This window comes from Nannospalax galili, unplaced genomic scaffold (genome assembly GCF_000622305.1).
Source record: "Nannospalax galili isolate Female #2095 unplaced genomic scaffold, S.galili_v1.0 scaffold698, whole genome shotgun sequence".
NCBI classification, from domain to species: domain Eukaryota; kingdom Metazoa; phylum Chordata; class Mammalia; order Rodentia; family Spalacidae; genus Nannospalax; species Nannospalax galili.
This window is the reverse complement of record NW_008341886.1, coordinates 4,990,897-5,062,985: the sequence shown is the minus strand read 5'-3', so window position 1 is coordinate 5,062,985 and position 72,089 is coordinate 4,990,897. Positions and strand designations below refer to the sequence as shown.

The 72,089-nt window shown below is 42.0% G+C and overlaps 1 protein-coding gene across 1 annotated transcript; it reads left to right on the top strand.

Annotated features, from left to right (window-relative positions):
- The first annotated feature begins 17,666 nt into the window (after window positions 1-17,666).
- Window positions 17,667-50,747, top strand: LOC115066748 (zinc finger protein 420-like). The gene is made up of 4 exons (XM_029565666.1): window positions 17,667-17,767; window positions 41,094-41,220; window positions 45,254-45,346; window positions 48,099-50,747. Exons 1-4 carry the CDS (start codon window positions 17,762-17,764, stop codon window positions 49,979-49,981), a joined length of 2,109 nt encoding a protein of 702 aa, XP_029421526.1. The 5' UTR covers window positions 17,667-17,761; the 3' UTR covers window positions 49,982-50,747.
- The last annotated feature ends 21,342 nt before the right edge of the window (window positions 50,748-72,089 follow it).

Here is a 72,089-nt window from a genome sequence, read left to right as displayed (position 1 = left end):
CTAGTGAGAATAAACTTCCCCGATTTCTCCTGTTGGTGTCCTCTCTGTGTGGCTGCTTCCATGCTGCAGTGTCCCCATAACAAGTTCATTAGGGATCCTGATAGGTGTACAGGTGAAAATGTTACTCACAGGAGCATGATGATGCAGAGGTGCTCTGTCACTTTAAAGACCACCCCTGCAAGAGTGGCATTTCATGATGGCTACATCCCCAGAGCTCCCTGTAGAATATGCAGGCAGCTTGGCCTGTTGGAGAGTCTCCTCCCTAGAACTTATTACTGCTTACATAACCATTTGAGAGGGCCTTGTGAATTTCTAACTTTTCAGGAGTTGCCCGAAAGTTTTGAGTTCTTTATTTATTGTTCCTTGTAAGTTTCATTTGTTTCCTGGGTCTTAAGGAACTTTCCTCCAGGATGGATTGATTCGATTTAGAGGAAACTGCTACACACTTTCAGATGAGCTTTCGGTAAGGAAACTTTTGCACTCCTAGGTTCCACAGATTCAATGACCACCAGATTTACGTTGGTAGAATTTCCTGAGGCCACAAAGACTGAGCTCCTCACCATCGTCTTTCCCAAGGGAGGAATGATAAGGGAAATAGCAGAGGGGGCTCTGGAGGGCAGGACGAGGAAAATATGGGAGGTGTTCCAACATGTGCTCCTTTTGTCTTACAGAGAGGTAACGAGACACCCCTATCCTTTACTTGTTTGATCTAGTCCTCACAGAAGAAAATGTGCGATGATTTTCTCAATCAACCCCAGGATAAAATTAAACTGGAGAATAAAAACGTGGTCACTAAAAGCAGGAGTGGTGGCACATCTTTGTGAGTTCAAGGCCGGCCTGGTCTACAAAGTGAGTTCCAGGACAGCTGGGGCTACAGGGAGACCCTGTCTCAAAAAGACCGAAAAAAAAAAAAAAAAATGTGGTCCCTAATGGGAAGTATCAGTATTTCTTCATAAGAAAGAGAGTGCTTGTTAGGTTTTTCAGATTTTCTGCCTCCATTTACAGGCACATGCTAACTTGTTGTGGGCATAAACTTTCAAGCATCTGTTCACCCCTAATATAACTAGGCCAGATCTAGGTTAGGACTGATAAAGGCAAATACTTAAGTCAGGTTGATCCTCCTTCATCATGAGTGCTAACTGCCATGCACTTGTGACCTTATAAGGTTTAGAGATCTCATAGGGTGGCCCATCCTGTCAATCCCCATTCCCAGTGCAAGATCAAGCAGATGTTAAAACTCATCTGGACAAAGCTCTGCAGGTGATAAGAGGACAGGTGCTTTGGGTCCAGCCACTTGTCAGTGTACTCAACAAGTCTCCTGCCCAATATAAACCAGTGCGTTCAACATTACAGAAAAACAAATGCCTTTTGTGTCAACATTACATATGTTCATTGTTGTGTGCTGTTTGAGCTCACTGAGAACATGGGTCTGGAGATGGGATTTGGCCCTCCCACTTTAGATCTAACACGGTTGTCTCAAAGTGTCCTCCAAAATTCCTTTCCCGAGTTGGGATTGTCCCTTTATCCTACAAGAGGGAGGTAGACAACAAACAGCAGAGTAAAGACATCATGCTCTTAAGAACAGCAAAGGGGTAAATCACTTCCGGTGGAGGTTGCTGTTATTTATCTCATGATATAAAGATTATGTAGTGAAGACAGCTAACTGAATGCTCTGTTTTGTCACAGCAATATAAAATAACTAATAAAGACTAATCAAATGCATGATGAGTACCAAACTTTAGCTACTTCACAAGCAAGACAACAGGATAAATCCAAGAAAAATAATAAAAGACAGTTGACGTTACATGGAGAAGAGGGTCCTCTGTCAAAAAACTTAAGTCAGTAACTTGAGCATCGCAATTTTAACAGTTTCCTTAGCTGATTTCTGCTAGACGTTACAAAAAACAATTTGATGATGTTTTGCTACATATCTGCTTCTCTCCGTCTGCTACTTTTACTCATTCAAAACCAAAAGCACAGTTATGGTAACTGAGCATAAGACAAAGAGAGTTTGGAGTGTCTTTTGCTTTCCATAGGTTTACCTGGGAACTTACAAAGCCTTAGTTAACAGTATGTACATAGGTGATATTAATTTATTATATTATTCTATTTATGTAGTTTGGATCCGACTTCTTTATTAAGATGGCATTTGCACAGCACTATCTTCAAAGCCAAATAACTTCCATCTTCACGACTTCAGCTGTGACCGCTTGTAAAACATCATCATAGCTGGACTTAATTGTTGATGCTTTTTCATAGAAGGTGGGGAGGACAGGGTCATTGAGCCCTCACCTGAGTATCCAAACACTCTTCTCAGTCAGATCCATAAGCTCATGTAACCTCTTGGTCTTGGGGAGGATCTAGTGTGTATAGGCTGGGGAAGGCCAGGGAGAGGGGGCTCTACCCAATGTGACTATAGGAATTCGTCCATACTGTGTGAAGACTGTCCAGAAGAACTGCTTGTGAGTCACCCACATAACCATCAGTAACCCCTGACCCATGTTTGTAAGTAAGCCTAATAAACGCATTGGCTCCTCAGGGTGAATTTTGGTGGAATACAACATTGGTTTGTCAATGGGAACTATGAAGGGTAAACATTGCTTATTACCCCCAGCAAGGGAATTCTCAAATAGATGGTAAATTTGTTAATGCTATTATGTCTCATGGTATTAATAAAGAAAACCAGTAAGTAAAAGAAAATATTAGAAGTACAGAAATATTTTCAGTAAAGAAAGATTTGTATATGATCATGAAGATAGCTAGATGTTTCCAGAACACTGGGAAGAGTATGCAAGTTATGAAGGTTAAGGTATATAAAAGATGAGACTTAGAGATGCTATACAGGTGATGCTAAAAAGTTAAGGTCTGAATTCCATTAAACATACTCTTGATAAAAACTACAAGGACTGGCTTAAAGAGCAAAATATTTCTTTTTAAAAGGATTTTATTATTTTTATTTTATGTGTATGCATGTATTGCCTGCACGTAGGTAAATGCACCCATGTCGTGCAATGCCTGCGGAGGACTGAAGAGGCTGTCGGATCCCCTGGAACTGGAGTTATGACAGTTAGCTGCCATGTGGGTGCCTGGATTCAAACCCAGGTCTTCTGCAACAACAGTCAATGTTCTTAACCGCTGAGTTGTCTCTCCAGCCCCAAGAACAAAATATTTCTAATCAAGGTTTTAAAACTGCATTTGGTTTTTGCTTAAGCTTTAAGTATTAAACCATAGTTAAAAGTAACAATCTAGTGTAGGTAACCTGGGTGTTCAATAACCATACCTAGAGGCCTATACTAATTATTAAGAGGGATTAAAAAGGACAATTTTTGCCCCCTACCCTCAAAGATTAACTAGGTCCCAGGGACTGTGGTGCATCTCCTGAAATGTCCTATAGCTGAGGTGAGTCACCTGTCCTTTCATTCAGGGAGGCTATGGAAATCCCACCAGGTGGATTCTAATCAGTCTCCAGGCTATAGGGAAGGTCAATATAGGGGAAATTTCCTCAGGGCTTCCCAGTGGAGCCATAGTCAAATAAAACCTTTGATCTGCCTTCATATAGATGGAACAAGTGGTAAAAGGAAGGCTAGACAGCCAGAGGCATCTTCCAAGCTCAAATGATCCCAGTGGGCCAGATTCTCAGCGGACCTTTACAGCAGAAAAGAAAATGGTTATATCTGGTCACCTGCATGGTCTTAAACACCCAACAGGAAAGTATAATCAAAGACTAAAATGATTGATAAGTTTCTTTATCAGTCCAGTAGATCATATTTCCCAGACATTAGGCTTTAGTCTGTCTGAGATGTTATTTAGACAGTTATTTCTAAATAATGAATTTTTTCTTAATCAGGAAAATGCTGTTTACATAAAAGACTTCAGTCCTTCATTTAATTAAAAACTGCACTGACTACCTGCAGCCAAGAAAAACAAAACTACTATTGTTCGAGCCTAAATATTGAGTGATGGCTAAACTTCTTTCTCCCTCTCTGGAAACCATCTGGGAGGTACTTCAGATTTTGAGTCTAGTCACTCCAATGGCTATCAAAGTGACTAAAGGCACCCTAAGTTTATCTTTCTAAAACTAGTAACTCTTGCCTTACTTTTCCATTACTTCTCTATCCAGTCAAGGATTTTCCTTCCTCTCTGCACATGGCTGTTATTCAAATGAAATCACCAATACACTGTTTGGATCCCCTAAAGGATCCAGCACAACGTTTCTGGCTGCCACACACCCCATTTAACTAGAATAAGATAGATCAGTCATTGTCCTAATTCCATATTGGCCATTAGAGTTATCCCATTAAATTGTGGATTGATGCGAACAAGAGATAGAAACTGGATAGGCAGTTCAGTGCCTGGTTCCCCAAAACAGCAATTGCAGAAATATTCCTTGGTCTCTAATCAGAAATGCCAAAAGGGAGCTCTGGTTTCTCATCCTTCTAAATCAACATCTCTTGTTCACATCAATCCACAATCTGACAAGATAACCCTAATGGCCAGTGTGGAATTAGGACAATGAGAGTGAAAAGTAAATCTCTAGTCCAAATATTAATCCCTTGTGGTAAAATAAAAAAGTAAAAATCCCTTAGAACTATGTTCTAGTTTGTTTCTCCATTGCTGTGACAAAATACTCTGACCAATACCAACTTGCAGAGGAAAGGGTTTATTTGGCTTACATTTCTCGGGTCACAGTTCATTACTGAGGGAGCCAAGGTAGGAACTCAGGACAGGAACCTGGAGGCAGTAGCCAAAGCACAAGCCATGAAGAAATGCTGCTTACTGGCATGCTCTTCTGTCCCCTGCTCAATCTCTTTCTTATAAAACAGGCCCACCTGCCCAGGGGTGGCACCACCCACCGTGGGCTGGGCCCTCCCACTTCACTCAATAACCAAGAAGTTACCCCACAGACATGGCCACAGGCCAGTCCAATGGAGGGAATTCACCAATTGAGGCTCCCTCTATCCAGGTGTGTCAAGTTGACAAGTAAAGCTATCTGGTACAAACTGTATCTCTAGATTTTCATGGTAAAAAATTATAGTAATGACTTTTAAAAAAATATTTTATTATTTTTATGTTATGTGTTTGTGTGTATTGCCTGCATGTAGGTAAGCGCACCTGTGTCGTGCAATGCACGAGGAGGACAGAAAAGGCTTTCGGATCCCCTGGAACTGGAGTTACAGTTGTTAGCTGCCATGTGGATCCTGGGATTTGAACCAGAGTCTTCTGCAAGAACAGTCAGCATTCTTAACCACTGAGCCATCTCTCCAGCCCCAGGAATGACTTTTATAAAATGGGCAGAATCTGAACTAAGCTTCCTCATGCAACAGAGGGCGATTAACACAGAAGGCTGCAACTGGCTAAAATATAGAGAACAAGACACTACAGAGTGTTCCTGGATAGGACTCCTACATTGAACCTCTGCCACCCAGGGTTCAGGGACCATTGTAGAAGAGGGGGTGGAAAAATTGTAAGAGTCAGGGTTGGTGGATAACCACAAGGATACAGAGTATTCCAGGCTTCTGAGAAATTGTTCATATAAACTTACAGCAATGGTGACAGCATGCACCAGACCCATGCAAACTTAAATCAGGTAGAAACCCAGCATAGAACTGGGGAAATGGGAAGCAGGCCCCAACCTTCACTGAGGAACTATTAGCAGTTGGATGAGGGAGGGTTGCTGTTCTTTAAGGGAGTGATGCTAGATAAGCTAACCAGGCTCTAGTGGATGAACTCACACTGAGGGACATCTGGGGACACAAACTTAATAGGCCTTAACATATATGACAGAATGTATGAAATCCAGTAGGGGATAGCTATGGGGGTGCAGATAAGGGAGGGTTTCTAAATATGATTAAGATGTATTATATGTTATATACAAAAATTCAATAAAATTATATACTGAAAAGAAAAAAAAATTCATGACCAAAAATTTCAACTCTAACATCAGAATAAATATAGTACTTCCTGCACAGCTAATAGAAATTAATTAAAACTAAATTAAAAAGTTTGGAGCAAACTGGTCTCTCAGCAGATGTTATTTGCGGGTAGCATAGGAATAAGACTTCTGAAATATCTACCTGTGGTTAATAAAGAAGTAGACAGTGGCTGTCTCTCCTCCCTCCTGGTCCTATGGCCTGTCATGTCCTATACTACAAAGTGGAGATGAGATTGCTGTGATATCCTCACAGCAATCTAGTAAGCTAGCTATGTAAAATCTTTAGAAAACCATCATCCCTTAAGTAATGCTAACTACTATGTTTTTATTATTGTAACTCTACATATTAAACTTTATTCTTCTACCACAAAAATAAAAAGCAAAAAGTAGAAAAAAAAACCTTGGATCTCCTAGATCTGTTGATTTTCTTCCTTCCTTCCTTCCTTCCTTCCTTCCTTCCTTCCTTCCTTCCTTCCTTCCTTCCTTCCTCTCTCTCTCTCTCTCTCTCTCTCTCTCTCTCTCTCTCTCTCTCTCTTTGGTCTTTTTGAGACACGGTCTCCTTGTAGCCCCAGATGGCCTGGGCCTCTTTATATAGACCAGGCTGCCTTGAACTCACAGGAGATCTCTAGATTTTCATGGTAAAAACTGTAGCAATGACTTATTAAATGGACAGAATCTGGACTAATGACCAGTAATTAACCTTGGAAAACACTGAACCATTTACACTTTTAACCTGGGCACCTGATCTTGTTTCCTAGGAACTTCAATATAAAACAGTACACCTTTTAAAGTCCCAGAATCTTAAAAAATTTCAAACACTTTAAAAGTTCAAAGTCTATTTTTTTTTTGTCTTTTTGGGACAGGGTCTCCCTGTAGCCCCAGTTGGCCTGGAACTTGCTATGTAGACCAGGCTGGACTTGAACTCACAAAGATCTGCCTGCCTCTACTTCACAAGTGCTGGAACTAAAGGTGTATGCCACCATGCCCAGTCAAATTTGCTTTAAAATTTTCTCAGTTGTGGGCTCTTGTAAAATCCAAAACAAGTTACGTACTATTTTATTTCAAAAGGGAAGAAACCAAAGTTCAGTAGTGTAGCTTGATGTTGAACATCTGGGATTCATTCATAATCTTCTGGACTCCAAGGGGCTTGGGAAGTTCCACTTCTTTATCATTGTCATCCAGAGTACACACACCTTGTCTGGTAGGCTCAGGCTGACTCCACTCCACATCTGACACTTTGTTTGGTGGTCATCAAATTATCCTGGCATCTCCAATATGCTGGAATCTCTATTGAAACTGAGGCAGCACCTTCACCAATGGGTCCTCCTGGCCTCTCAGGGTGCAAAGTCTCAGATTTTCTCCATGACCCCTTCGATCTTGGGGGTCTTCACTGCAACTGAAGCAACATCCTAACCAATAACCTTCTTGGCCTCTCACAGTGCCAAGCCTCAGCTGCTGCCCAGGACCTCTTCATGCCTGCACAACCAGTAACACATTACCAAGATGTTTCCAGCTTGAGATGGGGCCTTAGGACCCCCGTGGACCACAGCTTTTGTGTGCCTACTCTGAGGAACTACTTCTAAGAAGATTTCATCTCATTGATGCTTGTGTTTTCTTAATCCCAGCTGATTTTCCAGCCCCAGCTAACCAACATCAATTGGCCCATTATGGAAAGGTTTCATTTCAGTGGGTCTGGTCTCTTTTTAAGAAAATATTTGATTTATTATTTTTATTTTATGTGTATGAGTGTATTGACTGCATGTACATAAGTGCACCCATGTCATGAAATGCACATTGAGTCAGAAGAGGGCACTAGATTCCCTGAAACTGGAATTATGGACAATTGTTAGCCACTATGTAGGTGCTGGGAATCAAACACAAGTCCTCTTCAAAAGCAGCCAGTGCTCTTAAATGATGAACTATCTCTCCAGCTCCCTCTGTTCTCTTCTTAATCACAGCTGATTCTTCAGCCCCAGCTGACCAGAAACCATGGACTCTTCAAAATGATCACAAAACAGCTCTTTTTTTCCTTTAAAACTTTACAAGCCAGGCCTCCATCATACACATTTCTCTTCAGCATAACTGTTCCAAGCTCCACAGCAAGAACTTATTAAGCTCTGAGCACTCAATGACTTTTCTAACCCAGAGTTCCAAATACTTCCAAAATCCTCATAAAAACAGTGTGGTGAGGTATGTCACAGCAATACCCCACTCCTGGTACCAACTTCTGTTTTAGTTACTTTTTATTGCTGTGGAAAAAAAAACCTAAAAAACAACAAAAAGCACTGACCAAAACAACTTGGATAGGAAAGGGTTTATTTTACATCTCCTGGGTCATAGTTCATCACTGAGAAGTCAGGGCAACAACTGGAGGCTGGAGCAAGCCAGTACAGAGCATGACACCATGATCTACGCTTCAGCTCTTACCCCCTGGTTCTTGCACTGACCTTCCTCAGTGATGAACTGTGACCCAGGAAATATAAGAGAAAATAAACTGTTTACTTCTGAAGTACTTTTGGTCAGTGCTTTTATCACAGCAATGGAAAGTAACCAGAACAACTTTTAAGATGGTTTTATTACAAATTTCTGTCACTCAAATTTTATATTATTTTGAATAATGGAAAATTGAATCAATATATTATTTAATGTCAGAACCCAATATACAATATGTGGTGGTTTGAATGAAAATGTCTGCCATAGGTTCCAAGTATTTGGACATTTTGTCCCCAGATGATGGCGCTGTTTTGGGAGGTTTTAGAAGGTGTGGCTATCCTGGAGGAAGCATGTCACTGTTCTTAAGGCTTTCAGGATCTCCAGTCACTCTCTTGCTTCCTATGACTGTGTGATGATGTGAGAGCTTAGCTTCTGCTGCTTCTGCTCCAGCCACCTCCAGCCACCAGGCCTCCCTGCCATGACGGACTGTAATCACCCTAGAATCATAAGCTCAAATAAACTCTTCTATAAATTGCTTTGGTCAGTGTTTCTATCACAGCAACAGAAAAGTGACCAATACACAATAATTTAAGAGAGTAGATCTTCTAAAAAGCAAGCAAAAACTTAATACAAGTTATTTATTTGTATATTTCCACTGAAATTTATATTTCAAATTTGACAGAAGAAATGAAAATTATTTCATAATTCTTCCACAGTTAAATTTAAAAGAATAAACTTTTTTAAATAAATATTTTTTTCACTTAAAATTGGATGGGGGGGCTGGAGAGATGACTCAGCGTTAAGAACACTGGCTGCTCTTGTAGAGGACCTAGGTTTGGTTCCCAGCACCCAACATGGTTGCTAACAACCATCCATAACTTCAGTTCCAGGGGATACAATGCCTTCTTATGGCCTCTGTTGGCACTGCATGCACAGGTCCACTTATATATACACAGGCAAAACTCTCATACACTTAAAACCAAATAAATCAAAATGAAATTTAAAAAAATTGTACTTGCTGTTTAATGTTTTTTAAAGTTCTGCATTGAAAATAAATATAAAATACACAGTAAGACCTTTTCCTTTAGTAAAAATAATGTTAATATTAGTAAGAAAATTAATTTCAGACTTAAATAATGGAAAGGAAATTTTCAACTTTAAAAACAAACATGTAAGGGAATGTGTGAAATAATTATAAGTAACCAGCATTCATGAATGGACAGGACTCACTTTCATACATGACAATGTTTTTATGCAAATAAGAACTGAGATTGGCACATAAGAACTCTGATTACTGGCATACACACATATGTTGTTGAGCATGTGGACAATATACTCAGTTTATTATATTTATCAGCTGCTAAGCTTTGTTAGAATATCTCATCAAAAGGAACACTTATTTTTCTACTATACAAATATCATTTCTATGTGAATCCCCATACAATATGCATTAAAAAACATCTTACAATGAAAGAGAGCGTACTGCCCATGAATACGTTTAGGGGAGACTGTGAAAACCAGCACATGGATAAACCATTAAGAAGGACTGACCTTCCCGAGAAAATTTCATTTATTTATTTTATAATTTTAATTGAATTTTTGAAAATTTCATGCAAAATATTTTGATCATATTTAGATTCCCTTGCTATCCCCTTCCCAATCTACTCCCTCTCACTACCCCCATCCAATTTAATGTACTTTTAAATATACATATAAATATATATATATATGTATATATATATATATGACCTACCAAGTCTCACACTTAAATGATACTGACTCTCTTTCTTCCAGCAGCCACTGGTTGCCAATACTTCCTCAGGTAGGGTTGGGATTTCTCCATGTCTACAGTGGGATTTTTTGACGACCTTATGTGGGATTTGTACATGCTGTCACCATTGCTGTGAGTTCACATGGGTAGTTAAACTGTTGTTTGGAAAACTCTGTTTCTTTGTAGTCACCCGCTGCCTCTGGATCTTACAATCTTTCCAACCCCTCTCTAATCATGAAGCCTTGGAGGCAGAAGTTTGATCCCTATTCAGGGATAAGCACTCTGCAGCCTCATTCTCTACACACTGGCCATTTGTGGTTCTCTGTGTTAATCACCATCTGATGCATAAGGAAGCTTCTCTGGTGAGAGTTCAAAGATGCATTAATCTGTGGCTATAACAAGTCATTATGAGTCAGCATAATAGTATGTTGGCTCCAAGAGTTCCGTGGTTCTTGGCAAGAGTGCTGTTTGACAAAGTTCCAGCTGAAAGCCAATGACTGCTGCTCTTTTGGTGGATATCCTTTCCCCAGTTACTCCTGGGTTTTGTAATTTGTATAACCTTTTCTTCTTTAAGTATTCTGATAACCAACTCTGATGATGGAATGGGAAACTGAACCAGGGAAATCTCTGCCTTAGCAGAATTATTATGTTAAGGAAACAAAATGAAAGTAATAAGACAGATGACTTCCTCCTATGACTATGATCTCATTTGGACCTGCATTTGTGATTAATAATGAGGCTTGGTTTCCCCCAAAAGGAAAGAATAGCATGAATTCTGTATAAGGAAAAACTACTTGGCTTAGGGAAACTCCCTCTTGGAGAGAAAGATTTGCTAGGTCTGTAAAAAGCTGGTGGTGCGTGACCTCTGAAGAAAAATTGCCTATTCTTTTACAAAGACTAAAAGTGATTCAAAAAGCCCTTAAAGATAAATGGCAACAAAATAATAAAGAATATTGAAATGAAGAAAATAATCATACAACTCAAAGAATACAAACCGTTCAGGAAGAAATAGCAAAAGGGAGAGGAGAAGATAAATTGGAAGATTGGTTAGACAATGAATAAAAAGAGCTGTTTATTTCCATTCCCATGAGAAAAATAATTCTCTCAAATATACATGCCTACCTGTAAATATTAAATTCAAGGAATTAAAGGGCAAATGGGGACAGGCTGTCTTACACTTCTATGGTAAAATAGAAACTGCAAGGCTATAAAGAAAACAATGAAGACATTGCTTGGCTATGTTAAGAAAAGGTTAATCATTGAACTTTGTACTTGCCTTTTACTGTGATTATTGAAAAATATTGTACACTGTGAAATACTGTGCAAAGTCATGGTTTGATTTATGGTCTCATGCTTTACTGCTATTGTAATCTTTCTAATTATAAATAAAGGTTGTAGAAGGCTTCTTTCAGTGAGAAGTAGAGACAAGTAGAAAAAGAAAGAAGATATTCAGGCTGACCTCCCCCGAGCGGGTCAGTCAACAGCTTCTACTAGAACTGCAATTGTGGTTTCCGGTATAGTCATTTCTACCACTGCAGTTACCTTCACCCCTTCAGGCCCTGGACTCACCTGGAGCTGGACTCTGGCGATAGTAGGCTGTCTCCTGTGGCCTCTCTAGCTTCTGGTTCATAGGCTTAATATCAATGTCAGGTATGGTGCCCATTCCATGAAGCAGAATCTAATTAGAAAGTACGGTTAGTTACTCCCATATATTCATGCCACTATTATACTAGTGAGCATATCTTGCCAGGCCAGTTGTTGTAGCTCATAGGATTTAGAAGGTGCATGGATTTGGCTAGGTTGATGATAACGTGTGTCTTCTGGTAGTATGAATAGCACCTTCCAGCACTATGAACACTAGGCCAGATGAGGCTTTGAAGTCAACACCACCTGATTTCACCTTTGTTTTTGTTTCTACAGCTCAAAAATTTAGTGTCTTCAGCAATGTATACTTACTGTGGGGTTTTCATGGGTAACAAAGATCAGGCACAATGGCCAATATAGTTTGAGGGTCTATAGGACCTCTGGTCAACAGCTTCCAAAAAGGGAGTCCATTCCTGGCATTGGGCTTTTTTTTTGCTAGACTATGATGTCTAGTAGGGCCAATGTCCCCCTGTTATAAGGTAAGTCATCTTAATCATTTTTTATAATGTATATGTGTATTCTTTAGCTTCTGTTGTGGTAAGTTTCCATATGGCTTTTTTTTAGAAGATTTATTGTTATTTATACCTCCCCATACTCCCTCCTCTTCCCTGCTCTCTCATTCACCAATTAGCCATTACTACTCTATGATTTCCTTTACCCCTTTATATCACTGCATTCTACCTCCCCTCCAAGGAAGATCCACCCATGGCCATTTATTGGTTTTCTGACCTCTCTGGATCATGAAATCAAATCATGCATATCTAAGATTTCTAAGGTAACATCCGCTATAGAGAGAACATGCAACATTGTCTTTTTGGGTCTGGGTTGCCTCACCCAGGATGACTGTTTCCAGTTCCATCCAGTTCCTTGCAAGTTTTCATAATTTCATTTTTAAAAGAGCTTAATAATACTCCATTGCGTATATGTGCCACAACTTCATTATCCATTTTCAGTTGAAGGATATCTAGGTGTTTTTCAGTTCCCGGCTATTGTGAAAATGGTAGCAATGAGCATGGGTGAACAGGTGTTTCTATAGTAGGGTATCTAGTCTTTTGGGTATGTGTTCAAGAGAGGTATGGCTGGATCATATAGTTAGTTTTTAGCTTTTTGAGAATTCTCCATACTGATTTCCATAGGGGCTGCACCGGTTTTCACTCCCACCAGCAGTGGGTAAGAGTTTCCCATTTTCTACATCCTTGCCATAATTTATTGTTTTTTTTTTTTTAATCTTCGCTAACTGGGATAACATGAAACCTCAAAGTGGTTACCTGTTGTCTAAAGATATTGGACACTTTTTAAAGTATTTGTCATCCATTTGTGTTCATCTTAATATTCAGTTCCTTGCCTTTTTAATTGGGTTGTTTTTTGATGTTCGTTCTCCTGTATATTGTAGATACTACCCTCTATCAGATGTATAGCTGGTGAAGATACTTTTCTTATTCTGTGGGCTGCATCTTCACTCATATGATACCCATTGCTGTATAGAAGCTTTTTAGTTTCATGAGGTCTCACTTGTCAGCCATGCTTGATGCTTGCAGTATAGCAGCAGTATTCAGAATGTCCTTTCCTGGGCCTATAAGTTCCAATGTATTGCCCTTTTGCTCGTCTATGAGATTCAGGGGATCCAGTCTTATATTGAGGTCCTTGATCCATTTAGAGTTGAGTTTTGTGAATGGTGAGAGATAGGGGTCTAGCTTCACTATTCCATGCCACTATCTAGTTTCTCCCGCACCATTTTTCGAACATGCTGTCTTTTCTCCTGTGTGTATTTGTGGCTCCTATGTCAAAAATAAGATGAAGGCTGGATGTGGTGGTGCAGGTCTTTAATCCCAGCCCTTGGGAGGTAGAGGCAGGCATATCTCTATGAGAGCAATGTCAGACTGGTCTGCTGAGATTAAAGGCATGGGCCACCATGCCTAGCCTACTTCATATTCTTAAAAGCCAATAACCATGATAAATCTGTTATTGCATTAGAGACTCCTGTCAGTGTTTCTCTCAGCTACTTGGTGGTGGGTTTTTCTTGTATGTTGCCAACTTCAGCAAATGAACACACACGTCCCTCTTCCTCTGCCCTCATCTCAGCCACTCTCTACTCTCCCATGTTTCAGACTGTGGATGGATTCAGCCTCTTTGTTCTGTCTTTCCTTGTCCTTTATTCATTTGGCCAAGGCCCTAAGTCTTCATTTCAGAGGACCAAGAATGTGAATGAAACCTGGTATGGTGGCTTATGTCTTTAATCCTGGGCCTCAGGAGGCAGAGGCAGGTGGATCTCTATGAGATTAAGGCCAGCCTGGTCTACATAGTAATTATAGGCCAGGTGGGGCTACACGGAGAACTTGTCTCAGAAAAAAAAAAAACAATAATAAAAACAAAACAAGCCAAAAAAGAATGTGAGTGAAGAGACTGCTCTCACCAGGCCTGGGTGACATATAATGGACAGAAAGATTGGGGTTAGGAGACAGTGGGGTAAATATTTAAGGAGGTATTTCCCTGCAGCAAGTTAAAATATTTCTTTTGATGTTCCAGAGGTAAAGCACTCTGGCTAACCTTATATTCTTTACTTTGTTGTGTATGTCTATCCAGCCTGAGTCTAGCCTCCTACAAGACCATGCCAAGCAGGTCTCCTCTAAGCCCACCTCAACCCACTCCAGTCTGTTTCTGTTCCAGCCATGCCATAGAAAAATATCCTCCCAAGATCACTGAGACTTCCAAATTTAGTGGATCCACTTCTATCTTCATCCTGTGCAAGTTTCAATTCATGAAAGATGCCATTGATTTTGATAGGTATTGATTTCATTGTGGTTTTAGATGGCTTCCTAGCATGTGGGCATTTCAACACTCTTAATTCTTTCAATCCATGAACATGTAATGCATTAGAACCCATGTCTGTTTGATTTTTTTATATTTATAGTTTTCATTGTGCTATTTTCTTGTTTTGTTCAATCCTTAGTGTTTTCCTCTTATTGATATGGTCATAAATAGAAATATTCCCTTGATTTCTTTTTCAGACAGATTGGTATTGGTGGAAAGAAATGAAATTCATTTTAAAATTTTAAAAATGTTTTTAATGTTGATTTTATCTCCTGAATCTTCACTGAGTTCATTAATAGTTCTAACATATTTTGAGTCATTGGAGTTTTCTACCTATAAGATCATGCCATATGAAATGCAAATAATTTTACTTCTCTCCTCTTGATTTACATGCCTTTTATTTCCTTTTCTTAAGAAGCACTTCATACTATGTGGAACAGAAGTCATAAGAATAGTCAATTTCACTTCATGTTGGATCTGTGAGGAAAAATGAGAGCTTTTTACTGTTGACTGTGACATCAGTGACAGGCTTTTATCAATGGCCATTATTATGCTGAAGAAATTTCCTTCCACACATATTTTGCTGGTAGCTCTGGTCTTGAAATGATGGTGAAATTTGCCTACTAGCTTTCCTGCATCTATTTGGGTGATCATCTGGTTTTCATCTTTCAGTCATTGCAATGATGCATCTCAATCGTGGATTCTTCCAAGTTAAACTAACTTTGCACCCTCTTGTCATGCTACATCATCTGTGTGATATGTTCTTGAATTTGATTTGCTTATGTAGTAGCGTTTATTAAGGACGCTCAAGTCTATGCTCATGAGAGGGTAAATATATTACAAATTGTATCAGTTATCTGCATTTAAAAGCACAAGAGGGTAGCTATAAGTTAAGATTCATAAAATTAAAAGGGACAGTATATTCAAATTCACTTATGTTGGAAACTTGCCAAATTGTAATAAAGCAATCAAAATCATGGTGGCAAAGATGTTATGTGGCAAAGTATAGTCTTATAATAAAGAAAAAAGATCACTATGATCACCGTGAAAAGTAAAGGTTGTTAATGGTTGATACATTGAATTGTTTCATTTTTTGTATGTAATACTTTATACTATAGTATTCCAAATTCAAATATACATAAAACTTAACTTTCCTCATGGATGGTATGTTTTCTATTTGTATGTAAATATAGCATTACTGCAACCAAAAAGTCTGCCACAGCCATGCTGGACTTCTCATGATGATTACATCAGGGAGTGAGTCCTCGGAGTGATGGAGAGAGGTGGTGTTCAAGCTGCATGTCTGTTTAAAAAGTCATAATAATTAAATTAACAGAAAACAGACATGATCCTATAATATAGGTATCTAACTACATATTTCTGTTAGAACTGGGTTGGAGCACACTAATCCTTAGCTGTCTTCATGGTTACCATAGCGACTGTATTATTTATTATCCTGTGTCAATTTCAGAATTGACCCTGATATCCCTGTTACTGAAGGGTTACTCAGAATGATGATCAAGGATTGCAATGAAGTATAAATAAGATCTACAAAGAGGAAAGTGAGTGGCTGTGGTGACCCAAAATAATTGGGTGTAAGTTGTCCACACTCCAGTGGATAGCCCCACACCCAGGTGTATATAGATCACACAAATTGGACTCTGTGGGTTATGAAAAGAAAAAAAAAGAGGACACAAAATTGGGAGGAGGTGGGGTGGGGGATATATCAGGGAAGTTAGAAGGTGAGCGGGGGTGAATATGAGAAAATATCCACATTATGAAATTTTTAATAAAAACATCATATCAAAAATTGGGTATGATCTTCAGCCAATGTCACTCTTCAGAAATCTTATGAATCAGTATTTCTATACCAGTATGAACACTTCCTTCTGACAGAGGTATGTGTACTCTGACCTCAGGTCTGAGTAGTACAGGGACAGCTCCTAAGGAATGACAGGAGGGTTCGTTATTTCATGGAGCCAGTGGAGTTCCTTTGTTACGCTTGTTCCATTCATATTCTCTGGAACTTTTATTTGGTCATCTTTTTTTTTAGACAAGGTCTTCCTATAGCCCCAGCTCGCTTGGAACTCACTACCTAAGCCAGAAGGCCTTGAACTCACCTACTTCTGCCTCCTTAGTGCTGGGATTAAAGGCGTGCACCTAGCACATCCTGCTTGGAAGATGATTTTAAAACCTGTGTTCAGGGTATAATTGTTCCTCTGTCCTGGCTTGGGAACAGTGAGTTCAAGAGGTTACCTTTGATTTCTGGAATTCTGTTACTTAGCAATTTCAGGATCAGAACTGCAGGGGCGCATCCTCCTCCACACTTAAAATGGGAGTCTCTCAGGCCCAGAAGCAGGGACTAAAAGTAACTGTTTTACATAATATGGAGTAACTTATTGCAGGGCATTGCCTGATCTCAACACGCTATGTCAGATCATCTGTGATCTGCTCCACAATTGCCCCTGTTCTGTGCGTTGCTGCTGATCTCCACCACGTTCCACCTGCCTCACTGCCAGTGACCAGTATCGAGACCCGGTCCCCTGAAATCTGCTTCAGCACATCTCTACAAAACCTGGAAAGAACTTTTTTAATATTTAAAACATTCTATAATAGGTAGACCTGAGTTTTAAATCACAACATATTGACCAAAATGAACAAGTTAACCTAATAAACACTGTCAGAGGCTCTACTCACATCCTATTTCGTGAATGTGGGACTGTTTTTTTTTTGGTCTTTTGTTGAGACAGGGTCTCCCTGGAACTCACTATATATATATATATATATATATACCAGGCTGGCCTTGAACTCACAAGATGCGCCTGTCTCTGCCTCCTGACTGCTGGGACCACGACGCCCGGCTGAATCTGGAATTTTAGAAGCAGCCTAGTGCCCTCGGCCGACCGGAGGGCGGCTTCTTCCTATTCACCCCCTTAGAGCGTTGCGGGACAGAAACTCAAGAACAGTACAAAGCACGCTACCGTATCCAGGCTCTCCCTCGCACTGCTTTGTGGGAAATGCAGTCTCTCCCAATGTGACGTCACAACCAAGGGCTCCGGGAACCGAGCTTCCGGGTTCCTTCTGCGCATGTGCATATCTGCTGGTCCGGCATCTTTCATAAAGTTCCGGAGTGTCGGGCCGGACTCGGTGCTGGGTTTGCACTTCTGAGCATGGAGGTTGGTCCCGGGTGAAGCGCAGCCCTGGGGGACCGTGCAGGGCGGGCGGGTGTCTGCGCCGAGCGAGCGGACTCGGGGTGATGGGGGCGGGAGGAAGCTGATTTAGGTGCTGCGCTGGCCTAGGCTGGGCCACTGTCAGGATGAGGTCAGGGCTGCGGGGAGGGAGACTGGGATGTGCTGAGTGACTCCGTTAGGACGAGGTCCACGGTGCTAGTCTAGGGCAGGAGGGCGGGCTCCTGCAGCCCGGGAAGGGAAAGTGCTGGAAGGTCCAGGACTGCCCCAGGCGAGGTGGGTCTGCTGAGATCCTGTGCCTGGAGATGGTGGGGGCAGCTCGCGGTCCAGCTTGGCTGTGGAAGGGTGCTGTTGCTAGCTTACCGAGTTTTGGCTGACTGTTGCCCCTTGGAGGTTTCTTGGCTTATCTAGAGCAAGTGGCGTTTCTGGTCCGTCCTGCACTTTATTGCATGCTAAGCATTGTTGGTTTGAGCTAACGTTTATAAACTCCCTTGTTTCCAAAGACAGAGAGACAATATTGGTGTACGGAATGTGTGGTGGGTAGTTTGAATTGTCGCTTGACACCACCTAGTATCATCTGGGAAGTACCATGATCTCAATGAAGGATTGTCACTGGGCGATTGCCTGAATGGATGATGGGAAGATGCAGCCGCCAGTGAGCATCACCATGAGTCTGGGTCCGGGTGGTGTCAGGGTGGAGAGATCGCGCTGTAAACATGCTTGTGCACATCCATCCTCACTGGTTTTTACTGTTGATGTGACTAGTTGCCTCGGGATCCTGCTGCCTTCCCTGCACTGAGAGGCTGGAACCGAGAACTGTGCAGTCGGAAAAACCCCCTTTCCCAATTGCTTTTGTCTGGGTAATTTATGACAGCAACTGGAAATGAGACTAAAATAGGAAGCCTAGCGTATATTCTTTGGAATAAATTGTTACAGAGGTTGAGAGCCGGCTCCCTCGCCCATGGTACCCACCCGACCTGGGCCCTCACACTAGCTTCCACCGAGTGTCAGAAGAATCGCAGAAAGCGAACTTCCTAGCTTTGCGTAGTGCAAACAATTTTGGGCCCATGCTGAAGAGTGAAAACCAGTAGAAAGTAATACCTCCTCCAGTTCCTGTCAGAGATCGTGATGTTGGAAGTTTTGAAACAGTTTTCAGAAAGGGCATATGTGTTGGGTTGAGAAGGGTGGGCCTGGATTAGGGGTTACTACTTACTGAGGGAGGAGCCAGCAGTGGTGCCTCATGCTTTTTTCTTTTAACACCAGCATCGGAGAGGCAGATGTTTCTATGAATTCAAAGCCAGCCTGGTCTACATAGTGAGATGAAACCTTGTCTCAAAAATAATAAAACCTTTATTGTAGGGAGGAGGCTTCAGAGTGTGGTTTGAGGAAGGAAGAGGGAATGACCAAGCCTCTGCATCCTTTCAACACTCTTTCAGTCTCCATCTTCCCAAATTATTTATACTAAATTCTCAGAACAGGAGCCTGACTGACTGACATCTGGGTACAGTTACCTGAGAGTTCTTTCTGGAATAGTTAGCCAGAGTGTTTACACTTGGTCAGAAAAATGGAAAAAAAGCCAATTAGATGAGCCCTGACTTCACTCAGGGCCGAGGATTGGTAGACACTGCCTCCTTGCCCTGTGTTTTCTGCTTGTGGTACACATTTACCAGCAAGTGTTTCTTTGTTTGAGACTGGTTTATGGTATTAAAGTCTACTTAGAAAAAACATGGACTTTAAGCCCATTTAGCGTAAATATCACTGTCATGTGAGAGTAAACATTAAGTTTTTAGTGTGTGTTCTCTACCTGGGAATTGGTCTGTGTGGGTTCTTTTTTCCTGTGCGCTTTCTGGAAGAAGCAGAGTCATGTACCCTTCAACGGTGAGGATGTATTCACAGTCATGTATATCTCAGTGGTGAGGATGTGTTCATTTATCCCTCAGTGGTGAGGATGTATTCACAGTCATGTATCCCTCAGTGGTGAGGATGTGTTCGCAGTCATGTATCCTTCAGTTATGAGGGTATGTTCACAGTCCATGTATCCCTCAATGGTGAGGATATGTTCTAAGCAGTATGTGGTGTGGTTTTGGATTTATTTATTTGTTTTTATTTCCTTTGTTATTTTTATTTTATATGTATGAGTGTATTGCCTGCATGTATATAAGTGCACCCATGTCATACAATGCCCATGGAGGTCAGAAGAGGGCATTGGATCCCCTAGAACTGGAGTTACAGTTGTTAGCCACCATGTGTGATTTTTAGAATTCCCCATGCTGATTTCAGTGTCCTTGCTACTTAGGGTTCTAATGATGGTTTTCCACTTTGCAGCATAGAGTTTTGGTTGGCTGTTTCCTTTTAGGGTGCTTGCTCACCTGCTCTTTGCAGTCCTGGTTCTGATTCTGGACTCTGCCTCTTTTCCTCCAGTTACTTAGGTTTGCTTTGCACCGTTCTGTTCCCTGTGGTGACATCAGGCACAGGTGAAGCTCTGTTACTTACCAAAGTTTTTCAGTTCAACTGATCTGTCTTTCTGGAAATGTGGAATTCTGAATCCTGTTAGTAGTTACATATCCCATATGATGGATCTCACATAACCCAATAGGTCACTTTCAGTCTTTGAAAAATAATATTTTAAATTTGTTATTTGCTAATTTTGCATGTGTATACAATTTATTTTTTATAATATCCACTCCACACTATGCTCCTTCAACTCCCTCCAGACACCCCAGCTTGTCTTCCTTCTAATTTTATCTCTTTTTTAAAACAATCCACTGAATCCAGTTAGCGCTGCCCCGGTGGTCGTGGGTGTGCGGCCATCCACTGGAGACTGGGCAACCTGCCAGTGGCCACACTCCCAAAGGAAAATGGCGCTCCCTCCCTCTGGCCATCAGTTGCTGACAGCTCCTCAGCTAGGGAGGGAGCCTTGTGGCCCCCTCCCTATCCCTATTGAAATTTTGACAGACTTGGTCTTACCCAAGTGTTCTGCAGGAGCCTTGGCTGCTGTTAGTTCAAGAGTGTGGTGGCCGTGTCCTGTCCAGAGACAGCAGTTCACAGTGCTCCTCCCCATCATCTGGCTCTTGCAATCTTTCTGCCAGCTCTTCCCCCATGTTCCCTGATCCTTGGGTGAGTGGTTGATATACATGTCCTGTTCAGGGCTGAGCACTCACAGTCACTTGTTCTAAGCATTTTGACCCTGCCACTTTCCCACCACTAGGCACATCTTGCCTGGCCAGGTCAGCATTGTAGCATTCAGGGTCTGGCCCTGGGTAAGACCGTTGATGTCTTTTCTCCCCCGATGCTCTGTGTATCGCCTTTTGGCTTCGTGAAAGCTGGCCAGCAGACAGTCACCTGGTGGATTTGAGATCGATTTCTCCATGTCCTGCGACCAGTGTGTGGTATCTTCAGCAGTAAGCTCTCACCATCCAGTTATGGTGGGCAACCAAGAGCAATGGCAATAGCTTGTATTGTTTTTGCGCATTTCTTTCGTGTCTTCTTTTACTGTTTTTTCATATTTCCACTATTCCATGTTTTGTTTTATTTTTTGAGACAGGCTATCATGGAGCCCAGACTGGCCTCAAACCGATTCTGAGGCTGACAGTGACTTTTAGCTCCCATTCCTCCCGACTGTACTTGCCATGTGTTGACATTACAGATGTGTGACCTTCCTGTCTGTTCCTTCCCCTTTGATGTGCCCTTAAGACCTTCTTTATTCTTAAGGGAGATGACTGTTAAACCACAACTTACTGGTTAAGACAAGGCCTGATTAGTTCCCTAATTAGTTTAGGAAGTGGCAGTGTTAAGGCTATTTGGAGATAATCTGTATATAGCTTCATTTAATTTATAAGTAATTTTCTCTGGTAAGTTATAACGTCTTCATATATTAGATCTAGAATGTTCTATCCTTCATAGCCAGGCCCACTAGTATTATATTTCTCTCCCATCCATCAGCTCAGATTTGATGTAGACATAGTTCTGGGTTGCATTTATAACCTGCTGTGTACTGTCAGTGGCCTGGTGGTTGGGTTTCTAAAGTTGCCTAGTAATCCAAGAATTTGCAATGAGCGGAAACTCATGCAATTGGGATATAAATTTTTAGGTGGAAATTTAAGGGCAGAATAAAAAATATAGTCTGAGCCAGGCATGGTGGTGCACTCCCAGCACTCGAGGCAGAGGCAAGAGGATCTCTGTGAGTTCAAGGCCACCCTGGTCTACATAGTGAGTTCCAGGACAGCTGGGGCTACAGGGAGACCCTGATGTTTGAATATATGTGTGAAGGTGAAAGGGTGGAGAGAAGAGAGAGAGAGAGAGAGAGAGAGAGAGAGAGAGAGACTGAAAATCTTCCTCAAGTCTTTGACTTTATGCCAGTGGTTGAGCATAAGTGCTGAGAATCTTCTGCTGCAACGCTGGTCCTTTCCAGAGGCTTTTGTAATTGAATGAGATGAGATGAGAGACAGAGCTTGTGTAAGCAGTGGTACAGCAGATAACACTCAGACCTGCCAGCCCCACAGGGCCTTATTCTAGAGATCTCCAGTTGGGTGAAGCTGACTCCTTCCTTGGCTTCACAGCAGAAGGGAGTTTCAGGATGAGCTAGTGTGAAGCACAGTTGTGTTTATTAAAAATAGGAAAAAGACACGGAGAGGAGAGAATGGGCGCTTCTCTACGGAGTGAGCGTCTTAGCAGTAGCCCCATGGGGCATTGCGGTGGGTCTCAAGTTGGAACTCAGGGGGTGGCTAAGGAACTTTTTTCTTCTTTTTTAACTTTTTGATAAGGTAAGATTATAGGGTGGCTGCAAGGAGGCCTTGGAGAGAGAATCACAATCTGAGTAGGTAAAACCATGGGCCACAGAGAGGGTTAAGGCATGTCTGTTACTGTAAATGGGGTTTCTGGTGAGATTTATAGGAAATTCTAGGTTTATTTCTGGGTAAAGGGAAAGATTATACATACCATACTTAGGCCTTCAACACAATTCTTTGCTATTTTAACTTTGTAATTTAAGGCATTTTACGTAAAAGAAAAATAAGCTGTATGTTCTTGACCTCCAGAAATGCTGATAATTGTGTTGGCATTTTTTAAATATATATTTTATTATTTCATGTGCATAAGTGTACTGCCTGCATGTGTGTAAGTGCACCCATGTCATACAATGCCCACAGAGGTCAGAAGAAGGCGTCAGATCCCCTGGAACTGGAGTTAAAGATGATAAAAAGTAGTATGGTGCATGTCAGTATTACTTTATATGTCTTCAACAAGGATAGAGACCTCTACGCTTTTTTCCCAGCTCAAAATTGAGCAGAATTTCCCGATTTCCCGCTGAAAGGCTTGTAAATTTGCCTTACTTTGTGGTAAATACTACTGAAACATTCTTTTTAGCTGGCATTCTACCCCAGTGGTCACATCCTCATCTTTTTTAGGTCCCACTTACTGGTTCCCATATTCATCTCAAGAGATACAGAATAGCCAGGCATGGTGGTACACACCTTTAATCCCAAGTTAATTCCAGGCCAGCTGAGGCTACAGGGAGACCCTATCCCAAAAATAGCCCAAAAAGAGAGAGAGAGACAGAGACAGAGACAGAGACAGAGACAGTTTTTTGGTTTTTTTAAGGACAATGATTGAGAGGATGGAGAAATGGCTCAGCGGCTAAGAATGCTTGTTGTTCTTCCAAAGGACCTGGGTTTTGTTTCCAGAACCCACATGGTAACTAACAACAGTCCGTAAGTCCAGTTCCAGAGGATCCAACACACTCTGATGGCCTCTGTGTAGCATTGCATGCACATGATGCATTTACATACACGCAGGCAAAACATTCATATATATATATATAATATATATATAATAATATATATAATAAATAATTATTTTTTAAAGGTATTGCTGCCAAGCGTGGTGGCGCATGCCTTTAATCCCAGCACTCGAGGCAGAGGCAAGAGGATCTCTGTGAGTTCAAGGCCAGCCTGGTCTACATAGTGAGTTCCAGGACAGCTGGGGCTACAGGGAGACCCTGTCTCAAAAAGACCAAAAAAAAAAAGGCATTGCTTGAGGACAGGAATTTAAGACTTCTATCTCAAAAAGAGGGAGAGAAGGAGGAAGGGAAGAACGGAGGGAGGGAGGGAAGTAAGAACAGAGGGAGGGAAGGAAATGAAGGGCACTTCACACAGGGACAGAACAGCTTCTGAAGATTCACCCTTCCTTCCTTCCTTTTTTTGGGGGGGTTGTGGTGAAACAGGGTCTTCCAGCTGACCTGGAACTCACTATGTAGAGAAGGATGGCTTCAGTTTCACAGAGATCGGTCTGTCTCTGCCTCCTAAGTACTGAGACTGAAAGTATGTACAACCACACCCAGCACTGACTCTTTAACATGCCTCCCAGGCACAGATTCCCTCTGCTTCTTTGTGCTCAGGATAAATATGGGTCCCTTTTTGTTGAGTGTCAGCTGCTGCCCCCCACCCCCATCCCCAGCCAACACCTATGCCCTAGCTTGAACACCTACCTTCTCTTTTGTCTTATACTTCAACCCCCACTTCCTGCTTTTTCTAACTACCCCCAAGGGGACTGCTCCACTACTTAGGATGACAGGAATCAAAATTCCCAAGGTTCCCACAAGGTCCACAGAAGGAGACATAAGACCAAGGCAGGAAACTCATGGTTGGACCACAGTGACTACTGCCTTTAGTTCCACTGGGCTGGGAAACTGTAGCCTGCCAGAGCCTCCCATGCCACATTTGAAAAATGTGAACGTTTGAAACACTTTCTACCCCAAGGGAATGTTGCACAGTTAATGTGGGTGGAAGGGCTTGGGATGGAGCACAGGCCACTAGCAGGTGGCAGGCAGTTCTGTGCCCACTACCTGTTGCTTCCAGGTCCCAGTCAGCCTCACCCTGGACTCCATGAGTCGGCTCTTCTCTGTATGAGCTTCCTTCAGCATCTTCTCCATCTCTTCAGTGTAAGTGCACCCATGTCATACAATGCCCACAGAGGTCAGAAGAAGGCGTCAGATCCCCTGGAACTGGAGTTAAAGATGATTGTTAGTCACCATGTGGGTGTTGGATCCCCTGGAACTGGAGTTAAAGATGATTGTTAGCCACCATGTGGGTGCTGGGAATTGAACATGGGTTGTCTGCAAGAGCAGTCAGGGCTCTTAACCACTGAGCCATCTCTCTAGCCCTGTGTTGGCATTCTTATTTATTACTTTTATTGTATATACTTTGTGTCGTGTGTGTGCATGTGAGTATGTGGTGATGTGTGCACCCCTGTGTGTGCGTGGAGGCCACAGAAGGATGTTGGGTAGAAAAGCTCTACTGTATGCCACCTCACTGAGCTTGGAGCCAGGTGGAAGCCAGCAGGCCCCAGCCACCCGCCTATCTCCACCCACCCTACAGCCTATGTTGCAGGCATACTCACGCAGTGGTTTTTTTTTTTTTTTTTTTGTGGACACTTGGGATTTAATTTTGCTGTTACTGCTTGTGCAGCGAGTGCACTTACCCATGGAGCCGTCTTCCCAGCCCCTTATGTTGGTATTTTTGAGGCCTCACTCGCGAGAGGCTTCCACCAGACTCCAGAGTGAGGGACTCCTTTCCTTTCTCCTGTCCCCTTTAACTTTCTGTTTTGCATCAGTTGCATGTGGTGAATAGTGCTGAGCAGGGTGCAGTGAACAGAACAAGCTCCTTCAAGAATAAATGATTTATACAATATTTCCTTTATAGTAGAAATTGATTTTAATGATAGGTACATATCGCACAAAAATCATGTAACTTTTTTGGACTTTTCCACATTAAAAGTCTTTAGTTTCACCTCCTGTTTTGTTAAGTACATTTTCTAACTATTATCACATACAAGTTTTCTGTTTTATACTCTGAATAAAATTATACATGGGGCTGGAGAGGTGGCTCAGTGGTTAAGAGCATTTGGTGTTCTTGCTGACTGAGAATCTGGGTTCAGTTCCCAGCACCTACATGGTGGCTCACACTCTCTTGTAACTCTAGTTCCAGGGCTCCTGATGGTTTCTTCTGGCCTCCCTGGGCAACTGCATTCACATGGTGCATATATAGACAAACAGGCACACACACATAAAATAAAAAAATCTTTAAAAGCCATGCATAGTGTGTGTTGTATGTTTTGTGTGGGGGTATCTTTTTAATGTTCATAGTATGGTGTTGTACTAGTCAACTTTGTCACTTGTGAAATGCCTGCTATGTTCTTATGAAATGAACAAAGCTTTTTAAAAGATCATGGCTCTGGAGGTTCATGTCCAGGATCTGGTACTTCCATTGTTTGGACTTCTGGTGAAGATTATACATCACGACACAAGCTCAAATCAGTGAGTGTTCATAGAGAGAGAAAGGAGAGAATAGAATTCCACAGTCCCTTTGGAAGATAAAGGACCTTCCACTGAGTTTCTCCACCTAAACAGCCCTAGCACCTCCCTCGATTATCAATCTGTGGACCAGGTTTTAGGTACAGGATTTGAGTACATTTACCCAAGCTTTAACTACCAATACTACCAAGCTCTTAAGTAAGGAAGACAACCACTTTTAAAATGGGAAGCTAACAGCCAGCCAGCCAGCTAGGGTTTCAAATTTAAATGTTCTTTACATAGACATGTACAAGTCTGTCACACAGTTGTTAAACTTAAGTTGTAATTAATGTAAACACTTGTGAACAGAAGTTCTCATTTTGTTGTAGTTGATACAAAACAGTCTCCAGAAAATTTTCTTGTTTGTGCTTTGATGTGGGGCAGCAGTGCAGGTGTGATGTGCACCAGTGGTCCTGTAACAGAGCACTGTGGATGGTTGTGGTTTACTGGTTGAGTGCTGTGTTCTTACCAACCATGGCAGTGGAGAAGATCCCAGATCTCATCTCTTTGGACTTCTGTGTCTTAAAATGGTCTAAAAATAGAGCCTGCCTGAAGGGTCATTGTGAGGAGGAAGCTGGATAAGTGTGCTTGATATTGTCTGATGTGTAGTAAACAGCTGTCCTCTGTAGCTTTGATGGTGATGGAGAGTATGATAATTTATGAACTTCGTTAGTAATAGAGGTGATAACAGACTCTTGTTTGCTGAATAGTGAGCATGTCTCACTTTCTCTGTGTCTTGATATGGTTATTTACCTACTTCTACACAAGCGTTATGCTGAGCGTTGGTGAGAGGGTCACTGATGACTGTTTCCTTCAGCAGTTGTCTCTGACTAATCGTGTGGTTGATTTCTGTCTAGTGGCATAGGAGGAGGTTTCTAAGGCATGTCTGGGAATGTTCCCTCAGAGCACAAGGAAGACATGGATCTTCTGTAGCAGGGATTTGATATTTGAACATGACCCTTGGATTCATGTTGTAGCACTCAGGACCTAGTCCTAAGAATGTTAGAACAGAGTACTATAGAACCAGTGTGAATCATGATTAGAGGCCCAGTTATGTAGGAAACCCAAAAGGTGCTCTGGTCTGGGACATTAATGTAGAACATTTAGGTCTAATGTATTAGAAATGGCCACCAACTTAAAGCTCAAACAATATATGTCTACTGTCTCACATTTTCTGCAGTATAGGAATCCAGGAACAGATAGTCTGGGTCCTGTGTTCCAAGTTTGCACATGGTACAGTTACACAGACTCCTGGGCTGCGTTCTCCTCCAGAGACCCAGTGGTGGACACTGGTTCTGAGTTTATTCAGGTTTGGGTAGAAGGTGTTTCTGGGGAATAGATGACCAAATGGCTGGTTTCTTACAGGCTCTCTAATGGAGGCTGACCACAGTGTCCTGTCCTTGGACCCACCTGCCTTGTGCCCAGAATTCTTAGCACTAATGAATGCTTTGAACCAAAACTAGCCCATCAACTTGCTTTTATTAATATTCTTTATAAAGCAAAAAAGAGGTAAAAAATAATGTAAAGAAAGATTTAACCTTTGGCCTTTGTGTAATGAATTAAGTAGAATGCATTTGACCCAAGTAACTAAATATATTCCAAACCAGAGGAACTGCCTGTGAATGATTTTTGGAATGAACTCATATATATAACAGAATAATGAAAATATTTACAGGTTGAGATGAAAGCCTGTTGAACGTGGTGATATCTAGTTATCAGGACCAGAATTTTAGTTCAGAAATCATAATGAATTTAAAGGCTAACCCAAAGAAGGACTTTTCTTTAGAACATAATACAACCTATCATAGAGAATAAACAGATATTCTTACCTGGCCTCAAGCCAATAAAGTGTTCAAACTCAGCAACAAACCCATTTTTAACTCTAGTATTTAAAATAACCTCCTCAGTATTATAAAATGGATTAATTTATTATATTTAAAATAAGATACTGTTAGCCGGGCGTGGTGATGCACGCCTTTAACCCCAGCACTCGGGAGGCAGAGGCAGGTGGATCTCAGTGAGCAAGGCCAGCATTATATAACAAGGGCCAGGTCAGTTAGGGCTACAGAGAGACCCTGAAAAAAAAAAAAAAAAAAAAAAAAAAAAAAAGATACTATTAGTATTATTAATAGGGGTGATCCTTCATGAATATGCATCAGACCAAACATTTACTAATAGCAACTTTATGTAATAATTTTTCAATTTATTCATTAAAAGTAATGTTAACACAACACAGGAATGCTATTTGGAAAAGATTTATAAAAGCAAAAGGAGCTGAGCCAACAACAGCCCTATGTATTTATGAAAACCTCACTTCTCCAGTTACCTGTGTTAGAGACTGTTTTGTTTGTTTTTTCTGTTACTGTGATAAAACACTGACCAAAACCAACTTGAGGAGGAAAGGGTTTGTTACAGATCAAGGAAAGTCAGGGCAGGAGCTTAACCAGGAACCTGGACAGAGGAAGGGAAGCAGAGACTGTGGAGGAAGGCTGCTGACTGGCTTGTTCTCCCCTGGCTTGCTCAGCTTCCTTCCTTACACAGCCCAGGCCACCTGCCCAGAAATGGGCCTGGGCCCTCCTACATCAATTAGCAATTCAGAAAATGCTTTGCAGACATGGCCACAAGCTGAGCTGATGGAGGAAATTCCCCAGTTGTAGTTCCCTCTTCCCAGCTGACTGGTTTGTGTCAAGTTGAAAAGCCAGCATAGAAACACTGTGCACTAGGGACTTGTGTGAATGGAGACAGAGCCCAAATTTTATTCCTCTTGGTCCCCTGCAAACTTACTGAAATTTTAATGCCAGTGTCCTCTTGCAAGACTCAGAATGCACTTGTATAGGAAGCTCTAGCTGAAAAGGGCTACAATCAAGAAGCTATCATTCTGGCCTCATTTTATCCAAGGATTGAGTTAACATGGCTGACTGAGGTTCCATAGGGTCTGGGCCTGCAGCTTTGCCCAGTCACAGGCATTAGTGTCAACTCTGGAATGACTTGGCCAGGTGGAGAAGAGGTGTATATTTCTACACCTTCAGAGTCTTTGAGTCTGGTGTGTTCTGATCTCTGCCACTGGCTCTGGGTTCTCTGAAGCTGGTGGTGCTAGTAGTGGTCTTGTTGCTGTGAAAATCATGAAGAGGAGATGAGTCATATAGGAGCTAGGAAATAGTAAGTTTACTAACTTTGTAGATGAGTATTTGCTATATGTTTTTCTGATTTATTTATTTCTTATTTTATTCATATGCATGGGGTTTTTCTTTACTTGGGACATGGGTGCCTTTTTTGAATCAGGGTCTCCCTGTAGCCCAAGCTGGCCTGTAACTCGGTATGTAGACCAGGCTGGTTGTGTTCTTATAGAGATCCACCTGCCTCTGCCTCTTGAGTGCTGGGACTAAAGGTGTGCATTGCCATGCCTGGCTGTATATGAGTGTTTTGCCTGCATGTATGTAAACCCATGTATGCAATGCCTACAGAGGCCAGAAGAGGGCATTAGATCCCCTGGAACTGGAATTACAGGTGGTAGTTAGCTGCCATGTGGGTGCTGGGAATCCAACCTGGGTCCTCAGTCAGTACTCTTAACCACTGAATTGTTTCTCCATTCCCAGACTGAGCATTCTCAAATAGGATAGGGGATGAGTGGAACTGAGTAGCACTATCTGTAGACATAACTGAGGTCAGTAGTAGATGCCACAGACCCCATTATACTGCTCCAGAGCTCAATTCCTCTCTGTCCCACCTGGTGTGGATCCAGCAGGGAGCTGGGAACATGGGTGTTTTGATCTGTTGCTGTCACCTAGGACTGGCCAGTCTTTGCCACAGTCCATCATTTCTGTTGCAGGGTTAAGCTAGGGGGAGGTTATGGCATTCCTAGGTGGGATCGAGGCGTGGAAGGAGCTCTGCTTCATGGTGTCTTCAGACTTTATGTAGATGGTCACCCATTTTCCATTAAGCTTTCCAAATGCATAGGATGGAAACTCATATCTAGGACTTCTTCCTTATAGTATGTATCCTCAGTATTGGGGTTATAGCTCTCTAGTTTTAGGCCTCTATTTCTGAGCTCAAAAATGCCTAGTCATCATGTCCAGTTCTCTGTTATCTACCATTCCCTATGCTACATTTTCCAAGCCATGAAAATCTGGAAGAAACAGATAAGTTCCTAACACATGTGACTTGCCAAAAATAGGACAGAGAGTAGGACTAGTGATGTATCTCAGCAGAGTGCTGCCCAGCATTCATGAAGCTCTGGGTTTGAGTCTTAGTACTACATAAAATGCCATCCTTCACAGAACTGGAAAAACAATTCTAAAATTCATATGGAAACGTAACAGACCCTGATAGAAACCCCTGAGACAAATGCCTTGCCCTAGCCCCACTGTTAATAGTTTGCCACCTCTCTACCTCGGGCCTGATGGAGTACCACAGCTGCAGTAGACCGGGCAGTCCACTCCTCTTACCAGGATGTCACTTGTGCCCTGGTTATCAGCTGGCCATTTGTCCTAGGTTGTTTCTCCATAGCTGTGACAAAACACTCTGACCACTACCAAATTGGGGAGGAAAGAGTTTATTTATCTTACATCGCCTGGGTCACAATTCATCAGGGAGCCCAAGGTACAAACTCAGGGCAGGAACCTGGAGACAGGAACTGGAGCACAGGCCATGGAGGATCACTGCTTACTGACTTGCTCCCCTGGCCTCTGCTCAGCCTGCTTTCTTATGCAACACAGGCCCATCTGCCCAGTGGTGACACCACCCATAGTGGGCTGGGCCCTCCCACATCACACAACAATCAAGAAGACGCCTCACAGACATGGCCACAGGCCATTTGAATGGAGGCAGTTCCCCAATTGAGACTCCCTCAACCCAGGTGTGTCAAGTTGACACTAAAGCTGTCCAGCACAATTGACCCCTTGTCAACTTGACACACAAACACATCACTATTAAACCATAACCTTTCCAATTCTTATCCCCAAGATAATGATGTTAATTTTGACCCAGAGTCACTGGTCCTCCTGCCTCCATGGTGAGATGGAGAGCCCTCTCACTGTCAAATGGAAGGGCCCACACCTGTTGTTAGGGCGAGGCCATGCTTGTGTCTTTCCAGATAATGTTCTAGCCCCCATTTAGATCAAAGGGAAGAATAGGGCACACCCAAGCAAAACCAAAGTCAGGCAAAGTAGCTCAAGGCTGGACATCTGGGATTCACTCATGGTCTTCTGGGCCCCAAAGGGTTCTGGCAGCTCCACTTCTCTGACTCTGCTGTCCACAGCACACACAGCTCATCTTGCAGACCCAGGCCAGCTCCATTCCACACCTACTGTTGTCCTTGCTGGTCATCCCATGATCCTGGCATCTCCAAAAAGCTGGTATCTCCACTGAAACTGAGGGTACACCTTCACCAATGGCCTCTTCTTGCCTCTTGGGGTGAAAAGCCTCAGATTCTCTCCATGACCCCTTCAATCCTGGAGTCTTCGCTGTAACTGAAGCTAACTTTCACCTATGGCCTTTCCTCGCCGCTGTGTGCCAAGTCTCAGCTGCTCTATGACCCCTTCATGCTTTCAACACCAGAACCATGCAGGAGACTCTTACACATTACCAAGTCCTGTTTCTAGCTTAAGATGGAGGATAGGGTCCCCTTTGTGTGCTGAGCCTGAGGAAATACCTCCCCAAAGACTTCACTTCAGTGATGGTGGTCTCTTGTTACTTACAGCTGATTTTTCAACCCCAGCTAACCAGCATTGATTGTCCCAGTAAAGCAAAGGTTTTGCTTTAGGTACTGGTCTCTTAATCAGAGCTGATTCTTCAGCCCCAGCCAACCAGAACCCACAGATTCTCAATCCAAATCTCACACAAACAGCCCTGATAGTCTCTGCTTCCCTTTGATGTTTCACAAGCCATTGGCCACAACTCTTTCAACATAACTGTTCCAAGCTCCACAGCAACAAACTCTGAGCACTGAACTTTCCAGCCCAAAGTTCAGAAAGCTTGCACAATCCTCCTAAAAATACCAAGGTCAGGTCTATCACAGCAATACCCCACTCCTGGTACCAATTTCTGTCCTAGTTTGTTTCTCCATTGCTGTGACAAAACACTCTGACCACTACCAACTTGGGGAGGAAAGAGTTTATCTTACATCACCTGGGTCACAGATCATCAGGGAGTCCAAGGTACAAACTCAGGGCAGGAACCTGGAAGCAGGAGCTGGAGTATAGGCCATGGAGGAACACTGCTTACCCCTGGCCCCTGCTCAGCCCACTTTCTTCTTTTTTTTTTTTTTTCAGTCTTTTTTTTTGAGATAGGCTCTCCTTGTAGCCCCAACTGTCCTGGAACTCACTATGTAGACCATGCTGGCCTCGAACTCACACGGATCTAAAGATCTGCCTGCCTCTGCCTCCCAAGTGCTGGGATTAAAGTTGTGCACCACCATGCCTTATGCAACACAGGCCCACCTGCCTGGGGGTGGCACCACCCACATTGGTTGGGCCCGCCCACATCACTCAATAATCAAGAAGATGCCCCACTGACATGGCCACAGGCTAGTCCAATAGAGGAAATTCCCCAATTAAGGCTTCCTCAACCCAGGTGTGTCACGTTGACATTAAAGCTATCCAACACACCATTCAACTAGCCACAGCCTGAGTGAAACAACTTCTTTGTTCTGCAACTCCAGGAAAAGGGCCGAAGGACACCCCTGTGTCTTGTTTCCAATGGTACAAACTTCACCATAACCCTTCCCACGGTTGTATAGCTTGCTTGTCCACAGAGAAGCTGTGCCACCTTCACTAACTAATGCTCTGTTCAGTCTGCTAAAGGTCTGGCTCTGGTCTTTCCTAAACTTTATTTTTTCTGTCCTTCTAAATCTTACAGACCCCAAAGTAGCCCAAGCAGTCTTTAGCAGAAAAAGCAGTGGTGAAGTATCACAATACTTGATCTTAAGGTATATTACAAAGCCATAGTAACAAAAGCAGCATAGCACGGGCAGACACAGACAAATACCACAGTGGAATAGAATAGAACACCCAGAAATATCCCACAGAGTTATAACCACCGAAGTTTTGAGAAAGCTATCAAAAACACACGTTGGAGAAAAGATGTGTCTTTAATAAAGGATGTGGACAAAACTTGATTTCACATGTAGAAAAGCACAGGAAATGATCCTTTGAATGGACAAATGGGATTATATGAAATTACATATCTTGACTAGAGTGAAAAGATGGCCTACAGAATGAGAAAAAAAATCTTTTGCCAACTACACATCAGACAGGGTACCAATACTGGATATATAAAAAGAAACACCCCAAGATAAAGTCATTCAATCAATAAATTGGCCAATGAACAGACAGTTCTCAAAAGAAGAAATTCAAATGGCCATACTTGAAAAAATGTTCAGCATCCTTAACCGTTAGGGAAATGCAAATTTAAAACTGCTTTGAGGTTCCTTCCCACCCCAGTCAGTATGGGTATCAATGAGAAAATAAATGGTGACAAATGCTCCTGAGGATGTGAGGGAAAGAGAGGCCCTCACTCCCTGCTTGTGGCAATGTAAACTTGTGTAGCTGCTATAGAACTTGGTATGGAAGTTTCTCAAAATACTGATGATGGGAGGGTCATAGGACCTGGCTGTTCCCACCCAGGTACACACCTGAAGGATTTTAAGACAGTACCAGAGAGGTACTTACACGTTTATAGCTGAGCTTGTAGCAATAGCACTAAATGAAGCCAGTGGAGATGTGCATCAGCAGACAGATGGAGAAAGATAAATGGAAGGCGTTTTGGAAAGTGGTAGGAAGGGGGCACTCAGGGAGGTGTTGTGTGACACTGTTCCTGGGCAGTTGTAAGCAAATGTCTATTCACCCCAGCTTTGGAACCAATGACAGGCTAAAGTAAGGATAGTACCAAAGTCCAACTCAGTGAGCCAGTGAGTCTTTTGGGGTTACTTACAGGAGTGTGGGTGGGAGGTTACTTACAGAAGCAGAAACGACTCAAAGGCAGCTCCATCACCAGAAGCCGCAGAATGGGCCCTTGAAATTGGAAGCCTGGAGCTGCTGTGCAACTTCCAGACACCCAGCCGACTGGAGAGTGTCTGCCGGGTGGCTCAGGTGATGCCCCTTCCAGGCAGCTCAGCTGGTCTGAACCTCTTCTAAGCAGTTCAACATGTCTGGGAATGTCTCTGGGCATTTCTTAATGCTTATATAATCTTCAGGAGGGAGGGGTCTAGAGTATCTGATTAGTTTCAGGAAATTCCGGAAGCCTTTGAGGTGTTTACCCCCTGAGCTTAAGGAGCTTCCCTTCAGAATGAAGTGTTTTGTCTCCCCTTAGAACGTTCTGTTTTAATAAGATCCATCCAAGATGGGAGGTTTTATTCTGGAGGACATTGCTGTACCACAGGAGGGAACTGAGCTAAAGGGAAGTACAATGGCCCATATGTGAGGCTGTGTGGTGAGACCTGACAGTTTTGTATGCCATTCTAAAAATTAAAAAAGAGTGCAGCAAAACATGAAAATGACAGTTCTTCAGGCCACAGCAGCACTGGGCTGTGTCTCAGGGAAGTGGGCATCCAGTCTACAGGTGAACAGATGAGGCTGTCCTGTGGGAGAGGGCGGCCTGACATGACGCTCAGTCACACGTTTTTGTCTCACTCAACACAGCTCCTTTCTCGGTTTGTCATGTTAAAAACATTTATTCTGTAACTTAAGGCTCTATTTTCATCAATTGTGTAAAATGTTTATCATTACAAAAATGAAACAAATATTTCCAAAGAGGCACGGTTTGAGGTGGGTCCAATAAAGGCAAACATTTCATCATGTAGTCCTTGTTTCTCTTTCCTGAATGAATATGATGATTTCCTCTGATCTGGTTTTTTGGGTTTTTTTTTTTGTTTTTGTTTTTTTTTTTTTTGGAGAATTGTTTTCAAATAGAATTACAAGGCATAGTTTTGTTCATTCTCAACAAGGAAGAAATTAATCTATGTTGCATTGTGACTGTCTAAAAATGGGCCGGTGTTTGGCCTGACAAGTTTGTGGTGTGAATTGGTGGCTACATCTGCCTCCTGCTCTGGTATGAAATGCATGTGCCTTGATCTTCCCTGCACTCTTGTAAACATAGCCGTGCTTTCTTATAGATGCATTCCCTGTTCTCCTCTAAATGTTTGACTGATTGTACTAGATTCCTTGTATGCAGGGGAAAGCCACATTAAAGCCATGTGGATAACCATACCTGGAGGCCCAAGCACATGATTGGCAGGTAAAGGCCAGCCTTGAGCCTGCTGATGATGTCATTATAAGCTCAGTTCTTCCAGAAGCATTTCCCCAGAAGGTAACCCATGCTGCTCTTGGCAATCATCCAATCACATGTGGCACCTTCCTTACTGAGAGAAGCTGCAGAACATTCGGAACTGCGGAGTGTAATGTTCCTAGAGTGGGGTCTGGACCCTCGACGTGCTTTCATAGGGTCTTACAGTTCCTGTCCTAGGGCAGGGCCTAGACTGTCAGACATGCTCAGATTTGGATCGGAAAGGTGTATTGCTCTAGGAGGAAATCAACAAGTTCTGCAAACACCTCAGAGTTTAGGCAGTAAGGAGGGACTTTCCCTGGGAGCTCCGTGAAAGGGGAGAAGCAAAGAGAACTAGGGACAGACAGGAACCAGTGGTTCTCCCACAGTCAGCCTGGGGACTGAGCCCCTCTCCTCCTCTCCAGTGTGTCACATGGTAGTTTAGAGCTTTGTCAAATTAGGGCTGCTTGGATTGGCCTACCATGCAGGCAGTCAGAAGGGCAGTGTTTATTTCTCTTGCACGTGTAGAGCTGTGATGTCTCCTCCAACTCATGAAATTTGTATTTCTCTACTGGGCCCTGGGCCACTCTGAATTGTAGGTTCTAGAAGAACCCTAGGCAGAATGTAGATATATTTGGAATACTGCGAACTGTGCATGCCATGAGGTGGCTATCCCAAGTGCTGAGCTCTCATTGTTGGTACCATTCAGAGTAGCCTGTCGGGGTCAGGTCCTTCTCACAGTCAGCTGAAGATTTTGTATACCAGCGTCTATCAATGCTTGTTTAACCCTGAGTAGTCTCTATAGGGGAGATAGGTCCTTGCTAATCAGGAGGTCCCAGAGCCCTCTTTCACTTCCCATGTCTTTACAGACCTTGTGTTAACAAGGGAAGAATCCCTGTTCATGCAGTGGTCATGTGTAGGAGGAGCAGATTTACTCCTCAGGGACCCCAGTCCATCCTATCTCCATAGGGGCACCTATTTTTTTATTTTTATTGAGTCTTTCAAATGTGTGTGAGAAAGGATCCCAAACTTCATGACTCTTCATGGGTCTGACAACAACTCCCCAAATTCCTTTTCCCCCATGTCCTCCCAACATCAGCCTGCAGTCCAGCGCATTACCAACTCTGAACCTCACACTGCATTTGTAATGGGAATAATGTTTGTCATTTTCCCCCAAGAGGATGCAGCTTTCTTTCCTGCGTCTCAGGATTGTACTTGGCAGGAATAAACCAGCTGACACGACATCGTTTAACATACTAAGGACATCCCTTTCCTCTTGCCTTCCTCTGTACAGACTCCTTATCCCAAAGCCATTGGGTTCAGACTCCTCCGGAATCATTACAGGGTGTGTGTCTGTGTCTGTAGTCCCTTCTGTGTCTTTTCCCAACCCTGCATTTCAGGCTGGCAGCAGATGCCCACAGGGAGCATTTCTCTTGGAGAAGTGACAGGCGCTGGCCTGGCAGCCTTTGATCATATCTTCCTGTGGGAGTGTCCAGGAAGTGCCAGGAAGTGTGCATTTTCCAAGGGAACAGCTTGTTTCCCTGGGACTGAAAATAATCTGTTGACCGTTATTGACAGTAAGATTTTCCTCCTAATTCCAGTTCCTGTTTGTTGGAAATATATTGAATTGAATGTTGATGTCCATGAAAAAGTCCAAAACTTAGTCTCTCCTCTGGAATCTGTTAGACTTGTAAAATTCGGGTTGTTACCATCATGGACAAAGAGCCATGCCTGATGGGATACAAGGAACTATCATGCATTTCAGTGGAGAGTACTGATGAGAGAAGAGTGGCCCACTTGGGGGAGGCGCAAAGTGACTCTGATCTGATGTGCCTGTGTTTTCCGCAGTACTCTAGCTCTGATTTTTCACCCTTCAAAATACATTTTTATTAATTCCTACCTCCATTTTTCACTAGCAATAAAATATCTGTTTTATCAGTAGATATTGGAAAATGAAAAAAAGTTTGCAAACTTACATGATAAAAGTATAGTTCCCAAAAATTAGAGAGCTGGAGAAATGGCTTAGTGGTTAAGAGCCCTGGCTGCTCTTGCTGAGGACCCAGGTTCAGTTCTTAGTACTGACATGATGGCTATCAGCCATCTGTAACCCAGTTCCAGGGGATCCAACATCCTTTTTTGGCCTCTACAGGCTCTGCACATATGTGGTACACTTATAAACATCCAAGCAAAACACTCATATACATAAAAGATAAAAATATGGTTCACAAAAATGAAATTGACTTTATATTTCATTGGTAAAAAATTTTTAGCATTATTTTCTTCCTCAGAATGAGGCTAGCAGGTGTCTCAGTGTGCTTTTCTGGATAGATGATTCTAAATGTAATTTCATGACTTGACTTTGGTAATAGGGAAGATTTCACTTTCATTTGGGATAGAGATGAAAAAAGTTTGCTTAGGAATGTACAGTAGATAAGTTATGATGATAAAAATTCATCACAGTAACTCACAAAAAGCAGTAGCTCTCCTTCTGAAGGGTTCCAATGGGATCCCTGTTACCTGGACGTTGATGTTTGATAGTAAATTATGTGGTAAGGAATTGGCAGGCCTGTACTTGTTCACATGTGATTTAGTAGTTACTTAATAGCTCAATGTCATGAAAAGGGCAAGTAAAGGATTCACGTCTTTTCTGTCCTTTGTGAATTCCTGCTCTTCCCTTTTAGTGTGAAGTGTGTCTCATACACCCTTTAGTCCTGACACAGACAAAACCCCTGGTTTTCAGTTTTCTGGATACTTTAAATACTGGATACATTCTCATTAAAATGACATGAATAAGAATAGGAAACAGAATGACTGTCCCCACTTACTGCACACCAAAATCAATTTCAAGCCTGCAGAAGCAGGTTCCTCAAGGTCCACATCTTCAGTTGCCTTTGGGGTCATATTTGTAATATGTAGAAAAAGGCCCCAAAAGGAGGAAGAAAGGAATGGCTGTTTCTCAGACAGATGTGGCCAAGATCAGGAGCTTTGTCACATTTTCTTCCAGAAGGACCTTGTATTGCAAACATGCAAACCTTTACCTTTTAGTAATCACTAAGCATTTTAATTGCTTAATTTCATTTTCCCTGGATAGCAAATGTTATCTGTATAAAATATACATCTCTTAAATTCAGAATATTCTCTTGGGGCTGGAGAGATGGCTCAACGGTTAAGAACACTGACTGTTCTTGGAGAAGACCCAGGTTTGAATTCCAGCACCCACATGGCAGCTAACAACTGTCTGTAACCCCAGTTCTAGGGGATCTGACGCCCTCTTCTGATCTCTGCGGGCATTGCATGACACGGGTGCACATGCAGGCAATACACACATACACATAAAATAAAAATAAATAACATAAAAACAATTCACAATATTCTCTGTTCACTCTCATGGTCTTCCTGCTGTGAACAGTCCTTGCCTTGAATTAATGACCTCTTTGACAACTTTAGATGAGCACATACTGACTGCCTGTGATTCCATTGGTAATGTATGTATGCATGCATGTATGTCCTGAGGAAGAAGCGACAGTGTCATGTTGATAGTCCATTGGGTTGCTCCATCGTGTTCCTGGCGTGTGTTAATAAAAGCACACTAAATGAGGGAAATCCATTCATTTCCAACTACCTCAGCAAGTTTTAAAAAAGGACAGTATTTGGTACAGTGCTAAGGACGGGAAGGTGAAAGACGCTATTACAGGTTTTGGAAACAGCTTTGTACCTGCAGAAAACCTGTGAATGGATGTAAGTACCATAAGGAAGGAGATAAAGACTGTGGAAAGAAGAAATCCTCTGTGGTCACGTGAGATGCCAGCAGCTGTGCAGGAAACAGTCGGACTTTGGGAAACCAGCACAGGAGCCCAGCTCCTCATGGGTCTTGCAGGAGAAGGACAAGAACATTAAGTGTGGGGTTGTGGGACGATAGTCTTTATTTAACATGAACCAGCTCTTGTCATGGACAGAACCTGACTTTGTGTGATTTTAGTCACTTATTTCTGTTATGTTGAAAACAGACATTTTGACTTCTTTTATGAATATTGATTTAATTATATGTTATTTGTTCTCATGAAGTTGCTCTTAGCCAGTAAGAATTACCACGATCCTTGCAGGGTTTCTACACGTCCCAGATTCTTTTAAGGGAGTTCTTTCTTTGTTTTAGAAAGATTTTATTTTTGTATTTAAATTATATGTATATTTAGGTGTTTGTGTCTGGGTCTGTGCATGTGCTGGTAGCACCTGTGCAGACCAGAAGAGGGCATCAGATCCCCTGGAGCTGGAATTACAGGTAGTTGTGACTCACATGACATGGGTACTAGGAATCAAACTCAGGTCCTTGGCAAGTGCTCCTAACTTCTGACCCATCTCTCCAGCCCTCCAGTGGCAATTGCATTTGAGAAAATTACTGAAGATATTTCCTTAACATATTTAAAATGAGATCAGTATAGCCCTAGGAAAACAATGTGTCGAATTTTAAATGTAAACGTTGAAAATATGCCAGTTTGTTTTGGAATTAGAATTAGAAGGACCAAGGCAGGGGAGTCAGGATTTCAAATCCTGCTTTCGTAACAGTAAATACGGGAATACCTAAATGGGAGGGGGTTACAGAAAGAAATGAAAAACTTAGGATGCTGTCTACTGTAGTTTAGATATTTAAAAAGTATTGCTGCAGTGGTGGTGTGTGCCTTTAGTCCCAGCACTCAAGTGGCAGAGGTGGGCAGATCTCTGTGAGTTCAAGGCCAGCCTGGTCTACATAGTGAGTTCCAGGCCAGCTCAGGCTACAGGGAGACCCTATGTCAGAAAGACAAAAAAAAAAAAAAAGTTGAGAAGTGTGGCTCTGGAGAGGTAGCTCAGCAGTTAACGGCACTGTCTGGGGTCGGAAATGTGGCTCAGCAGTTAAGAGCACTGATTGCTCTTGCAGAGGACCTGGGTTCAATTCCTAGCACCCACATGGCAGCTAACAACCATCCATATCTCCAGTTCCAGGGGAATTCCGTGTCTTTTGAACTTTGCAGGCACTGCATGGCATGGGTGCACTTATGTACATGCAGACAATATACACTCATGCACATAATCTAAAAATAATGATTTTTTAAATGCCTTTAAAAAAAACTTGAGAAGTATCACTCTGCCTCTGCATAACGTTCTCCCATGAGAAGTGTAACCTCTGTTGTACACCAGCGTAGTACATCCAATGCATAGTCTTCTGTGAGTACACTCATATTCCCTTTTGTAAGTCACGAATCATACCTATATGAGTTTGGGACTGGAGAGTAGGCTTGGAGATTAATAGCACTGGCTGCTCTTCCAGAAGACCCAGGTTTGATTCCCAGTACCTGTGTGACCTGGTGGCTTACAGTCATCTGAAATTCCTGTTCCATGTGATCCAATGCCTTTCTCTTACCTCTGAGAATTTGCATGCATGTGGTGCACTTACATACATGCAGACAAAACACTCATACACACAAAAATAAAATTTAAAAAAATCCGAGTTTATTAGGGGATATGTCATTCTCTTAAAGATGAATAATGTATATATATAATATATGGATAATGTATAACATTAGTACGTGTGGAAGTACCTTATTTATTGATAATACAGTTCTTTCATCTTTGGTAAAATGAAGAATTGCACTTGCAAACACGTTATTTATGTGTTGGTATTTTTGCTATCCATTATGTTACTTAATTAACGTATTTTGTTCACTTTTATTTCAGGAACCCCTGTCATTCAGGGATGTGGCCGTTGATTTCTCTCCAGAGGAGAGTGAATGCCTGAATCCTGCTCAGTGGAAGTTGTACAAGGATGTGATGTTGGAGAATTACAGCAACCTTGTTTCCCTGGGTGAGCATCATCTCTTATTGAATTCTTGATTCACTGTCCACACTTCACTTCTTTTCTTTGTAGAAAAATATCCATGGGAGATTATACTTTGTATCAATGCATTTCCAATTCTTGTTCTAAAAAGTTATTCTTTCGTAATTGTTTACATGTATGCAGTACATCGATCACGTCCCTCCCACTACCTTCTCTACGTCCCCTTCCCTCTGCCACTGAAAGTCCCCATCCTACTTCCATATATTTTTTCCTTTTTGTGGCCCACTGCATTTGGTTAAGGTTGCCTATCAAATGAGAGTGGGAGCACGGGAGGGGTTTATTTACTTAAGCAAGGGCAAGTTGCACCTGGCTACCCCAGTGAGGAATATGCCTTCTCTCCTATAGCAACCATTAGCTGCCTATAGCTCCATAGGGAGGGGTGGGGTCATTATGGAAAGTCGATAGAGGTCCTCTGCAGGTAGTCATTGTTGCTTTTAGTGCATCCTTAGTTTCAGTTGATCTTCTTTCCCACCTACTGGACTCCCCACTCCTCCTGTCCCCACTTGGACCTTTCCACCCCATGTCCACCTCTACCTTCATATCATTCATGTTCTGCTGTCCCCCTCCCTTAAGGCATCCCCTCTACAATGGCCCCTCTCTACCTTTCCTGCCATCTGTGAGCAATCCACAGTGCTCTCAGAAATCTGAGAATTCAAAGCCAAGATTCACACAGAACGGGAGGGAGCATTCAGCCAGTTACCTCGCTGTGCTTTGCCTTTCATCCATTCATCTGCAAATTATATAATTTCATTTTTCTTCACATCTGAATAAAACTCCATTGTGTATATATACCATGTTTTCATTATCATCCATCATTCTTTGGACGTCAAAGCTGATTCCATTGCCTGGCTGTTGTGAACAGAGCAATAATGAACACAGATGTGCAGGTGTTTCTGTAGTGGGCTATGGAGTCATTCAGTCTATGCCCAGGAGTGATGTAACTAGCTCATGCGGTAGTTTTGGTAGCTATATTTATTGCTTTCTCAGAAACCTCGACACTGATCTCAATAATGACTGTACCAGTCCACTCTCCAGCCACCAGTGACGCTGTTCTTTCTCCACATTCTCACCAAAACTTTTCATCATCTGTTTTATTGATGGCAGCCATTCTCTTTGGGGTGAGATGGACTCTCAGAGTAGTTTGAATCTGCATTTCCCTGATGTGTAATGAAACTACATTTTCCTGATGTCTAATGAAATTGACTACTTTAAAAAATATTCATTAGCTTTTTATATATCTTCTTTTCAAATCTGTTCCTTTCATAGCCCATTATTTGATTGTGTTGATTTTGTGATGTTTATTTTTGAAGGGTTTATAGATATATTTTTTTCACAGTATTATTAGATATGTAGCTGTTAAAGATTTTCCCATGTTAGAGGCCACCTCTTCACTCAACAGTATCCTTTGCTCTACAGAAGCTTTTTAATTTCATGAGGCCAGATTTTTCATTTTTGGCTTTATTTCCTCAGTGACCAGAGTCCTGTTCAGAATAACTTACCTATTTGTTTTAATACTTTATTATTTTTATTTACATGTATGAGTGTATTGTCTGCATGTACATAAGTGTACTCATTTTGTGCAATGACCATGCAGGTCAGAAGAGGGCATCAGATGCCCAGGAACTCTAGTTACAGATGGTTGTTAGCCACCATGTAGGTGCTGGGAACTAAACCCAGGCCCTCTGCAAGAGCAGCCAGTGCTCTTAACCACAGAGCCACCTCTGCAGCCCTAGCAGTTCTTATATGTTGAAGTGTGCCCTTTACTGTTTCAGAGTTTCTGGTCTTAATGCTGAGGTGCTGGATCCATTTTGTTGTTGTTGTTTATTTTGTGCATTGTGGGGACTTTGTTTTACTCTTGCCTACATGCAGACAAGCAGTTTTCCAGCATAATTTGTTAAGAGACTGTCTTTCTTCAGTGTGAATTATTGCATCCACCTGTGTGTCTGCTTTTGTGCCGGTACATGCTGTCTTTATTGCTGTGACTCTGTGTATAACTTGAACTTGTATATGACAATTTTTGCTATGACTCCATGTGTAACTTGAACTTGTGCATGACTGTAATTGCTATAGTATTCTTTTTGGCTAGTATTGCTTTGGCTATCAAAGTTTTTTTGTGTTTTCATAATTTTTCTTTTTTTTTTTTTGTTTCTTTTAGGAATTTTGGGCTAAAGAGATGGCTCAGCGGTTAAGAGCACTGTCTGCTCTCACAGAGGACCCACTTTCGAATCCCAGCACCCACATGGGGGCTAACAACTGTCTGTAACTCCAGTTCCAGGGGATCCGACACCCTCTTCTGTCCTCCTAGGGAACTGCCTGACACAGGTGTACTTATACATGTGCAGGCAATATACTCATTCATACCCATAAACTAAAGATAAGTCAATAGAATAACAAAAAGAATGGGACTAGAATTTTGATTTAAATTGCATTTAATATGTGTATGAGCGTTTCATCTGCATGTATGTAAGTGTACCTGTTTCGTGCAGAGCGCACAGAAGCCAGATGAGCATGTCAGATTCCCTGGAACTAGAGTTATGGACAGTTGTTAGCTGCCACATGGGTGCTTGGAAGAAGAGCAAGTGTTCTTAACTGCAGAGCCATCTCTCCAGCACTAGACGGGTACTGATTTGTACATTGATTTTTGTATCGTACCACTTGGCTGAAGGTGTTTTTCAGCTCTAGCAGTGTTTTGGTGGTCTTTAGGATCTCTTATGCATAGAATGTATATTATCTGTTGGAGCCCACTGATTGACCTGAACTGACATTGAAAACCTCCGCTTTACCTAAACTCTACTGTGCCGGACACAGCAATTACCTGCAAAGAGAGATACTTTGACTTATTTCTTCACTGTTGATATACCTTTTATTTCTTTTATTACTGCAGCTAATACTTCAAGCACTATATTGAGAAGGATGAAGCCCACTTGGTCATGATGAATGATGATTTTGCATCTGTGTTCATTAGGGATAATTGGCCTATAATTTTCTTTTTTGTGTGTCTACACTTTGTTCTGTAGCAGGATAATATGACCTAACAAAATAAAATGAAATGAGATAATTTTTTAAAAAATATTTATTATTTTTTTTTATGTGTATGTGTGTATTGCCTGCATGTAAGTGTACCCGTGTTGTGCAATGCCCGCGGAAGACAGAAGAGGCTGTCAGATCCCCTGGAACTGGAGTTACAGATGATTGTTAGCTGCCATGTGGGTGCTGGGATTCGAACCCAGGTCTTCTGCATGAACAGTGTTCTAAACCACTGAGCCATCTCTCCAGTCCGCAATGAGATCATTTAAACAGATTCATAACAAATAATGGAATTGAAGTAGTAACAACAACAAAACAACAAAAATCTCCCAACTAATAAAAAGCCCAGGTTCGGATGCATTTACTAAAGATTTCTGCCAAACTTTCAAAGAGCTAACATATTTTTCAAATTATTCCATAAAATAGAGAAGGTAAGCTTTCAAAAAGTCAGATGTCTGCTTTTAAGGACAAGTTAGGGGTGGGGCTGCTGGTGTAGCATCTGTCAATCTACTTGTTATTTTAGAAATTCAGTGACATGAAGCATGGAACATACAACTTAAAGTAAATTATTTTTTTTTATTTTTTTTGGGGGGGCGGTCTTTTTGAGACAGGGTCTCCCTGTAGCCCCAGCTGTCCTGGAACTCAGTATGTAGACCAGGCTGGCCTTGAACTCACAGAGATCCACCTGCCTCTGCCTCCCAGTGCTGGGAGTAAAGGTGTGTGCCACCAACACCTGGCCTTTAAAGTAAAATATTTTATCCTTCAGCTTTAATTCTTTTGTTCTTGTAGTGAAGCTTGTGAGCTGTAAATTGTAAATTCCTCTTAAGTATTCGAATGTCTAATAGGAGAAGTTTAAATACATATTTCCAGCCCTCTTTCATTATATCTCCTCTTTCTTTATAAGTGTATTACTCCTGGTGTAGAAATGTCAGTCCAGAACACGTAGCATAATGTGTGCTTTTCCTCTTAACAGGTCTTGTTTTTTCTAAGCCATACCTGGTCACATTTCTAGAGCAAAGACAAGAGGCTTGGAATGTGAAGGGACAAGCATCAGTACCATATCCAGGTATGTGGGGTGAATGGATCAGAGGGCACAAGCGGGAGGCTGTTAAAACAGGAAGCTGGGCTTCAAAAGGCAGAATCAGAAGTTCTGGTCAATGGAAATCAGCTTTAGGATTCTCCATTTGTTTTCCTTGTTACCAAAGAACGTCTCCTGTCAGGTGTTTATCATGCTTTTAAGACATGTAGATGTCTGCATGCATTTACAGTGCCTGCCAATGTTCATCCTTTTGCACTTGAAGGCCTAGATGAAAGTGGGCTTTTGATTGCTTTGTAGACTTCGTAAAATGTATACACATTTCTGAAGACCTATTAAGCCACTGTATACAGTAGCACCACAAATAACTTTCTCTAATTTTATTTTCATGTTTATTAATTAAAATTGTGCCATCAGAGTTCTCTATAAATTTTTTAATGTGTTTCTGTAAATTGTTTTCTGCTATATCCTCAGTATCAGTTCTTTAAAGTGTATTCTTTTTGTGGCTACATAATAGCAAAATATATACACAGGTAGGGGAAGTTATTTATGATTGGATGATAGTTTTCAATAGTAATTCCTTAGGACAGTGTAGGATAATAAAATATCTGTGGTCTTTATGTCTAGTTACTGTAGAATTGTATGTTTTTATTTTCACATATTATATATTTTCATAAGTATTTTCATGCTTATTTGTGTTTATTCTTTATTGATTGCTTAATGGTTGTTTTATCCTGCTAAATGAGTATTCCTAGGAGTTAATCTCATTTCAGGAACTATTGATACATATGTTGCCTTTATAGAGAAAAATTTAAAACATTTCATCATTCAATATCCTTAAATTATTTATGTTTAACTTTGGTAAAAAGCATATAAACTTCTGTCTTAAATTAATTTTTTTGGTCTTTTTGAGACAGGGTTCGCTGTAGTCCCTGCTGGCCTGGAACTCACTGTGTAGACCAAGTTGGCCTTGAACTCACAGAGATCCACCTCTACCTCCCAAGCGCTGGGATTAAAGGTGTGCACCACCATGCCTGGCCTGGCTGAAATATTTTTGGTGTTGTTAAATTCAAATTGTTAGGCATCATACTTTAGAAATTTGTTTAGCTTTCAAAACGAAAACCCTATTCTCTTTTTTTAAAGCTTTAAAAATCCATGTTTATTTGTGTGCATTTATAATATTTAACACTAGTTAAATATTAAACACAAAAGCTTCTATAGCTTAGCATGGTGACACATTCCAGCATTTGGGAAGATGACTCAGGAATATCCCACCACACAGGAATATCCAGTTTAAGGCCACTTGAACTATTAATTACATAGTGAAACACTCTCTCAAATGCCCCTCCTCCCAAAGGTCCTCCTTTGTCCCCTAACCCTTCTCTACACAGGAAGCATCTTTTACTTGTCATTTGATTCCATTACAAAGTCCTGAGATAATCAAACTGGATCATGAGTCCTGACCAAGGACCTTCATTCAATTCAGCTCAAATATCCAGTTACAAAGACTTCTAGACCTAGTACAGTATTAATCACTCTATATTCACAGTAAAGAAGACAGTGTTCCTTTCAAAGTATCTGTCATGTTCTTGGGAGATGTCAAGTAAAGTACTCACACAGCTCTCTGCAAGCTCTCTGTTTCCACTATTACATCATGCACATATAGACTCAGACTCTAGTTATATTCACATACCTGTGCTTATGTCAAAGTCTTCTCCTAGGACATATTCCCAGGTGTATGCTCAGATAGCAGATATAGAGTCCCATCTGGAATGAGTTTTACATAAGTAATCTAACTTTCCAACACTTTTTTTTTTTTTTTTTTTTTTTTTTTTTTTTTTTTTTGTCTTTTTGAGACAGGGTCTCCCTGTAGCCCCAGCTGTCCCAGAACTTTCTATGTGGATGAGTCTGGCCTCGAACTCACAAAGATCTGCCTGCCTCTGCTTCCCAAATGCTGGGATTAAAGGCATGTGCCACTACACCCTGCTTCAAAAAATTTAATAAAAAAATTAAAAAGGAAAACCCTATTCTTATGAAAATCATTTTTATATCCATGTCATACAACATAATCACTTGAGTTTCTGTTTTACTAGTTTAGCTATTTTAGAGTTTTCATGTAGTTTTAATCAGATAATGTCTTTGTATGATGGGCATGTTTCATTGGCAACATGCTAGCTTTGAGTTATCCTTATTATGTTTAAGGATTAATTTCCTTTTTATTTTTTAACATTTTCTCTGTCTGTCTGTCTGTCTGTCTGTCTGTCTGAGATATGTTTCGGGGAGGGGGAATGTGAGAGTTGCCGGTATATGTGGAGGTCAGAGGACAACTTTGCAGCAGTCAGTTCTCTCCTTCCATTATGTGAGCCTTAGGAGTCAAACTCATGTTGTCAGGTTTGGCGTCTGGTGCCTTTATCCACTGAGCCATTTCACTGGCCTGAGGGTACTTACTTTTAGAAATTGGAATAATATCCCATTATTTCTATATTTCATTTTGTCTTAATCTTGTCAGTTCAAGTGGAAGTTTAGGTTGTTTCACATACTGTAGTGAACACATTTATGGAAAAATGGCTGTCTTCTCTTTTTACATTAAAAATATGTTTGTGAGTGAAAGTATCCATATGAAAAATTACTGTGATGTTTTCAAGGCCCGCCAGATCTACATAATGAGTTCTAGGTCAGCTAGGGGCTACAGGGAGACCCTGTCTCAAAAAGACCAAAAACAACAAAAAAAATTATAGGGATGTGATTATCTTTTAATGATACTTCAACTTTTACTCAACAGGAGCAAAAAATTATAAATTTAAAGAATGTGATAAGACCTTTGCTTGGAATTCACTTCTTATTCAACATGATAAAATTTCTCCTGGAGAAAAACTTTACAAATGTGGTGAATGTGGCAAGACCTTTAATGTTCGCTCAACACTTTATAAACACCAGAGAATTCACACTGGAGAGAAACCTTACAAATGTTTACAGTGTGGCAAAGGTTTTACCTGTTCTTCAAGCCGTAACCAACACCATAGAATTCATACTGGAGAGAAACCATTTAAATGTTCAGTATGTGGCAAAGCCTTTAATAATTCTTCAGCCCTTACTCAACACCAAAGAATTCATACTGGAGAGCGGCCATACAAGTGTGATGAATGTGGGAAAGCCTTTAATAATTGCTCAGCCCGTACTCGGCACCAAAGAATTCACACTGGAGAAAAACCCTACAGATGTGCATATTGTGGCAAGGCCTTTCATTTTCCCACATCACTTTCTCAGCACCAGAGAATTCATACTGGAGAGAAACCCTACAAATGTGAAGAATGTGGCAAGGCTTTTAACTGTTCTTCACACCTTAAACAACACCGAATTATTCATAGTGGAAAGAAACCCTATAAATGTGAAGAATGTGGCAAAGCTTTTAACTGTTCTTCAACCCTTAACCAACACCATAGAATTCATACTGGAGAGAAACGCTACATATGTGATGAATGTGGTAAAGCCTTCAACAATTGTTCAGCTTTCACTCAACACCAAAGAATTCATAGTGGAGAAAAGCCCTACAAGTGTGAGGAATGTGGTAAGGCCTTTTATAATTGCTCTGCACTTTCTCGGCACCAAAAAATTCACACCGGAGAAAAACCCTACAAATGTGCTGATTGTGGCAAGGCTTTTATTTTTCGTTCATCACTTTCTCAACATCAGAGAATTCATACTGGAGAGAAACCCTACAAATGCAAAGAATGTGGCAAGGCTTTTAACTGTTCTTCACACCTTAACCAACATGGAAGAATTCACAGTGGAGAGAAACCCTATAAGTGTGAAGAGTGTGGCCAGGCTTTCATTTGTTCTTCCTACCTGCATAAACATCAGAAAATTCATAGTATTGAAAAGCTCTATGAATGCAAAGAATGCGGCAAAACTTTTAGCTGTTCCTCATACCTTAAATATCATCAGAGATTTCATACCGGAGGGAAATCCTACACATGTGAAGAATGTGGCAAAACTTTTAGGTCTTCTTCATACCTTAGAAATCATCGGCGATTTCACACAGGAGAAAAACCCTACACTTGTAAAGAATGTGGGAAAGCCTTTGTTAATTCTTCGAGTCTTCTTGTACATCAAAGAATTCACACTGGAGAAAAACCCTACAAGTGCAAAGAATGCGGCAAGGCCTTCAGGTGCTCTTCATACTTCAAGTATCATCAGAGACTTCATACTGGAGAGAAACCTTACACATGCAAAGAATGCGGCAAAGCCTTTGCGAAATCTTCATGCCTTATTCTACACCAAAGAATTCATACTGGCGAGAAGCCCTACAAATGTGCTGAATGTGGCCAGGCATTTATCTGTTCTTCATACCTGCGGAAGCATCAGAGAATTCATACTGGTGAGAAGCCCTACAAGTGTGAAGAGTGTGGCAAAGCTTTTAGTATTTGCTCAACCTTTACACAACATCAGAGAATTCATACTGGAGAGAAACCTTATACATGCAAGGAATGTGACAAAGCCTTTAATAATCATTCAGCTCTAATTAAACACCAACGAATTCATACTGGAGAGAAACCTTACACATGCAAAGAATGTGGCAGAGCCTTTAATAATAGTTCAAGCCTTATACGACACCAGCGGATTCACACTGGAAGTGAAACCCTAGAAATTCAAGTAATGTGGTAAGGACTTTAGTAATAATTCAACTTAGTCAACTCCAAAAAATTCATACTGGCTGGAAACAGTATAAATGGGATAAAAGGCAACTAGTAAGTGTTCTGCACTTATACACTATCAGAAATTCTTGCATGAGAAAAACCCTACAAGTTCAATTAATGTTGCAAATCTGCTATTCTTTGTGTCCTAACTGATATTAGAGAATTTATAGGTTGGAGAATCCTACAAATATTAATAATGTGGCAAGGCTTTTAAATGATACTCACTCTTCATCAGTGAATTCATATTTTATTGAAACTTTACATATCTATTGACTTTGAAAGGAACCCTTTCCAATATGTGTGAACAACATAGTCATGCTGGAAATAATTATGTAAATATAAAGTGTATAGTAAGGCCTCTGCTCACATCTCAGATAATGGATGTAAGAGAATTACTGAAGGAGATTAATCCTATAAATATGTAGAATAATGTAACAAAATTGAGGTGCATATTGCTTATAAATTATGGGACAATATTTGATGTGGTAGAAGTAATCAGACATCAGAATCATGTATACAACTCATCTCAATAAGAATATGAATTTGTTTATGAAATCATACTTACTGTATTCTCACTTTTGAAAACCGAAGGCAGCACACCTTTTGATTGATTGTATCAGAAGGAAGACTGGTTCCTGACTGATGTTAGTCTATTTTTTCCAGACACCATAAAGTAGATATGAAATAGAGATTGTGTGTGTACTTTACTTCTTTTAATAAACAAATATGAGTTATGTGTTGTCATTGTTGTGTATTGGACAAAATGTTATTCTGTCACAGACATTAAAATATTGCAGCTTACTAAGGAATCTAGGCCACAGGTTTTCAGTTACATACTGTTCGGTTCAGTTGAATGACTGTCATTGTTTCCCAAATGTCAGTGTTCTTCAAATAATTTGGAGGATATTCTTCCACATGTCTTATATCTATAAGGAGTTTTATGAGCATAGTTATGCCCTTGCTTTCTGAATCCTGAATTGTATTACTATTTTTCAAATTTTACCAAATATATATACCCCTCCACCCTTGGCACCCTTTTTGGCCTACAAAGCCCACTCAGATTTTGGTATTCATTTATTGGCTAAAATATACTACCATTATTAAAATCTAAGAATAAACTCCAGGAGCTAAGAGAACTTTAGAAGCATTGTATGTATATGCTTGCTTTTATGTAACTGTGACTGGTGTGACTAATATATTCTAAAGCGGGACTTGTTTCCTTCTCTTTGGCTATTGCGCTATTGAAAGAATTCACCCCAAGAAATTAGAATTTCCCCCTAGGAATGTCCTGCTGAGAAAAGACAAATTTGAAGCCTGGGGTGCAGCTGGAGTAAGGAAGATTTAAAACTTGTCAGTTGACCTTGCAGCTCCAGGAGACTGACCTTGCAGGAGAGACTTGGAGCTGAGACAGTGGTGGACTGGGGACCATACTTTGGCCAGACTTTGAATATCTCTATCTTTCTGCCTAAACCTTTCCCTCATGTTAGGATCCCAAAGATGGACTGGCAGGTCACTGGATCTCTTTGTCCATTCCCAATATGGGAGGAAGGACACATTGAATAAATCTCCTTTTTCTGCTTTTCACTGTTGATTTGGGCTCCGATCAAAAGTCTGGCTCGGAAGGAAAGCTATGGACCTGAACACCATCAGCTGCATGATGTGATCCTTTTTCCAGAGTGGCAAGGAGTGAGGGAGAGGAAAACCAGGGAGTGTTCACACTATGTGCAGATTTCCCTGAACAAGCTACTGTTGTCATTTTATTGCACACTGAAAGTGAGAGTGGCTCTTAGAAGGAAGGAGAGTAGCCCTTATCTTTGTGAAGGGATCAAGGAAACCCCTTAGCTCACAGGCCTACCTTGGCTGGCCACCATAAGCATGGCGTGAAGAGAGACAATGGGAACGTTCCCCAAGTGAGCCACCAAAATGCTGTGCTGAGGATTACAAGGCTTCAAAGGTCATACCAAACCAGAATTTCTATAAAATCTTAAAAGAATATATACTGTGGGGCCAGGCAGGGAGCCACGTGCTTCTAACCCCAACATTTGAGAAACAGAAGGCGGATCTCAGTTTGAAACCAGCCTAGTCTACATAGCAAGTTCTAGGCCAGCCAGGTCTACATAGTGAGAGATTGCCCTTCTCCCAAAGACACTGGACAGAAATTCTCAAAATTTCATGCCTGAGGGGGAATTTGGCCTTTTATAGCAATTGAGACAAGTTGCCTGCCTTGTCTCTTAAGCAACATGTGTGGGTTTGTACCTGAATAAAGCTTAAAATGGCAGCTTACTGTCTTGAGGTAGTAACCACTATGAGACCATTTGTCATTGTCCTCCATGGTTTTGCACTGCATTACATTTTAATGATGACCACTGACATCCAGTACTTTCCCATGCCAGCTGACATCATTTTGGAATTTTCAAACATTTTCCTATGTTTAATTTAATTATATGTTTATTGCTTTTGTCATTTTCACACATTGAGAAAATTCTCTGTGCATTTTTTTTTTTTTTGGGTTTTTTTGAGACAGGGTCTCCCTGTTGCCCTAGCTGGCCTAGAATACTCTCTATGTAGACCAGGCTGGACTTGAACTCACAGAGATCCACTTGCCTCTGCCTACCAAGTGCTGGGATTAAGTCATGCACTACCATGCCTGGTTTCATTAACTCATGTTTTTAGTAAGGACTGAAAATATTTTTCTCATCATGTTTTTTTTTTTATACTTTTTAGCATTTTATGGGGTCCTGTGTGTGTGTGCACACACATGCTTGTGTGGTTATGTGGTGACAAGTGTGTGTAGGTATGCAGACACAGAGTGGTAGATGCTAGTTGTCAACTTCGGGTATCATTCCTCAGGCAAGTCTGCCTTACTTTTTGAGACAAATTCTTTCACTGGCCTTGAATTCACTAGTAGGCTGGCTGACTATTGAGCCCAAGGGAGTCAGTCTCCTTGCTCCAGTTCCCCAGTGCTAGGCTTATTTATTTATTTATTTATTTATTTATTTATTTATTTATATTTTTGGTCTTTTTTTGAGACAGGGTCTCCCTGTAGCCCCAGCTGTCCTGGAACTCGCTGTGTAGACCAGGCTGGCCTTGAACTCACAGAGATCCGCCTGCCTCTGCCTCCTGAGTGCTGGGATTAAAGGCATGTGTCACCACACCTGGCCTTAGGCTTATTTTTTTTACATTGTTCTAGAAATCATTCTCAGGTCCTTGTACTCTTGTGGCAGGCACTTTCCTGAGTGGGCCATCTTCCTCAACCCTTCTGTCAGCTATAGTAAGCTCATGTTTGATTGGGATCTTTTGTATTTTCTTCTTTTTCACATATGAAAAACTTATAAAGGACATCTTGACTTCCCAGAATTAATCCTTGGGACTTGGCCTCATCCCCAAGTACTGATCCTTTTTTGGGCTTCAATTATCAGTCACAATCTGACTCTAGGACATGTGAAAATGTTTATTCTTCTGAATTTCAGTTTTATTTGAACTATGTATGAAGGATCCTCATCTATGCTAATTCATATTTTTTGTTTCATTTAACTTTTTGTATATTTTGTCACATAATTCTAGCTTTCTATTTCACAATTTTATTCTTTTGCTTTAATGAGTTTTGGACTGTGTTGACCAATTACCCTAGAGTACAGCTTATATGAAGAAAGATTTATTTTGCTCAGTTTCAGAAGGTTCAGTCTGCGGTGGTTTGGCTCCTTGCACTGGGGCAGAGCATTGTGGTGATGGCAGAAATATGATGGAAGCAGTTGTTAAGATGATTGGATGAAACATGGCAAGAGGACAGGTGCAACATCAAAGGCATGCCATTGATCTACTTCCTCTGTCTAGGGCTGTCCTAGTTTTCTATTGCTTGATAAAACACTGACCAAAACCAACTTAGGGAGGAAAGGGTTTATTTGGCTTACAGAACAGTCTGTCATCAAGGAAAATTAAGGCATGAACTCAGAGCAGGAACCCGGAGACAGGACCTGGAGCACAGACCATGAGGAATGCTGCTTACTGATCTCTGACCAGTGCTCAGTCTGCTTTCTTATATAACACGGGACCGCCTGCATAGGGGTGGCACCACTCACAGTGGGCTGAACCCTCCCACATTACTCAGCTATCAAAATGCCACACAAATATGGCCACAGACCAGTCCAGTGGAGGAAATTGCTCAACTGAGGTTCCCTCTACCCAGGTCTGTCAGGTTGACAACAAGCTATCCAGCACAATTGACTCCTTGTCATCCTGACATACAAACACATCATTATTAAACTGCAGCCTTTCCATTTCTTGTCCCTAAAAAACAAAAAAGTACAACTTTTAAAGTCCCAGTGTTTAAAAAAATTTTTTTAAAACACTTTAAAAGTTCATAGTCTGTAAAATTTCTTAGTTGTGGGCTCCTGTAAAATCCAAAATAAGTTATATACTGTCTTATTTCAAAAAAGAATCAGGCACACTTAAATAAAGTGAAAATTCAGCATTGTAGCTCAGTGTTGACATCTGAGATTTAATCTTGATCTGGGCTCCAAAGGGCTTAGAAAGTGCCCCTTCTTTGGCTCTGCTATCCACAGCACACAACTTGTTTCAGGCTGGCTCTACTCCAAACCTGCCACTACCCTTGGTGGTTGCCCCATGGTTTTGACTTCTTCAATATGATGGGTCTTCATTGCAACTGAGGCTGCACTTTCACCAATGGCCTCTCCTGGCCTCATATGGTGCCAAGCCTCAGGTCCTCTCCATGACCTCTTCAATCCTGGGGGTTTCACCACAGCTGAGGGCACACCTTCACCAATGATGTCTCCCAATTAGCTAGTTCCTCCAAGGGACAGGGCCTGCTGCAGAGCATGGACTACTGAGGGGCTTCTGGGAGCCATCTTGGGATGGAAGCTGCGAGCCACGAGTAGCACATGTGGTGTGGGGAATGCACAGCCATGCACAGCAGCTCAAAGACAGAGTGGCCTGACTCTTGACCTGGGGTGAGATTGTTGGCCTGAGGTGTGAACAAATTCTAATGGTGACTATGGGTGTGGCATGGTCTGATATGGAGGGCTCTGAGCGTCAGTGTGGGGTTAGGCACTGGGTTCCTTTATAAGTTAATAAATATACATAAAGATATTTATATGGTTTGCTTGATAGCACAGGAGACCCAGCAGGAACTCGAGCGACAAATGACCTCTTCTGGCCCCTCACCATGCCAAATCTCAGCTGCTGTCCGTTCCCCCTTCATGCCTTCAAAACCAGTGACATGTAGGAGACTTACACATACCAAGTCTTGCTTCTATCTTGAGATGGAGCCTTGGGTCCCCTCTTGACCACAGCTTATATGTACTGACCCCGAGGAAATACTTCCCAGAAGACTTGACCTCATTGATGTTGGTCTTTAATCATAGGTGATTCTTCAGCCCCAGATGATCAGTATCTATTGTCCCAGCAAACCTGATTTTAGTTCCATTGATTCTTAATCTAAAACACCAAACAGCTCTGATAGTCTCTGCTTCCCTTGAAACACCACAAGTCAAGCCTCCGTTGGCTATGCTTCTCTTAGTATTATCTTCCAAGTTCCCACAGAGCACCATGCTAAGCTCCAAGCACTCAATGGCTTTTCCAGCCCAAAGCTAAATAATAATAATAATAATAATAATAATAATAATAATAATAAAAGACACAAAACAAAACTCTACCACAATGTTTCCTAAAACAACATAGTCAGGTCCTAATTACTTTCCATTGTAATGATAAAACACTGACCAAAAGCAAATTGGAATGAAAGTGCTCATTTTATCTTACAGTCCTACTACTCCCAGGTCAGAATCCATCTCTGAGGGAATTCAGGGCAGAAACTTAAGGCAGGACAGGAACCTGGAGGCAGAACCTGGACCACAGACCATGCAGGGTGCTTCTCAATGGCTTGCTTCCTGGCCTGTGCTTAGCCTGCTTTCTTATACAACACAGGGGTGGAACCACTCACAGTAGGCTGGGCCCTCCCACATCACTCAGCAATCAAGAAAATACCCCACAGATATGGCCACAGGCCAATTCAATGGAGAAAATTCCTCAATTGAGGTTCTCTCCACTCAGGTGTGAAGTTGACTTCTGAAACTATCCAGAATGAGAGCATACTGCTCTTCTTTATGGCTTTCTATGGAGAATGAATGCTCTCTGTGGTTTATTAGAGAAAATGGCTTTATTAGTGGTGATTCTCACAGTAAGACCTTGGTCCTGTTGGTTTTTACTTCATTTATTTTATGTCACAGACACTTCTTTTTGAAAATATATTTTCATTGATTCTTTGAGAATTTTGATCATATTCAATCTCTTCCCCTATCCCCTTAGATCCACCTTCTCCCTAGCCCTCCAATTTCATGTACTTTCTTTTATAAAGCCCACTGAGTCCAATTTGTTTTCCCCAAATACTCTTGGATGTGGTTCATACCCTGGAGCATGATCAAATTACTCAAGGTCAAAACCTTAAAGAAAACTGGCTCTCTCCCCTCACAGCTACCAATTGCCAATAGTTCCTCACTTAGAACTGGGGATTCTTGCCCAACTCCCCCATCCATGCTGGGATACAACCACTGTGAGTTCATATGTAGAACAGCCTTGTTGTCTCTGAAACTGTCCTTGAAGTCATAGAGCACCTCTGGCTCTTACAGTATTTTCCTCCCTGTTCATAGTGCTCCTGGAGCCTTTGCGGGTGCTCTATCATGAGTCCCATTTAGGGCTGAACACATGCACTTCTTTATTACCTATATTTTCAGGAAGAAGACACAAGAATCATAAGATTTTATCCCAACTACCTTAAAATTATAAAATTAAGCTCATAGCAAATGATAAACTCAGGGGGAAATGCAGCATTTGAAACTGACTAGTTCTTTTTCTTTACTGTCTCTAACAATGTGTTTCTAAGTGAGATTATTAAAAAACAGAAAACCTGTAACCCACAAATAGATGTACATCTTTCACAATTGCTTTCATTTTTTTCATTCCCATCAGTTTTTCTACTTTATCTATTTTATGTGTAATTTCCATTTTTCCATGCACTAAACTCAAATACTCCACTTTTTCTCTTTGCAACTAGCATAAGTTATATTTCTTAGTTATGAAAGCCATTTTGAACATTGGAACATGCTTTTAATGTTGATTATTTTTGCCTTTAAACATTTTTTTAATGAAAAAAGTTTTGCTTCTTTATATTTTCACTTTTAACCCATTTTTAATACAGCATTGCATATTGCTTTAAATATAGAACATGGCATAATATTCCCATTACTGGTGTTTCATGCTAGTCTGTTTCAGGTTTGAAATATCTCTTTATAAGTTAGCTTATTTTTTCAATTTTTAACTGGATTTTTCAATCTTTAAATATATATTTTAGTTTTTTTGTGCATTTCATACAGTACATCTTAGTATTTAGACCCCTTCCCTTAAATGCAATCCCCCCTGGCCTCACCCTACCAGATTGTATGCATTCTGCCATAAATGTTAAGGTCTATTGAGTCAAGTTTGTGACTCCAGGTGTCCCTTTCTGTGAGTTCATACAGTGGAGCCTGGTCGCTTATCTAGCATCACTCCCTTAAATGTAAATTCCCTCTAACCCAACAGTGATCAGCTGCCAATATTTCCTCAGCTAAGGTTGGGACCTACTGCCCATTTCCCCAGTTTTGTGCTGCATTTCTCTCTAATTGCGTTTGCATGGATCTTGTGCATCTTTGCTATAAGTTCATATGCGCAAGTTTCCAGAAGCCTGGAAAACTGTTTCCTGTGGTCATCCACCATCCCTGGCTTTTCTGCTCCTTCTTCTGCAATGGTCCCTGAGCCCTGGGTGGATTAGGTTTAATTTAGGAGTCATATCTAGGGACATGCACTCTGCAGTCTCTTACTCTCTACACTTTAGCCATTCGTGGCAATCCTTATTAATAGCACTCTGTTGCATGAGGAAACTTCACTGGTGAGAATTGAGGGATGCATTAATGTAATCTCTACCCCCTGTTCCACTGTATTTTTTTCAAATTTTATATAGTATATTTTGATTGAATTTAGATCCTCTCCCCCATCTTCACCCCTGCTTACTATCCCCTGCCCACTTTCATGTAATCTAGTCAGACTTGTGTTCCCAAATGTCCTTCGGTGTGGGTCCATCCAGTGGACCTGCAATCTACAAAGAGTCTCACTCTTAAACAATGCTGACTCTCCCCATCCCTACAGCCATTGGCTTCTAATAGCTCCTCAGGTAGGGTTGAGGCTTTTTACCAACCTTCGTACATCCAGGCAGGGATTTTTTTCTGGCTTGAGCTTACGTGGGACTTGTGCATGCTGTCACCATTGCTATGAGTTCATATAAGTAGCTTCCCAGCTGTCTGGAAAGCTCTGTTTCTTTCTGGTCACCCACCACATCTGGCTCTTACAATCTTTCTGCCCTGACTAGCACAATAATCCATGGGCCTTTGGAAGCATAAGTTTGATGCAGGTGTCTTATTCAGGGATAAGCACTCTGAAGCCTCTTATTCTCTCAATGTTAGCTAGTTGTGGGTCACTGTGCTAATCGCCATCTGCTGTATAAGTGTATTAGTTACTTTTTTGTTGCTGTGATAGAAATAGTGACCAAAACAAATTATTTGAGCTTAGGATTCCAGGGGAATTATAGTCTGTGGTGGTTTGAATGAAAATGTCCCCCATAGGCTCCAAGTGTTTGGACATTTTGTCCCCATATGATGGCATTGTTTTAGGAGGCTTTAGAAGGTGTGGGTATCCTGGATGAAGCAAGTCACTGGCAGTGGGCTTAGAGAGTTCTTAAGCCTTGCCAGATCTCCAGTTGTTCTCTTGCTTCCTGTGCCTGTGGGATGATGTGAGAGCTTAGCTTCTGCTCCAGCTACTTCCAGCCACCATGCCTCCCTACCATGACGGACTGTAATTCCCCTGGAACCATAAGCTCAAATAAAGTCTTCCTTCTATAAGTTGCTTCAGTCAGTGTTTCTATCACAGCAACAGAAAAGTGACTAATACAGTAGTTGGTACCAGAGAGCGGGCTGTTGGCCATGAAGAACCTGAGTGTGTGGGATTTTGAAGAAATATGCAAGATTCTGGAAAGTTGGGCTAGAAAAGTGGTTGACTGCTGTAAGCAGAGCTTAACAGGCCATTCTAGTAGGGGCCTGGAAGAGGGTAGTGCTGAGAACATTGTAGTTTCAGAGGGAAATAAGGACTTAAGCAGCACTTGGGATATTTTGGCAAAGAGTCTGGCTGGAGTCTGCCCTAGATAAAAAAGCTTGCCTGAGGCTAAGTTGAAAAGTAATGAACTAATTTCTTTGGTGGAAGAAATTTCAACACAGCCTAATGTAGAAACGGTGGCATGGCTATTAATGGTGAATATTATACAGATCTACAGTGAAAGAGAATGGGGCAGAAAGAAATACAGTTTGGATTGGAAAAGAGCACTAGGAAGATAAACATTGGAGCCCTGGCATGTGATGGAGAGGATCCCATTGATGAGGGGATTAAAGTGATTAAGGAGATTAAAGTGATTAAGGAGGAGCCTAGAGATTCAAACTTAGAACAAGGGAGAGAGTGCCTCCAGGGCAAGACCATACCCAGTTAAGCCTCCAACTTGTGAAAAGAAAATGCTGTAAGGACCACTGAAGAGAAAAGCTTCTAAAATGGATAAAGCAGGCTCGAGTCCATCCCAAACTTGCAGTCAAATTAGGCAGTGTCATCCACCTGGTGCTGGCTTTAGAGGTATGAAAGCTGGAAGAGTGAAGGGGTCATCAGTTCTTCCTTGGTGGTTTCAGAGAGCCTTGGAGGCCAGGAAGCATGCAGCAGGGGTTCTCCTGCTCAGAGAAGGTCCTGATAGGCCATTGTGTGAAGCTGTGAAGGTGAAGCCTGGTTGGCAATGGAGACCCCAAGAAGACATTTGTGATGCATCTGCCAAGAAGACCTGCATACAGGGAGTGGTACCAGCACAAGAGAGAGATGTGTGTTGCACACAGCAAAGCTAGAGAGGCTGAGCCACCTAAGCCCTTTGGAAGTAAAGTCCCAGAATTTGCACATGGAGCTACTGGGTTTGGTGTTTGTCCTGCTGGTTTTTGGTCTTGTTTTGGTCCAGTATTTCCTTACTATGCCTCCATTTCTCCCCTTTGGAATGGTAATATATATTCAGTTCCACTGTATGTTGGGAGTATGTAATTTGTCTTTTGATTTTATAGAGGTTTAGTAAGATATTTACCTGAGTCTCAGAAGAAAATGTGGATTTTTTAATAGTATTGAGACTGATAATGACTATGGGGACTTTTAAAGTTGGACTAAATGCATTTTGCATTTTATATGGTCATGAGCCTACAGGAGCCAGGTGCTGGAATGTGGTGGTTTGAATGATAATGTCCCCCATAGGCTCCAAGTGTTTGGACATTTTGTCCCCAGATGATGGCGCTGTTTTGGGAGGTTTTAGAAGGTGCAGCTATCCTGGAGGAAGCATGTCACGGGGGGTGGACTTAGAGAGTTCTTAAGTCTTGCCAGATCTCCAGTTGCTCTCTTGCTTCCTGTGCCAACATGATGATGTGAGAGCTTAGCTTCTGCTGCTCCTTCTCCAGCCACCATGTCTCCCTGCCTTGATGGACTGTAATTCCCCTGAAACCATAAGCTCAAATAAACTTCCTTCTATAAGTTGCTTTGGTCAGTGTTTCTATCACAGCAACAGAAAAGTGACTAATACAATAGTCCCTCATGGAAGGGAGGCATTATGGCAGGAGGTGGCTGGAGCAGAAGCAGTAGAAGCTAAGCTCTTACATCTTCAAGCAGGAACAGGAAGCAAGAGAGTGACTGGAGATCTGGCAAGGCTTAAGAACTCTCTAAGCAGTGATATGCTTCCTCCAGAAAACCACACATTTAAGACCTCCCAAAATAGCACCACCAACTGGGGATAAAATGTCCAAATAGTTGAAGCCTATGGGGGACATTTTCATTCAAACCACCATGATAAGGAGGTTTCTTTGGTGAGAGGTGAGAGATAAATGAATAATAGTAAGCATGAATGACAATAAGTCATTAGGAGTCAGATTAATACTGTATCTCTTTAGCAAAATAATAGTATTTGGCTCTCCCCTATGACCTCTCTAGTATAGGTTCTTAGGCCTTAAATCTTTGTTAGGTATGGACTCCATCTTATGGAGTGGGCCTTAAATCTAATGAAAACTTGTTGGTTATGTCCATAATGTTTGTGCCACTATTGTACCAGTGGGAATAGCTCATCAGGCTAGTTGTTGTTGTAGCTTGTAGGATTGATAGCTGGTTAATGTTGATTAATTTTCTCTTCAAGTAGCATGCATAGCTCCTGCCAATACTAAGAATGCTAACCAGTAGAGATGGAGCTTTGGAGTCAGTACCAACTTGCATTCTCCCTTGTTTGTTCTATGGCTCATGAATGTAGTGTCTTCAGCAATAGGATCTTACCTTCAAATTCTCTTGGGTAACCAAGAGCAAGCACAATGAACTGTATTGTTTGAGGGTCTGTGGGACCCCTAGTTATCAGCTTCAAAAGAGGGAGTCCATTTCTGACATTGGGATTTTACTTTGCTAACCTATGGTGTCTAGGAGAGCCTAGGTCCCGATGTTATAAGGTAACTCCCATTTTTGAATTTTTCTTGTCTATGTATGTAAATGCACTTCTGCATGCAGGGACCTTGGAGGTCAGAAGAGGTCCCTTGGGGGTCTCCAGAGGAGTGAAAATACCTGGACCCTGCACATTGGAATTTTAATAAGAATGTGATGTTAAAGAGTTACAGAAACCTTGTCTTCCTAGTGATTATAATTTTCCAAAAGCATTCTTGAGTCATTGTCAACATTTCAGTATTTCTTTTGTAGATGATCTCTTGGGAGATGCATCTTTGTATCAATGAGTTGTCAATTCCTGTTTTTAATGAAAAATACGGAGTTTTAATATGTGTTGATTTTCATTATGTTATTTTTTATAAACTCTTCTTGAGGAAATAATGCATATCTCACTCTGATAGCTTGTAAATTCAGTGGCATGGGTATCATGGCCTATACCTTGAAGTACAATTTCCTTCTTTAGCTTTGATTTGATTGCCGGCTCAGGATTTGCACACTGTAAAATTATTCCTAAATGTCTCACTGTGTCTTTGGGGGAAATATTTGAAGAAATAGATTTATAGAGCCTTCTATCATATCTACTCCTTCCTAGTAAGCACAGCTCTGGGATAAAAATTCATTGTTAAGTGAAGACTCTTAGACAGGCATCATGTTCTATTTTTGAATAAGCTGGCACCACTATCATTAAGCCATACCTAGTCTCATTTTTGAAGCAAGACAAAGAGCTTTGGAATGTGAAGAGACAGGAGGTAGTAGCCCTGTATCCAGGCACATCGTACTAGATCCTCCCGTCCCACCTCCTACCCGGCTCCATCTTCCCAGGCTACCTCCTCCAAATTGGCTCATCCCAGGTTCCCCTGTGTCACCTAGTTCCCCAGTTAGCTCTTCTTCCCACCTCCATCCATTCTACATCATCCCCTTTCCCAAGTATCTTTCCATCATAAATCTTCCTGTGCCCCTTCTCCCCCTGGTATCTCTTGATACAAGGCTGTCACACATACCCCACCTCACCAGGTGGGTCATCTGAGGTTTCCTATGCTGCATTCCCTCCCAGGTTCCTCTCCACTCTAGGTCCTCCCATCCTACCCCCTCCCTCACAGATCTCTCCAAGGTCTTGTGCTACTTTCTGCCCCAGGTACCTATCCATTGTAGGTCTTCCTGTGGTATGTCCTCCACTAGGTACTTCAGGTCCTCTCTTGCTGCATCTTCTCCCAGGTTCATCTCCATTTGAGGTCCTCCCATCCTCAGGTACATCAACTTGGCGCTTCTATACTAAACCTTCCACCCATTCAACATCCCATCCCTTCCCTGCCACCTCCTTGGCCACCTCTTCACCAACATCCACCGTGCCAATGTATACTGTGCCACCCACTCCCCAGGTATACCATTTCCTGTGCCTTTTCTCCCACAGTTCCTCTCTACCCCAGGTCTTCCCAGGCCACCTCTTACCCCCAATACCTCTCTATCCCTGACACACCTCAAACCCAGGTAACTCTCTTTCCCAAGTCTTTCCATGCCATGCTCTACCCCAAGTTCATCATCCCAGGTTTCCTTGTTCCACCTCCTCTCTGAGGAACCTCTGTATCCCAGGTCTTCCCATGTGCCTTCCTCCCCGAGGTGCCTCTTCAGCAGGGTCTTCCTGAGCTACCTTCTCCCTCAGGCACCTCTCCATTCCCTCTATGTCACTACACTTGGTGCCTGTTTTCATGCAATCAGTTGCTTCCACACGTCTGTGTCTTCCTATAAATCTTATTGGAATCTTGTTCAAGCCCATGTAGTGTGGTATTTTGGTGAGGTCCTAAATAATATCTGTACACAATTTAAATGATTTAATTCTGATTCTGTGAAACAGAATGGATCCCACTATTCTATTGGTCAATTTGCTTTAGAGACAGAGTCCCCCTGTAGCCCCAGCTGGCCTGGAACTCACTATGTAGACCAAACTGGGCTTGATTTCATAGAGATCCACCCTCCTCTGCCTCTCAAGCCTGGGATTAAAGGTATTCACCACCATGCCCAGATAGTGGCTAAATTTTGATTAAAGGTTTGGTCTTGGGATTGGGGGGATGGCTCAGTGGCCAAGACTGCTTGCTTACAAGCATAAGGACCTGAGTTTGAACTTACAGCATCCATATAAAAAGGTGGCATGCCCACACATCCCTGTAACCTTAGCACTGTGGAGGGTAGAGACGGGAGGATGACTAGGGCTTTCTACTTTCTAGCCTAGCTCCAGTTTCTGAGAGCAAACCTGTCAAGTATCTTTCCATTCCAGGCCTTCCTTTGCTCCACCATATTTCTCCTTATCTGAAGTCCTCACATCTCACCCCCTTCCCCAGGTACATCATTTCAAGTTCCCCTGTGCCACAACTTCTCCCAGGTGGAGAAGGAGGTAGTAGAATAAAGTGGAAAATATTAGATCAGGACACCTTAAATTATCCTCTGGCTTCCAAATGTGCTTGGGTGCATAGAGCACATACTCATACACCGTACACATACATTGGACCCCCTCCACACACACATACTTGATCTTGAGCACTTAAGCAAGATCTGGTGGCGTATGTCTGTAATACCAGTACTTATAAGGTAGAGAGGAGCATCAAGACTTCAAGGTCATCCTCGGCTACATGAGAACCTATCTCAAGAAAACAAAAACTTGGAGCTGGTGAGATGGCTCACAGATAAAGACACTTGCCATGCAAACTTGGTGCTCTGCGTTAAATCTACAGAACCCATATAAAGGTGGAAAGAGCAAAGTTGTCCTTTGATCTTCACATGTGTGCTGTAGTATGCATTTCCAAACATCATGCACATCACACACACACAAGCAATGAAAATGCAATCAGCTAAAAAAGATAATAACAAAAGGCTTGGTTTCTAATGTTTTTGGAACCAATCATGTCCCGTACTGCAGGTTCCAGTATATGACTCATCATCTGTCCAAGGCTGGTGTACAGAAGTCTGCTGCTCTGGGTAAATATGCTGGCAACAAATATTCTGGTCAGTGCTGTTTACTCTGACCCAAACCCCTGCAGGGTGGCAGCTCAGTCTCAGACAAAGAAGACATAGAGCAAAGTTGGTTCAGAACAATTTGAAGCAGCCCAAAAGCCTATGCTTCGCACACCTATCCCTGTGCAAAAGACTGACGTGTTCTTCCACATCTACTGGACTCTAGCCCTAAATGCTGTTTAGGAATCCAATGGCTGTTGATCATGCCCACTTCACTCCGTGCCTGTGGCCAGGTGGCATCTGTGGCTACACACTAGTGTCTACCAGGACCTGGAAGCATTCTGCTGTTTTATGGACCATAGACTTATGCTGCTGAAAGTGGGCCCTCTTGTGCAAAGCACACTTGGTAAGAATTAAGAAAATGCATTTGGCCCTAGTTTGTTCATCAGAACCTATGAGCATCCATGGCAGCCGATAGTGGGACAACACCTGGTGAAGCCTTGGGGTGTCCACTATCACCTGCCCAGATACAGCTGGTTTTTGAGGGCCAAATGAGGGCATCAAACAGAGCAAGAACGCCACTGGGCACAGTATTTTATAGGGCCAGTGGAATAGTTTCTAGGTCACCATGAGGTTCAGTGTCAGAGACACCATGGGAAGAGAGGCCCAGTGTTTGAGGTACCATAGGGACTATTTTCACCCCTCAATCTTCCCCTGCAGCAGTCACACTGCAGTTCACCCAGGAACACAGCAGTGTTCCCTGCTGCCCGTCTTGCAGGAGTGTGGCAGTTTCCAGAGTTCTCACTTCGTCTTCCCTACTTTGGTGATTGCTTCCAAAGCTTTGGAAACCAATGTGATGGCTCTTTTCTGATAATGCACTCACATATCAGAGAGATAGCCAGACCCAATGGACTCTCTGTGTGGGTGCAGTAAAGACTCTGGTCATGCCCAGTTCATTCACTGCCTCTCACAAGGTAAGCATGCTCTGCTGAGCTGTTACCTACCTGGTCCTGCAGTCCTATGGCCCCTGGGGTAAAGGCACTGTGGCCACCACTCTGTCTTAATGCCTATCAGTCACTGCACCCATTCGCTTCTGCTAGTCCATCCATCAGTCAGCCCTGGCTCCAGGAACAGAACAATGTTGCAGCTCCAGAAGACTGACCAGCAGAGCCTTCCACTCTCACCACACCTCTGCTGCCAGGAGACTAGCACTTCACTCTGCCTGCTGGCCACTAACTAGCTTTAAGAAGCCATTCCAACAGATGTGTTCAATTCCTGGTAAAACTGTCAGAACATATAGAATGTATTTGTGAGTGTCCCAACTTGGTATCTTCTGGTTGGCCAGCCTTCTATAAACCTAGGTCCTGCAGGAACCTAGCCACAAAAATGAATGGGGAACAGACCCTTCAGAACATCCTTGTTCTATAGCAATCCAGGAAAGGGAAAGCCTTTTCTCAAAAAAGCAGAGGCTACATGCAGAGGCTACTTGCTAACACAAGGTGCTCTCATGAAACTGGGGTTCTTATTCTCAGTCTCACCCACCAAATAATGCATCTAGGACTATAGATGAATAAAGCCTGGAAGCCACCTCCTTGTCTTGTTGCCTTGATACCTGCTTTGTATACCTGATAGAGGAGGGAGGCTACAACAGTTTTCTTCAGAGCTGCCAGAAGCCCTTTGGTCATGCAGTGCTCCTGAGTCATGGCTGGTTTCTCAAAGCCTTGCTTGCTTTTCAAAACTTTGCATGAAGTTAACAGAAAGCCACACACTCTATAGCCTTCATTTTCACTGTTATTACCTCATTCAGGTGTCTGATGCTACATAACTCAGGGCTCTCCAAATTTTTCTGCAGGATCGACCAAGCATATGCTAGTTCTGGAGCTATGGGGTATGGACTCAGAAACTTACAGGGAGAAAGCTAAAACAGATATGTGGAGACAGGACACAGACCATTATCTTGAGATTCCTGCTGGTGTCCATGTGTCCCTTGTAGCTTGTCTCTGAGCTTTGCTTACACTCTATCCTTGCCTTGAGGTCCTATAATACGATTATATTGTTAAATTGTCATGTGCTATTTGAGCTTCCTGAGAAACTCTGGAAGCAGGGGTTTTCCTCCATTTCCAAGAACATTTTTCTCAGTATCTGCCCCCTCCATCTTCAAGGAGAGAGAGAAAGAACAAGTCAGGAAGCAGCTTAGGGTGTTTTAAAAATCACAGCAGAATCTTTGAAAGAAGCTAGAAGGTAAATCATTTGCAACAATGTCACTATTGTTTATCCCATGGTATAAATATGCCTGTGGACTGAAGGAGAGGCTGGAAGATCTATGGAGAAATCTCTCTGATGAGAAGCTCACACATGGAGAGGAAGCTGTCAGCTGGGAGCGCTATCTGAACGCTCCCCAGTTGATTTCAGGTGGATGTTTGTAAACCTCCAGTTCAGTGCTACCTTTTCTTTGCTCTCTCAGTTTGGCTACCCGTCATTCAGCTGCATGTTGCAAGTGACAGTGTTATGATGTTTTGATACCTGATGCTTCCCTCTGTGACTTGCTATTTACTCCTTTCCTTTTGTTTGCCATATACACTTGGTAAACTCACTCACTCAAAACCAAAGCATGGCTATTATAGATCATTCCCATCTATACAGAATAGGTCTATGAGATTTCCTACAATTAAGATTTCCTTCTTAAATGTCTAAGCTAGCTTAATCTCTGATGCTTGCAGTTAGAGTACTATTTAAGAGAAGTTACAGAGATATTTTGTCAAACCTTTGGCACCAACTCGCAATGTCCAGCTCGGTTCACTAGTGTGGCTGAGCAAGCCCAGCTGCTGCACAGCACTGAGGGACCCATCACAGCACAGCATAGAGGCCACCTACAGAGAGGAGGAAGCCTCTTGCCTGGTGCTACCTTTTGGCTCATGCTCCTTAAGTCAGGTATATTTAATTTACGACATATCTGCCTAGTCCAGCTAAGACTCTTGCAATGAACATTCTAAATACAAAAGCTTCCACTTGTATTGTCAGCAAGAATGAATTTCTTAGAAACAAATATGTAAAAAAATGTTTCATGCATTAAAAAAGAAAGCATTGTTTTAAAAAATAAAGACCTAAATAAATCGAAAGGCATTCTATATTAATGGATCAAAATATTTAATAAACTTAAGATGGAATTATTCTCAAAATTGATCTATAAATTTCACACGATCCCTGTTAGAGATTAACATTTTTTTTCAGTAACTGGAAAGCTGGCCCTAAAATTCATATGGCAATGCACAGGCCAATGGCTGAGCAATAGTGAGAAAGAACAAAGTTGCAGGACTCAGGCTTCTGAATCTGAAAAGTTAATATGAAGTATAGTAACGAAGACAGTGTGGTGTCGGAATACATGTGTGTGAAGTTGATGAATAAAATGTAGATTTCAGGAATTAACTCATATTTCACTGAATTAAATTTTCATAAAGATGTCAAAATGATTCATGTAATAGAGAAAAGAGAAGTCTTGTCAATAAACAGGATTGCTGAATACTCATATGAAAAATAATAAAGTTGGATCACTAACCTGCACCGTGTTAGAAGATAGCTAAAACAATTTTCAACCTAAATGTAAAGCTGACAGTGAAACTCTCTTTGCTGTTTGCTGTAGTTTCATCTCTGTTGTGATAAAATTCCCTGACCAGAAACAACTTAGGGAAGAAAGGATCTGTCTGACGGTCAGCTTCAGTTGTCAAAGCACAAGTAAGCAAGTGATTCTTTATGTATTAATTTCTCTGGGCTCTTGAATGTGGATTTGATGTAACTAGCTCTTTGAAATTCTTTCCTTAACTTCCTTCCCATGCTGGTCTATAATTTGTAATTATAAGTGTAAATAAATCCCTTTCTCCCCTGGGTTGCTTGTCAGTTATCAATTGCCAATAGCTCTCAGCTAGAGGTGGTGCCTCATGATCCCCTGCCACATCCATACTGGAATGATTATCTTGATCTTATGCCAAACTGGGCAGGTAACTACAGATTCAGTGAGTTCATGAGTGCCAGGGTGTGTCCCTAGGGGCACTCATTCCTCTGAGGGGCTGGGCCTGATGTGAAGAATTGGCTGTGGAGAATTAGCTATGGAGAAGGAGCTGTGGAGAGTTAGCTGAGGAGGATGGAAGAGCTTTTGGCTCCATCTTGGAACAGAAGTGGAGCATTGTGCGGGTTGGCGCAGCACGGAAAAGAATGGCCCCGGTGTCTCCCATGGATGTGAGAGGAGGCATTTACCAACCTGGGGCAAGACAGTGGGCCCACAAGGCATGGGTGAAAGCTAACAGTGACTGCGGGCAGGGTGCGGAAGCGACCTGGAATGGCAGGCCACTGAGCCACGGAGCGGTGTGGGGTGTTCGCCTTTTATGGAGCACTGGGTGTTCGCCTTTGTAAGTTACTCTGTTTCCCCTACCCAGGATATAAACTATGAAAAATTCAGATAAAGATATGTTATGTGGTTTGTCTAATAGCGCCAGGGGCAAGGGACCCTAGAAACTCAGGCCACACGGGGCCGTGTCATGTCTGGCATTTCACAGCATTGTTCTCTTCCTATGGCTCTTACATTCTTTCTACTACCGCCTCTGTGATGGTCTCAGAGCCTTGGTAAGGAGCCTGACAAAGACTTAGGCCTGAGCCCTCTCACTTATACTCAGTCCTTTGACTAGTTTTGAGTCTCTTCACTAACTGCTACCCACTGCAGAAAGAAGCTTCTCTTACCAAGGCTGAGAATGGAGGTCTATCTATAAACATAAACATGTAGAAGGCATTTGACAACATGACTAACGGAAAACAAAATAGGTTCCAGCATAGGGGATAGGCCTTTTAAGCCATGGGCTTTTGTGTAGGAAACCAGGATGCTAGGCCCTAGGGTGAGATGAACCTAAAGCTTTTTAAGTCCAGGCTACATTCTCTGCTAAAAGGAGGGGCACAGAAAACAGCAGCTCTGATGTCCCTGCCTTGCAGAACACTGCAGGCCTAGCTGGAAAAAAGCAGACAAGTGAAAGTTCAGGCTCCTTGCTCTGTGGGAAAGCATCTTGGTCAACAGCCCTCAGCCCACCTCCCTGTCCTGAACAAGTAACTCAGCTATCATTAGCTAAGCGATTAGGCCAGGTTAAAGGTTTACTCCTGAGCTAAAAGCTAAAAGTTTACCATGCTTTAGCCCTAAGAAAGAAAACATTGTGGCCAATAAATTACCAGATGGGCATTGATAACCTTGAGTATAAGTTCAAGCATTCTGCTGGCGCCCACTAATAGGCTAGATGTCCTGTATCTTTGTGCCCTAAATCTTTGTATGTAACTGCCAAACCACACGTGACTGCCAGTTCCTTGTAATGTATAGAAACCCTCTGAATTTTGTAATAAACTACTTCTCATGAAGGAAAATGCAAGTCCCAGAGTCATTACTCTGTTGCTCATCCAGTCTCTCTGTTACAGAAGCGAGGCTCCCCACTGAGCAAAGCAAACCTGAGTCTCTATACCTTTGACCAGAGTTACAGTACCACACAATAATTCCCTCCTGAGAGCAGGTCTTGAATCCAATTAGAAAGCAATAGGTTACCCCACAATTGTTTTGCTACTATTGCAGCAATCTTACCTGGCAGGTCAGTACTGCAGCTTGCAGGATCCAGTGACAGGTAAGAACACTGATGTCTGCCCCACCCCCAAAAGTTTGCATAGCATCTTCTGGCATTATGAATCTAGCCATCAGGGAGGAAGTATTCTGGTTGCCTTAAGATTGGTTTCTGTGCATCCTGTACCAAAGTGTACTTCACGACTCTATGTTTAAAATTTTTGTTTTATATATATGAGTGCTATGCCTGCATGTATATAAGTGCACCTATGTCATGCAGTGCTCACAGAGGACAGAAGATGGTGTCAGATCCCCTGGAACTGGATTACAGACAATTGTTAGCTGCCATGTGGGTGCTGGGATTTGAACCTGAGTCCTTTGCAAGAGCAGCCAGTGCGCTTAACCACTGAGCCATCTTTCCAGCCCTAGTTTAAAGCCGATAACCAGGATAAACTTTAGTTTTTCTCTTCAGATATTCTGTCATTTCTTTTCTCACCTCTCTAGTGTGTGTTTTTTCTCATATAATGCCACCTCTACTGCACCAAACAAACATGCATGCATCTCCCCTAGCCATCCTTCACAGCCATTCCTGGAGTTTATTTTTTTGATAGGTCTTTCAATTTATTACTATCAAAATATCCACATCAATATGCTTTATGAAAGGAAAAATTAAAATCATCAAGAAAAACTGTAAAAGAGGCATTTTCCACTATATTCTTTTTTAAAATTAAATTTTTATTATTCGATAATTCCATACATGCACATAATGTATTTTGATCAAATCTACTCCCAGTCCTCCCCTCAGACTCCTTCCTCAGCCCCTTCCACTTTTCCCCTCCTAACTTCAGGTGTTCTTTTTCTTAAAGCCCACTGTGTCCACTTAGTGTTGTCTGTATTTGCTGGTGTAGTGTAGGGTCATTTCCTGGAGCAGGCATAGCCTCTCCCAGCTGCATTCCTAAAGAAAACTGGTTCTGCCTCCCCAAGCAACCATTAATTTCCATTGTCTCCTCAGCTAGGGGTGGGACTCCATGGACCCCTCATTCATCCATGCTGTGGTTTTGTCTGGTTTGATCTTGTGTGGGTATTGTGCATGCAGTCGTGGCTTCTGTGAGTTTATGTGTACAGCAGCGCTGTCATGCCCTGAAAATGCTGTTTTGCAGCAGTTATCCCCTCCATCTGGCTCATACCCTCTTTGCCCACTCTTCTGCAGTGATCCCTGAACCTTGGGAGTAGGGTGTGTATAGATGTCCCATTTAGGGCCCAGCACTATGTGGTGTCTTATTCTCTGCACCTTGACCAACTGTGGGCTCTGTGTTAATCACCATCTACAACAAAAAGTAGCTTCTCTGGAGAGGGTTGAGACATGCAATAACCAATGGTCATGAAGTCCAGCATTTAGGAAGCAGTTATGTCCTCTTAGCAGAATATGCTAAGTAGGTTGTCCCCTAGTATCTGTGACCTACCTAGCTACTGGCTCTTGCCCCAGTTAACAGTACCAGTTATGAGTTCTGTGTCGCAGAGTAGGGCTTAAATCCAGTAAGAACGTCATTGGTTACTCTCAAAACTACCGGGCCACTATTGCACAAGTGGGCACATCTTGCCCTGCCAGTCATTCCTGTAGCTTGCAAGGTCACATCTGGGTAAGACTGTTGATTACTTTTCTTCCCCAGTAGTGTGAACAACACCTTCCAGCACTATGAAAGCTAGCCAGTAGGGGTGAAGCTTCCAGATCAGTACCCATTTCATTTCTCCATGCCTCATGTCTGTTACTGTGGCATTGTCAGAGGGGTGTATGTGACCCCAATGACCAACAACTGGGAACCAGGTTACCTGAACCTGGTATTGGCTTTCTGTTGGATAGCCTATGTGTCTGCTAGAGGCGTTGTCCTCCCTATTATAGAGTAACCCCATTTAAACTCTTTTTGTACATGTATATGTACATATTTGAGGAAGGTCC

Coding starts and splice junctions, on each gene's coding strand:
- LOC115066748 (XM_029565666.1), top strand. Junction 41,221..45,253: donor CAGCAACCTTGTTTCCCTGG/GTGAGCATCATC, acceptor TCCTCTTAACAG/GTCTTGTTTTTTCTAAGCCA. Junction 45,347..48,098: donor AGCATCAGTACCATATCCAG/GTATGTGGGGTG, acceptor TTTACTCAACAG/GAGCAAAAAATTATAAATTT.